Source organism: Aquarana catesbeiana, linkage group LG03, assembly GCF_042186555.1.
Source record: "Aquarana catesbeiana isolate 2022-GZ linkage group LG03, ASM4218655v1, whole genome shotgun sequence".
NCBI lineage: Eukaryota > Metazoa > Chordata > Amphibia > Anura > Ranidae > Aquarana > Aquarana catesbeiana.
In genome coordinates this window covers 681,456,878-681,517,982 of record NC_133326.1, presented here as the reverse complement: position 1 = coordinate 681,517,982, position 61,105 = coordinate 681,456,878, and the positions used below count along the sequence as shown (strand labels likewise).

Here is a 61,105-nt window from a genome sequence, read left to right as displayed (position 1 = left end):
TGAGAGTCAACATCTTTTTCTTATTTGTTATGGTGACCATTATCAATAGGGTAGAAAGAGATCAGAAATCCAAAATCGTACAGTTGTTACCAGAGCAGGAAAAGGGAGGAACACCTATGGAGAATTGGCCTTTCATTACCCCTTGTGTCTCCAGGTCAGGAATTGAAGGGATATCTCCCCAAAATGGACAAAGACAACAACCCAGAAGCATATTAACCACTTGCCTACTGGGCACCTACACCCCCTTCCTGCCCAGGCCAATTTTTTACTTTCAGTGATGTCACACTTTGAATGACAATTTGCGCGGTCATGCTACAGGGTAACCATGTGGATTTTTTAAATAATTTTCTTCACACAAATAGAGCCTTCTTTTGGTGGTATTTTATCACTGCTGAGTTTTTTATATTACATGTCTGGATGTCCCCTGTGAGGAGATTCCGCTGATCGGCTCTCCTTGCCACACATTCTGTCAGTGTGAGGCGAGGAGCGCTGATTACCGGCATCTCCATCTTTACTTGTGATTGGACACAGCTGATCACATGGTTAAAGAGCCACGGCTCTTTACAGAGATCGGGATCGCGGCGTGTCCTAGCAAAACGGCGTAGCCACAATCGCCGCGCTGAACGCCGCCGATGACACGCTAGAGTGGCCGCCCCGGGACAACGTCTTATGACGTCGCCCCAGAACGAGAGACACAGCCCCTCTGTCTTTTTAAGGTGGACCGATGGCAAGCAGTTAATATCTGGTTTATCTGAAGCAATGTCAGAAGAGATTAGCAATTTTTTTTTTATTTGATCCGTTAACGTTTTAAACATTTGCAAACCTCTGAAATTCAGAATTTGATAACGAAAGTCACTTTGAACTCAAAGGAAATAAAAACCAGGCTCCAAGAAAGGCTCCAGCAAGTGATGCAAAACTGAGCAGAATGGTTTGTGAAGCCTGAATGGTTGGTGGGGCCCAAAAATATGCAGGAGCCACTTTACAATCAGTGCCGGGGATACTAATATGGGGTGGGATCTGGTGGTGCTGGCAGTCAAGCCTGGATTACATTAGTACATTTTCAGATGCAACTTGAGTTGCACAGAATCGTATGACAATAGAAATCCCATTGTTCTCTATGGTGTCCATTCAAATCAATGCAGCATAGCATGGGTGTATTTTTGGAAAAGTGTCCTTTGCTACTTTGGTGCGATTGCAGCATGATTTTTGTCCCCACAGACTTCAGTGGAAATGCCTCAGACATGCATGTACTGTACATGAGTTTTTGACGCTGATGCCTTTTTGCAAGTTATTAACCACTTCCCGTCTGCGCTATAGCCGAAAGACGGCTGCAGTGCGGACTTCATTTGCCGAGAGGACGCTCGAGCGTGCTCCCATGCCCCCTGCAGGGCGCGTGCAGTGCGCATTGTGATCAGCGAGTCTATGAGACTGATCACTAGGGATGAGCCGAACACCCCCCGGTTCGGTTCGCACCAGAACCCGCGAACGGACCGAAAGTTCGCACGAACGTTAGAACCCCATTGACGTCTATGGGACTCGAACGTTCGAAATCAAAAGTGCTCATTTTAAAGGCTAATTTGCATGGTATTGTCCTAAAAAGGGTTTGGGGACCCGGGTCCTACCCCAGGGGACATGTATCAATGCAAAAAAAACTTTTAAAAACGGCCGTTTTTTCGGGAGCAGTGATTTTAATGATGCTTAAAGTAAAAAAAAAAAAGTGAAATATTCCTTTAAATATCGTACCTGGGGGGTGTCTATAGTATGCCTGTAAAGTGACGCGTGTTTCCCATGTTTAGAACAGTCCCTGCACCAAATGTCATTTTTAAAGGAAAAAATCTCATTTAAAACTGCTTGCGGGTTTAATGTCATGTCGGGTCATGGCAATATGGATGAAAATCAGTGAGACAAACGGCATGGGTACCCCCCAGTCCATTACCAGGCCCTTTGGGTCTTGTATGGATATTAAGGGGAACCCCGCACCCAAATTAAAATAAGGAAAGGTGTGGGGCCACCAGGCCCTATATACTCTGAACAGCAGTATACAGGCGGTGCAAACAAGACAGGGACTGTAGGTTTGTTGTTAAGTAGAATCTGTTTGTAATTTTGAACATTTTTAACGTGTTTAGCTCCAGCCAAAAAATCTTTTCTAAGCTTTTTGGAAAACATAGGGAAGGGTTATCACCCCTGTGACATTTGTTTTGCTGTCTTTCCTCCTCTTCAGAAGATTTCACCTCACTTTTTTGTCCCAATGAAAAATGTTTTTTGAAAATTTGGGTTTTTTTGTGGAACAAGGATTGGAAAGCATCAGTGGAAAGGAGAAATTGTTTTCCCATATTAACTCTTACAGGAGAGAATTTCCCTTCCTAGGGGTAGATTTCATCTCACTTCCTGTTGTCTCCTTCCGTTTGCAAGTAGGAGTCGTTTGTAAGTTAGATGTTTGAAAGTAGGGTCCTGCCCTATATACTCAGCAGAAATTTGGGCCTTAGGTGTTGCTGTGGCCACAACACTGTAAGCCCTCACAGGGCCCTGCTGTGAAATATTAGATCAAGAATTGTAATTACATGCCCCTGTTGAACAGGAGCTGAAAAATTAGGCCTTAGGCACTGGTGCTGGTGCCACAACACTGCAACCCCTCACAGACACTCTAGTTGGAACGCAGGAACGAGCCCTGCTGCAAATTATTGCTTCAAAAATTGTAATTACACGCCCCTGTTAGACAGGGGCAGAAAAATTGGGCCTTAGGCACTGGTGCTGGTGCCACAACACTGCAACCCCTCACAGACACTCTAGTTGGAACGCAGGAACGAGCCCTGCTGCAAAGTATTGCATCAAAAATTGTAATTACACGCCCCTGTTAGACAGGGGCAGAAAAATTGGGCCTTAGGCACTGGTGCTGGTGCCACAACACTGCAACCCCTCACAGACACTCTAGTTGGAACGCAGGAACGAGCCCTGCTGCAAAGTATTGCATCAAAAATTGTAATTACACGCCCCTGTTAGACAGGGGCAGAAAAATTGGGCCCTAGGCACTGGTGCTGGTGCCACAACACTGCAACCCCTCACAGACACTCTAGTTGGAATGCAGGAACGAGCCCTGCTGCAAAGTATTACATCAAAAATTGTAATTACACGCCCCTGTTAAACAGGGGCTGAAAAATTGTGCCTTAGGCACTGGTGGTGGCGCCCAGAACCAAAAATGTTCTTACAAGCTATCAGCGTGATGATTGAGGAGGAAGAGGATAATTACTCAGGGATAGTCACTCAGCATCAGCATAGGCAGTCTTTGAAGGGATCTGAGATTTCAAAAAAAATTATTCGGTTACATCAGCATCAGGTGCTTGGTAGCTGGTGGTGATCCAAGACTCATTCATTTTTATGAAGGTCAGCCGATCGACCGAGTCGGTGGACAGACGCACCCTGTGATCGGTTACCACGCCTCCAGCAGCACTGAATGTGCGTTCCGAAAGAACGCTGGATGCAGGACAGGCCAGTAGCTCAATTGCATACTGTGCAAGCTCTGGCCAGTGATCCATCCTCAAGACCCAGTAACCCAGAGGATTTTCGGTGGGAAAGGTGTCCAAGTCTGATCTTGCCCCTAGGTATTCCTGCACCATGTAAAACAGACGCTGGCGATGGTTGCTGGAACCGATCATACCTTGGGGCTGCGGACCAAAAAATTGTCTGAACGCATCGGTCAGACGGCCACCTTCTCCACCGCTCCTTCTTTGACTGACCGAAGCCTCAGCAACACGTTGTCCAGAAACAGGAGTTTGTAACCTCCCAGTCTCTGGGAACGTGTTGCACAGACCTTTCTGCAAGGCCTCCCGAAGATGTTTCATCCTCTGCTCCCTCTGCGATGGCAAGATAAGGTCCGCAACCTTACCCTTGTAACGTGGATCAAGGAGGGTTGCCAGCCAGTATTGGTCCTTCTCCTTGATACCACGAATACGAGGATCCTTACGCAGGCTTTGCAGGATCAGGGAGGCCATGCAGCGTAGGTTTGCTGAGGCATTCGGTCCGGAGTCCTCTGGGTCACTAAGAACGACATGGTCCGCAGCCACCTCCTCCCAGCCACGTACAAGTCCATGTGTTTCTTGGGACTGATCCCTTAAAGACTGCTGCTGATGCTGAGTGCCAGGCTCCACCTCCATACTGACACAATCTTCCTCCTCCTCCTCTTCCTCCTCGTCCTCTTCCTGTGTGATCGGCGGGCACGCAGGAACACTGTCTGGATAAAGGGGGCCTTGAGAGCTAAGGAAGTCCTCCTCTTCCTGCCTCTGTTCTGCCTCAAGTGCCCTGTCCATTATTCCACGCAGCGTGTGCTCCAACAGGTGGACAAGGGGGACAGTGTCACTGATGCATGCACTGTCACTGCTCACCATCCTCGTGGCCTCCTCGAATGGTGACAGGACAGTGCATGCATCCCTGATCATGGCCCACTGGCGTGGGGAAAAAAACCAAGCTCCCCTGACCCTGTCCTGGTGCCATAGTCGCACAGGTACTCATTGATGGCCCTCTGCTGCATGTGCAGCCGCTGCAGCATGGCCAACGTTGAGTTCCACCTGGTGGGCATGTCACAGATTAGGCGGTTCTTGGGCAGGTTAAACTCCTTTTGGAGGTCCGTCAGCCGAGCACTGGCATTATATGACCGGCGGAAATGCACACAGACTTTCCTGGCCTGCCTCAGGACATCCTGTAAGCCCGGGTACCTGCCCAAGAACCGCTGCACCACCAAGTTAAGGACGTGAGCCAAACAGGGCACATGGGTCATTTGTCCCTGTCGGAGGGCAGAGAGGAGGTTGGTGCCATTGTCGCAAACCACCATTCCTGCCTTAAGTTGGCGTGGCGTCAACCACCTCTGAACCTGCCCCTGCAGAGCTGACAGAACCTCTGCCCCAGTGTGGCTCCTGTCCCCCAAGCACACCAGCTCAAGCACCGCATGGCATCTTTTGGCCTGCGTACTTGCGTAGCCCCTTGAACGCCTACGGAGCACCGCTGGTTCCGAGGAAGAGGCCATGGAGGAAGAAGAAGAGGAGGGGGTGGAGGAGAGAGGTGTGTCACAATCAGCATTTTGGAGGCGTGGTGGCAGAACAACCTCCAACACTACTGCACCTTGTCCTGCATCCTTCCCAGCTGCCAGCAGAGTCACCCAATGCGCCGTGAAACTTAGGTAACGTCCCTGTCCATGCCTGCTGGACCATGAGTCAGCGGTAATATGCACCTTACCGCTGACCGCCCTGTCCAGCGAGGCATGGACATTGCCTTCCACATGCCGGTAGAGAGCCGGAATCGCCTTCCGTGAGAAAAAGTGGCGTTTGGGTACCTGCCACTGAGGAACCGCACATTCCACAAACTCACGGAAGGGGGCAGAGTCTACCAACTGAAAAGGCAGCAGTTGAAGTGCTAGCAATTTTGCCAAGCTAGCATTCAACCGCTGGGCATGTGGATGGCTGGGAGCAAACTTCTTTCGGCGGTGCAGCAGCTGGGGCAGGGAAATTTGCCTGGTACAATCTGACGTCGGTGTACCAAAAGCAGATTGCCCACAAGTACTTGGCTGTGACACACCTAATTCTACACCTTCATTCCTCTCACTGCAGGTCTCAGAGAGGACTGAAGGTCTAGTGGGGTTGGAAATCTCAGCTGATGAGGAGCAAGGAGAGATCCTCTTTGTTCTTTGGTGTGGGTCTTTTAGATACGCTTGCCAACGAACTGCATGGCAGGTCAACATATGTCTGGTCAAGCATGTGGTACCCAAGCGGGAGATATTTTGGCCACGCGAGATACGCTTGAGACATATGTTGCAAATAGCAGCGGTGCGATCTGATGCACTCGTCTCAAAAAAAGCCCACACCAAAGAACTTTTTGAATAACGCGCAGAGACTGCAGCGCCCTGCACATGTGGAGCTTTGGGGTGTGATGCAGTCAATGTGCTGCCCTTAGGCTGGCCCCTGGAGGGCATCCTGCCTCGTTGGTGATGTGCTGCCGCCTCCTCCTCCTCCTCCTCCTCTCTCCTATCAGGCACCCACGTTGAGTCAGTGACCTCATCATCCCCTCCCTCCTCATCACTGGAGCAAACCTGGCAGTATGCTGCAGCAGGGGGAGCATGACTGCCAGATTGCTGTCCTTCTTGGGCACCCCCTCTGTCCGCGCTCATGTTACTGCCTTCATCGAGCTCAGTATCGTCATCAGAGCCTTCCAAACGCTGGGCATCCTCCTGGAGCATGTACCCAACACTGTGGTCAAACAGTTCGAGGGAATCCTCATGAGGACATGGTGGAGCTAGGGAAGGAGTCACTGATGACATTGAGCTGAGGGAAGAGGCCGCTGCTTTGCCAGACAAAGCACCCTGGGCATGGGTGAGAGAGGATGAGGAGGATGAGGACGGCTTGGTCATCCACTCGACCAAGTCTTCCGCATGTTGCGGCTCAACATGGCCAGCTGCCGAAAAAAAGGCCAAGCGTGTCCCATGGCCACGTGCTGATGAGGATGCACCGTCTCCACGACCAGCACTAGACACAGAGCCTGCTTGCCCTCTCTTATTGGCTTGTGACTGTCTGCCTCTCCTTCTTGGCCTTCCAGACATACTAATGGCCTGTAGCTGCACTAAGCTGGGATAGAACACCTGTAATTTTCTTCAAGTAGCTTTATATACTGTAACCAGACAAGCCTGCCTGTCAGTAGGAAGATAACAGGAACGGATCTAGCTGAACACTGTGAGCAGGACGCACTGTACTAAATGTAAATAGTCTAGCTGCCTGACCGTGGTACTAATAGGATCAAATAGAACACCTGTAATTTTCCTCAGGTAGCTTTATATACTGTAACCAGACAAGCCTGCCTGTCAGTAGGAAGATAACAGGAACGGATCTAGCTGTACACTGTGAGCAGGACGCACTGTACTAAATGTAAATAGTCTAGCTGCCTGACCGTGGTACTAATAGGATCAAATAGAACACCTGTAATTTTCTTCAGGTAGCTTTATATACTGTAACCAGACAAGCCTGCCTGTCAGTAGGAAGATAACAGGAACGGATCTAGCTGAACACTGTGAGCAGGACGCACTGTACTAAATGTAAATAGTCTAGCTGCCTGACCGTGGTACTAATAGGATCAAATAGAACACCTGTAATTTTCCTCAGGTAGCTTTATATACTGTAACCAGACAAGCCTGCCTGTCAGTAGGAAGATAACAGGAACGGATCTAGCTGTACACTGTGAGCAGGACGCACTGTACTAAATGTAAATAGTCTAGCTGCCTGACCGTGGTACTAATAGGATCAAATAGAACACCTGTAATTTTCTTCAGGTAGCTTTATATACTGTAACCAGACAAGCCTGCCTGTCAGTAGGAAGATAACAGGAACGGATCTAGCTGAACACTGTGAGCAGGACGCACTGTACTAAATGTAAATAGTCTAGCTGCCTGACCGTGGTACTAATAGGATCAAATAGAACACCTGTAATTTTCTTCAGGTAGCTTTATATACTGTAACCAGACAAGCCTGCCGGTCAGTAGGAATTTAACAGGAACGGATCTAGCTGAACACTGTGAGCAGGACGCACTGCACTAAATGTAAATAGCAGGAACGGATCTAGCTGAACACTGTGAGCAGGACGCACTGCACTAAATGTAAATAGTCTAGAAGATAACAGGAACGGATCTAGCTGAACACTGTGAGCAGGACGCACTGCACTAAATGTAAATAGTCTAGAAGATAACAGGAACGGATCTAGCTGAACACTGTGAGCAGGACGCACTGCACTAAATGTAAATAGCAGGAACGGATCTAGCTGAACACTGTGAGCAGGACGCACTGCACTAAATGTAAATAGTCTAGAAGATAACAGGAACGGATCTAGCTGAACACTGTGAGCAGGACGCACTGCACTAAATGTAAATAGCAGGAACGGCTCTAGCTGAACACTGTGCGCAGGACGCACTGCACTAAATGTAAATAGCAGGAACGGATCTAGCTGAACACTGTGAGCAGGACGCACTGCACTAAATGTAAATAGCAGGAACGGATCTAGCTGAACACTGTGAGCAGGACGCACTGCACTAAATGTAAATAGCAGGAACGGATCTAGCTGAACACTGTGAGCAGGACGCACTGCACTAAATGTAAATAGCAGGAACGGATCTAGCTGAACACTGTGAGCAGGACGCACTGCACTAAATGTAAATTGCAGGAACGGATCTAGCTGAACACTGTGAGCAGGACGCACTGCACTAAATGTAAATAGTCTAGAAGATAACAGGAACGGATCTAGCTGAACACTGTGAGCAGGATGCACTGCACTAAATGTAAATAGCAGGAACGGATCTAGCTGAACACTGTGAGCAGGACGCACTGCACTAAATGTAAATAGCAGGAACGGATCTAGCTGAACACTGTGAGCAGGACGCACTGCACTAAATGTAAATAGCAGGAACGGATCTAGCTGAACACTGTGAGCAGGACGCACTGCACTAAATGTAAATTGCAGGAACGGATCTAGCTGAACACTGTGAGCAGGACGCACTGCACTAAATGTAAATAGTCTAGAAGATAACAGGAACGGATCTAGCTGAACACTGTGAGCAGGACGCACTGCACTAAATGTAAATAGCAGGAACGGATCTAGCTGAACACTGTGAGCAGGACGCACTGCATTAAATGTAAATAGTCTAGATAGAAGATAACAGGAACGGATCTAGCTAAACTGAATACAGTGTATATATATATATGCAACACCTGGGATGCATATATATACACAATACACTGTAAGTGCAGCTAACTGACTGACTGTTCTGCCTAATCTATCTAACTCAAATCAAATGACACTGTCTCTCTCTCTCTCTATCTCTCAGCACACCGGAACACACACTACACAGGGCCGCCGTGCAGGCGGCCTTATATAGTGTGGGGTGTGTACTAAATCCCCTGAGCCATAATTGGCCAAAGCCACCCTGGCTTTGGCCAATTACAGCTCTCTCTACTGACGGCGCTGTGATTGGCCAAGCATGCGGGTCATAGTGCATGCTTGGCCAATCATCAGCCAGCAATGCACTGCGATGCCGCAGTGAATTATGGGCCGTGACGCGCCACACGAATTTAGCGCGAACGGCCCATAACGTTCGCAATTCGGCGAACGATCGAACAGCCGATGTTCGAGTCGAACATGGGTTCGACTCGAACACGAAGCTCATCCCTACTGATCACAGATCGGAGTAAGGGGTTGATCCCGATCACCACGCGATCAGCTGTCAGCCAATGACAGCTGATCATGCATGTGTTGTAAACAGAGCCGGTAATCGGCTATTTTTGCTCCTCACGCTAAAAAAAAGCCGATCACTGGCGACTGTGAGAGGGACATCAGTCCCGATCGTGGAGAGCCTCTGCAGAGACTTCTGTGCCCACCAGCGCCACCTACCAGTGCCCACAGTACCACCCATCAGTGCCCACAGTGTCACCTATCAGTGCCCACAGTGTCACCTACCAGTGTCCACCAGTGCTACCTACCAGTGCCCACAGTACCACCCATCGAGGCCCACAGTGTCACCTATAAATCGTCAATCAGTGCATCATCACCAGTGCTGCCTATCAATACCACCTACTAGTGCCACCTACCAGTGCCCATCAGTGCCACCTACCAGTGCCCATTAGTGCCTCCTATCAGTGCCCATCAGTGACATCTATCAGTGCCACCAATCAGTGCCACCTATCAGTGCCCATCAGTGCCGTTTTATCAGTCCCCGTCAGTGTCGCCTTATCTGTGCCTATCAGTGCAGCCCATCAGTGCCCATCAGTGCCACCCATCAGGGCCCATCAGTGCCATCTTATCAGTGCCAATCAGTGCCCATCAGTGGCATCTCATCTGTGCCTATCAGTGCCGTCTTATCTGTGCCTATCAGTGTCGCCTTATCTGTGCCCATCAGTGCAGCCCATCAGTGCCCATCAGTGCAGCCTCATCAGCGAATATCAATGAAGTAGAAAAATTACCCATTTGCAAAATTTTATAACAAACTATGAAACATGTTCTTTTTTTCAAAAATTTCTGTCTTTTTTTTGTTTGTTTAGCAAAAAATAAAAACCCAAATGGTGATTAAATACCACCAAAAGAAAGCTCCATTTGTGTGAAAAAAATGATAAAAATTTCATTTGGGTACAGTGTAGCATGACTGAGTAATTGTCATTCAAAGTGTGACAGCACTGAAAGCTCTGGGCAGGAAGGGGGTTTAAGTGCCCAGTAAGCAAGCTGTTGAGGCTCCTTCACAACCAGCATCTGGTCTCCTTCCCCCTACCAAAAAAAACGCAGTGGTATCAAAAATGCATAGAAAACGCAACCAAGTTTCATTACATAATCACACAGAAAATTGGATCAAATCCCAGCTGCACTCGTGTGAACCGAGTCTAAAGGTGAACAGCAGATACGAGGCAGAAAAGACCTTAGAATGGCCTTTGGTTTCTTTCTCCTAGAGGCATTTTTGAAATGTGTCACATAAAATAACACTGAAATTGAGATCAGTCCATCAAAATCCCTGAAAATCACTCCAAATTTAAAACATTATTAGACCCAAAACCTGAAATGTAATATATTGCAGCTTACCAATCATTAGATGTTACGGCTGCATTTGTTTTCTTTTTTTGTGGCTTTTTTCCCTCTTTTTACCTGGTGATCTGGCCAGTAACACCCCTCCTGTATTAGTGTCACCGCTCTGGATGAAGGAGCACAGGAGGCACAGCAGACAGCAGCATTGTCAGTCTGGGGGGTAGGGGAGTGTTAAATGTACTAGCAGATTTAAATTAACTAACAAATTGATGCCAGACTCCTACTAATACTTTATAAGCAGTTGCAGCAAACAGTTTTTGTTCCTTATAGGATAAAGGTTTTACATAAATAAATAAGAGCTGATCATTGTAAGCACCCCTGTCAGTGGTAAATAGTTTACCACATACCTGTAAACCGATACATCTGGAAGAGAGCTTGTTCTTCTGAAAAACAGATTTACTGTCCAGGTCACCAGGTGAAAATAAAAGAACGAAAACCTAAAAAAAGAAGAATGATCAAACATTCCCATAGACACACTCCTAAACCTTTTGGACAGCCTTGTGAAGTTGTTATAGCTGCAAAGGGTGGACCAGCTCAATATTGAACCTTATGGACGAAGACTGGAATGCCATTAAAGTACATGTGCGTGTAACGGCAGGCGTCACAATACTTTTGGCCATATAGTGTATAACTGTATACTCTCTACTTACATTGTATAGGTGGCTCTAGGTAGCCTTTCAGTGTAGTTTGTATTTTTGTATTTTTTGCTCCCTATCAACTCTTCAGGCTTTACAAAATATTTGCTTGTACTTTGCATTGCGTTCTTAGCAAGTGTCTGCTAACTAAGAAAAAGACTTTTCAATGGATGTACCATTTAAAGTGTTCATAAACCCACATCAGTAAAATCCGTCTGTATATGCATTAAAGGATGCTTGTTTTACTCACTGTGGAACCTAAAGGTTTAATCCTCTGCATTGTGTAATAAAGGCTGTTTGATCCTGTCTTCTCTGATCCTCCCCTTCTTCCACGGTCCCCAAACCATCTCCTGATAGTACAGAGCCTTGGAGTGACTCTGCACATGCTCAGTTTGGTGTGTATTGCTAAAGAGTTTTTTTTCTTGGGATTTTCTTGTGTTTGGCACAGGGCCAATCAGCACTGTCCAGGCAGAGGGTCAGGGGTCCTGCAGCCTCATAGGACAATCAGGAGCAAAGGAAAACGCCTCCTACAAGCTTTAACCAGATGCCAGATAGAAGTCACAAGACTGCTATATACTGCTGATGAGAAAAGGTATTTAGCAGTTTATATTTACAAAAATAATTGCATTTCCATGTTCTGTGTACTTTGGGAGACCAGATATAGTGAATGCAGGGTGCTGGGGAGACCACATATAGTGAATGCAGGGTCCTGGGGAGACCACATATAGTGAGTGCAGGGTTCTGGGGAGATCAGATGTAGTGAATGCAGGGTCCTGGGGAGACCAGATATAGTGAATGCAGGGTGATGGGGAGACCAGATATAGTGAATGCAGGGTGCTGGGGAGACCAGATATAGTAAATGCAGGGAGCTGGGGAGACCACATATAGTGAATGCAGGGTGCTGGGGAGACCAGATATAGTGAATGCAGGGTCCTGGGGAGACCACATATAGTGAATGCAGGGTGCTGGGGAGACCACATATAGTGAATGCAGGGTGCTGGGGAGACCACATATAGTGAATGCAGGGTGCTGGGGAGACCAGATATAGTGAATGCAGGGTCCTGGGGAGACCAGATATAGTAAATGCAGGGAGCTGGGGAGACCAGATATAGTGAATGCAGGGTGCTGGGGAGACCAGATATAGTGAATGCAGAGTGCTGGGGAGACCAGATATAGTGAATGCAGGGTGCTGGGGAGACCACATATAGTGAATGCAGGGTGCTGGGGCGACCAGATATAGTGAATGCAGGGTGCTGGGGAGACCACATATAGTGAATGCAGGGTCCTGGGGAGACCACATATAGTGAATGCATCGTCCTTGGGAGATCAGATGTAGTGAATGCAGGGTCCTGGGGAGACTAGATATAGTGAATGCAGGGTCCTGGGGAGACCAGATATAGTGAATGCAGGGTCCTGGGTTTAGTAACACTTTTAGTATACTGGAGGATTTTTTTATGTATCCAAGTCCAGTAAAATTCTTTATTTTAATAGTATTACTTGTTGCAGCAATTTAATTAGAATGTTATCCTTTCTAATCAAAAAAGAAATTCATTATGAGGATAAAGAGGACCTAAAGATAGCAAATGAGGTGCATGTTCCATACTCACTGTGTATCCGTGTGACCTTCCTATATGAGTGGCTCGGCTCCCTTTTAATAAGGAATTCTGATGTCATTTGTGCAAATAAAAATTCCATATGCACAGAGTTGGTGAGGGAAAATAAACCCTCCATGGTACAATCCCCTGACTGGGGATTACAGACTCACAATTATACTAATTACCGTACACAGAGGATAACGCAGATGTGCCTTATTGTTTGTTTTTTTCCTGATACTATTTAAAAGTTTGTAAAAGTAATAATTAAATCTAACCATTGGGATATAAGGGAGCTACAGATCACTGATGCCTAGAGAAGCTGGCCTTGCATAATGTGAAAAATTGCCAAACAGCAACCTGATATTGTAATGTGCACAAGATTTTTGGCAGGATCAACAGGCATTGGCTTTGCACATATCGAAAAGATATAACACAACACCTTTAATGGTATTGTAGCGCACCCCCCCAGGGCCATCTTAACAGCATCATGGGCCCCTGGGCAAAATAATGAACTGGGCCCCCAAACAAGCCTGTCCCAATTTTCGCACCTACACTCAAGAATTAAAGTATTAACATTGCAGCCTCACCATGCCCAACATTGCAGCCTCACTGTGCCCAACAATGCATCCTCACTGTGCCCAACATTGCAGCCTCACTGTGCCCAACATTGCATCCTCACTGTGCCCAACATTGCAGCCTCACTGTGCCCCCATTGCAGCCTCAGTGTGCCCAAAATTGCAGCCTCAGTGTGCCCAACATTGCAGCCTCACTGTGCCCAACAATACAGCCTCACCTTGCCCAACATTGCAGCATCACTGTGCCAACATTGCAGCCTCACAGTGCCCCCATTGCAGCCTCACTGTGCCCCCATTGCAGCCTCACTGTGACCAACATTGCAGCCTCGCCGTGCCCCCATTGCAGCCTCACCATGCCCCCATTGCAGCCTCACTGTGCCCCTTGCAGACTCACTGTGCCACCATTGCAGCCTCAGCGTGCCCCCATTGTAGCCTCACTGTGCCCCATTGCAGCCTCACCGTGTCCCCATTGCAACCTCACCGTGTCCCCATTGCAGCCTCACTGTGCCCAACATTGCAGCCTCACTGTGCCCAACATTGCATCCTCACTGTGCCCAACATTGCAGCCTCACTGTGCCCCCATTGCAGCCTCACTGTGCCCAACATTGCAGCCTCACCGTGCCCCCCATTGCAGCCTCACCATACCCCCATTGCAGCCTCACTGTGCCCCTTGCAGACTCACTGTGCCACCATTGCAGCCTCACTGTGCCCCCATTGCAGCCTCACTGTGTCCCCATTGCAGCCTCACTGTGCCCCCATTGCAGCCTCACCGTGTCCCCATTGCAGACTCACTGTGCCCAACATTGCAGCCTCGCCAGGGCAGAGGAAGAGAGAGTGTGGCCGGATCATGACTGGAGGAAGAGGAGAGCCAGGGATCACAGAGCGCGAAAAGCACGCTGTTACAGCTTACATGAAATTGCCTCCGCTCTGCTCGCCATCACACTCAGCCCCGCCTCCTCCTGACCCCGCGCCTGTGATAGACAGAACATATCCCAGCATTGGACCCGCATTCTGTCTATCACAGGCGTGGGGTCAGGAGGAGGCGGGGCTGTGTGTGATGGCGAGCAGAGCGGAGGCAATTCCAATAGCTTCGCTCTAGATCCGACCGACCCTGATGGGGCCCCATGTGCATCTGGGGCCCCTGGGCTGTGCCCAGGTGTGCCCACTCGGTAAGACAGCCCTGGCACCCCCTAAGAAGCCGCAAGTAGAATGGGATCCCCCACCCTGCACGGCCAGGCACACCACATCTTTACAGGGACTTTGGAGACAAAGAACAGTCTGTGACTTTGTTTTTGTAGTTTATTGACTTGGATAGGGATTGGACATTATGGGATGCCCACTTGACTTCAACAATGCTTCAGGGACAACTTTTTTTATATACTGTCTCTATATACAGCTCCTCTTCTTCACTGCAGCACTCGCTTGCTTGCAGAACCCAGCTAGACTATGGGCTGATTTACTAAAACGGAAGGGTGTAAAATCTGGTGCAGTTCTGAATAGAAACCAAACCAATCAGCTTCCTGGTTTCATTGTCAAAGCTTAACTAAATAAGCTGAAGCTAGAAGCTGATTGGCTACCATGCACAGCTGCACCAGATATTGCACTCTCCAGTTTTAGTAAATCAACCCCACTGTGTATACCTGACAGTCACTCAATGACCCATTACAGGCAGGAACCTGAGGCTCTTTAGTTGTGTAGCAGAATTTCAGTGTCCAGCTAGCATCACTCCTATGGCTACTGATCCCAGCACCACCTCTTCAGGCACTGCCAACCCACCTGGCTGCAGCTGCCCCTTTCACTAGCCCTCCAGGCTAACTTCTCCCCATAGTCCTCCAGACTGACACTCACCAGCCCACCCGGCTGACTCTTAGATGTCCCAGATGTGCTGACCTGCTCCAGCTGTCCTCTCTCCTTGCTCCTGTGCCTCCAGGAAGGGTTTCCCTGGTGTGTTTTAGGCGGTATCTCCCAGCACCCGAGCCCCAGGCCCGAGGTCACCCCCCAGACTAAGGGACACCCTCATGGGCCACCGACAGCCTCCTCAGCACTCCATCTCCATCTTTCACCTGACTGCCCCTCCCTGGCATGACTCATGCCTATTTATGAGTTGGCCTACCCCCTGCCAGCCATTTACTGTTGATTGGCTGAGGCCCTTATAAATATTCCAAGCAGCTCCTCCTAGCTTCCACCTACTATGTCCAGAACAGTGGTTGCCCCCTCCCCCCTATCCATACGTCTGGCCCCCTAATCTACATGTGGGGCACCGGACGCATTGATTCCAATCAAGGTTTTTTGTGTTTGAAGCACGTGATTAGAACCTGAGTATCTAATAGGCTTAAAAAAAGGGTGGGCTCGGGGCGCAGAGCACTGCGCCCCGAGCCCACCCAGTTGTGTGACAATAATGAATGAATTTTCGCTATTGACTTCCTGATTCCCGATTGGCCGCAAGGAGAAGGGCTGCCCAATGAGGTAAGTGCTGGGCTCGTAACTGTCCGACCGACTGGGGGAGGAAGGTGGGGTGACGATGACCGGACTGGGAAGGGAGATGCTGGTGCTTTGACCGGGGGGGGGAGGTGGGGTGCAGATGACCGGATGGGGGGGGGGGTGCTGGTGACCCGAGCGACCGGGGGGTGGTGACTGTGGGTGCACTGTGCATTTTTTGCCCCCCCCAAAAAATTTGCCACCAGCTGCCACTGGTCCAGAACATTCTCCAATGTCCCAGAAAATAGGGGAGGCACCAGAGAAGCTGCCATAATGAGTCACCCAGCCCTGAGTCACTAAGCCCTGACCCAGAGTCATAGCCCAGGCTTGGCCTTCAGCCATAATAAAATCTTCATATACTAACATTACTTCTAGCACACACTAGAGGGTGCTACACTATAAAAATAGTACCACTCAAATGCCCCCCAAACCTGTATCAGTCGGATCAGTATGTGGATGGACTGGTGAAGACAGACAGGATCGGCTTGTCAGGCTCCAGTAGATTTCAACAAAAATGGGGGCCGTCTGCACACATCCACAGACTTCCTACTGCATGTACAGTACTGTGCAAAGGTTTTAGGCAGGTGTGAAAAAATACTGTAAACGAAGAATGCTTTCAGAAATAGAAGTGTTAATAGTTTTTTTTTTTAACACACAAAATGGAAAGTAAATGAAAACAGAGAAATCCAAATCAAATAAATATTTGGTATGGCCATCCTTTGCCTTCAAAACAGCATCAATTCTTCTATGTACACTTACACAAAGTTTTTGAAGGAACTTGGCAGGTAGATTGTTCCAAAAATCTTGAAGAACTAACCATGGATCTTTGGCTGTCGGCTGCCTCAAATCCTTCTGTCTCTTCATGTAATCCCAGACAGACTCAATGATGTTGAGATCAGGGATCTGTGGGGGCCAAACCATTACATCCAGGACTCCTTGTTCTTCCTAATGTTAAACAATGACATTGGCTGTATGTTTGGGGTGGTTGTCATGCTGCAGGATAAATTTGGTGCGAATTACACACCTCTCTGATGGTATGGCGTGATGGATACATTTCTGCCTGTATCCTCAGCATTGAGGACAATATTAATCCTGACCAAATCTTCATCTCTATTTGCAGAAATGCAGCCCCAAACTTGCAAGAAGCCTCCACCATGCTTCACAGTTGCCCGTAGACACTCATTATTGTACCTTTCTGCAGCCCTTCACCAAAAAAACTGCCTACTGCTACAGCCAGATATTTCGCATTTTGATTTGTCAGTCCCAGAATCATTTTAGTTAAAGTGATTGTAAACCTCAGACATGAAACGTATACAAAGCATATCCCTCTATTGTGTATTTGTCTCAATTAAGAGCACTAAGGGGTTGATTTACTAAAGGCAAATCCACTGTGCTCTACAAGTGCACTGCAAGTGCATCTCAAAGTGCGTTTGATTTGATTTTGATTTGATTTGATATGGGATTTGTATTGCGCCGAATGCACTCCATTAGGAAGTGCATTTGGAAGTGCAGTCGCTGCAGATCTGAGGGGAAGATTTCAAAAGAGGGGAAGCTCTGCTGATTTCTATCATGTCATCGCGTTCAAGCAAAAATGCTGTATTTTATTTTTCTTGCGTGTCTCCCTCAGACCTACAGTGACTGCACTTCCAAGTGCACTTGTAGTGTACAGTGTATTTGCCTTTAGTAATAACCCCCCACCCCGTGTCATTTCTGTCTGCTTCTTTGCTCCTCTGCTATCAGTATGTAAGTAAAAAAGTAATTTTGACACCAAGAGAAAAAAAGGTGACAGGGGAGGGACCTAACGCACACAGCCTGTAAACGACAGTCTCAGCTCTGTTTATGTGTGCTGCGTGAAGGGGGTGTGTCCCTTCCCTCCAATTAGCTCTCCTAACTGAGCTCTGCAGAGTGTAACTTCAGCTCTCCGCTCCCTGTTTACTGACAGGGGGCGGAGAGGGTGGGGAGGGGGTACTGGTTCCTGACCATATGATTACTGTGATTAGCCAATCACAGTGATCACTACAATGGAAACCCGCCGAAGTACTGTTTCTTTTCTGTGAAGAGGAAAAGATAAATTTTATTTGTTTTCTTTCCATCAGAGGTCTGTCCAAATTGGAAAAAAAAGGTCAGCTAAAAAAAAAAAGATAAAATAGATAAGGTTTGATCTAGTTTAATAAGTGTCAGTGGTAAGCTGGCCATACATGGATCGAAATTTGGCCGGTTTAGCAAGGACTTGCCAAATTTTGATCCATCTATGGGCAGGTTGGTTGTACAGAAGCTGGTTGAACGAAAACAAAACAAAAAAAATGATGTATGGTAAGCCTTAGTGTCAGTGTTAGTGTTGCTGTTAGTGTCAGTGTTTTCATAATTAGAAAAAAAAGTGCATTTTTGTTTCAGGGCGTTGTTACAGGTACAAGGAACGAATAATGAACAATCACCATGAACATCAGAAGTAGAAAAAAATATTTTGAGGGGTTCTTTTTGGTGGTGGGCAAAGATGGGAAGGCCCAGAAAAAAAATAAAATAAAAATTAGGAAAAAATTTTTTTTTCCATTTTTTTCAAAGATGCTTTTTTCAGGAAAAGTTGGAAATAAAAGAAGTGTGGAATATGTTCTTTATATTGGTAAGTAATATACAGTGGGGACGGAAAGTATTCAGACCCCTTAAATTTTTCACTCTTTGGTATATTGCAGCCATTTGCTAAAATCATTTAAGTTCATTTTTTCCTAATGAATGTACACACAGCACCCCATACTGACAGAAAAACACAGAATTGTTGACATTTTTGCAGATTTATTAAAAAAGAAAAACTGAAATATCACATGGTCCTAAGTATTCAGACCCTTTGCTCAGTATTTAGAATAAGCTCCCTTTTGATCTAATACAGCCATGAGTCTGTTTGGGAAAGATGCAACAAGTTTTTCACACCTGGATTTGGGGATCCTCTGCCATTCCTCCTTGCAGATCCTCTCCAGTTCTGTCAAGTTGGATGGTAAACGTTGGTGGACGGCCATTTTTAGGTCTCTCCAGAGATGCTCAATTGGGTTTAAGTCAGGGCTCTGGCTGGGCCATTCAAGAACAGTCACGGAGTTGTTGTGAAGCCACTCCTTCGTTATTTTAGCTGTGTGCTTAGGGTCATTGTCTTGTTGGAAGGTAAACCTTTAGCCCAGTCTTGAGGTCCTGAGCACTCTGGAGAAGGTTTTTGTCCAGGATATCCCTGTCCTTGGCCGCATTCATCTTTCCCTCGATTGCAACCAGTCGTCCTGTTTGTAAACTTGGCCAGATATGTGCCTTGCCACAATTCTGTCTCAGCTCTTCGGGCAGTTCCTTTGACCTCATGATTCTCATTTGCTCTGACATGCACTGTGAGCTGTAAGGTCTTATATAGACAGGTGTGTGGCTTTCCTAATCAAGTCCAATCAGTATAATCAAACACAGCTGGACTCAAATGAAGGTGTAGAACCATCTCGAGGTTGTTCAGAAAAAATGGACAGCACCTGAGTTTGTCACCACTGTTTCAACTCCATCTGTAGCCATGCTCACATTATTTCAATGTTTATTTAGCCATTAAGTCTTACCTAAATTATGGGTTCCCTTATCTTTACAATTTTGGCCTTTTAGTCCCCTAGCAGTTTGATTGTGGTGTGAAAGTTATGCCCTGCTAGCTGTGTTCCTAATATGCCCTCTTAATTGATTAATTGCCAGATTCTATCCACACACAGTATAAAAACAAGGCCTTCTTTACGGGGGAACACATACAGGGGGCTGCACATACAGGGGTTCTTCCAAAGAAGTGGGGTTCTTTAAATAAGTGGCACTTCTGCTCTTGCACTTCAGCGATTTGCACAAAGCAAACTACAACAGATGATTGCAGATGACCTCTATTCCAAATTATCTCACCTTCCTCTCTGAAACATGCTCTCTTTACCTCTCCTCCTTTTCACAATCGCTGCCTCTCTCCTCAAACTCTTTTTTCTTCACCCCTCTGCTCCACCCCACAATTTGTACATATCACCCTCACTTCTCCCCTCCCCCTATTACTGCACTCATCACCTCTTTCTAACTATAAGCACACTTGCTAACAAACCCCCCAGGATACTGAAGCATGTCCCCTCATACAAATCATATTCTCATATTACCTCCCTTACTCTTCTGCTTCTCCTAACCCCTGGAGATATTTCCCCAAACCCTGGGCCTCTCTTATTTAACTGTGCCCAACACACCCATCACCCTACACCCTCTGGCAGTAGTCGCAATCTATGCAATTTAGACTCCATTCCTCTTCTTCCCAACACCAGCCTCCCTCTCTCCTGCGCCCTCTGGAACGCCCGCTCTGTCTGCAACAAACTCACTGCTGTTCATGACCTCTTTGTCACTAATTCCTTGAATCTACTTGCTCTGCTTCCCTATCCCAGGGTGGCCTTCACTGGACTCACTCCCCTAGGCCTAATGGACGCAAGGGAGGTGGAGTGGAATTCCTCCTATCCCCCCAATGCACCTTCCAGCTTATTCACTCTCCTCCCTCTTTTTCTCTCTCATCATTTGAAGCCCACTGTATACGTCTATTCTCTCCTACTTCCCTAAGAATTGCTGTGATCTACCGGCCCCCTGGACTATTATCAACTTTCTTTGATGAGTTTTCTGCCTGGCTACCCTACTTCCTCTCTTCAGAAATTCCCACAATCCTTCTCGGTGATTTCAACATCCCTGCTAATATAAACACTCCTGCTACTTCTAAACTTCTTAGTCTAACCTCTTAATTTGACCTAAAACAATGGGTACAGGCTTCTACTCGCTCTGCTGGCAACACCCTTGACCTTGCATTCTCCTACCTATGCACTCCATGCAACTTCTCAAATAATACTTTTCCTCTCTCCGACCATCACCTTATTAGTTTCTCCCTCCCCCTGTCTTCCACCACCTTTCCCTCCAATCGCCTAACCATCACCCGTAGAAATTTTCGCAACCTTCAACTCCTCTCTCCTCTATTCTGCTACTGACCACCTTTATGACAAAATCTCTCCCCTGTCCTGCCCCAACCAAGGCACGTCCATCTACAATAAATCCCTATCCTCCACCCTGGACAAGCTCGCTCCCCTCACTACACGCAGAATCAGGCCTCGACCCCTACAACCGTGGCAAACAGATGACACAAAAATTCTCAAAAAACGTAGTCGCGCTCTTTAGCATCTGTGGCACAAGACTAAGTCTCTCAAAGACTTCAAACAATACAAATCTGCCCTCCAAAAATACTATTCTTTCCTCCACACTGCCAAGCAAACCTATTTTACAGCTCTTATTAACACCTTCTCATGTAGTCCCCGTAAACTCTTCTCTACCTTCAACTCTCTGCTTTGTCCTCCACCGCCTCCACCCACTGACTCACTCACTGCCCAGGAAATCGCTAATCACTTCAAAAACAAGATTGATACAATCCACGATGAAATCTCCGCTGTACAGGTATCTCCCCCAGCTAAGACCCCATGTCAACAGGTACAACTGACACTCCCCCTATTCAAATCTGCTACTACAGACAAAGTTGCTAAACTCCTTTCTATCGCCCACCTAACCACCTGTCCCCTGGACCCTATTCCCTCTCATATGCTACGGTCGCCCTCTGACTCCATCCTACACTCTCTAACCCACATCTTCAATCTCTCCCTCACCTCTGGCGTCTTCCCCAATGCTCTAAAACATGTACTGGTCACCCCCATACTTAAAAAGCCGTCCTTGGACCCTACCAATCTTAAGAACCTACGCCCTATCTCCTTGCTCCCCTTTTCCTCTAAACTCCTTGAACGCCTGGTTTACAACCAACTGAGTGACCACCTCATTAAAAACAACCTTCTTGATCTCCTTCAATCTGGATTTCGCCCTCAACACTCCACAGAAACTGCTCTTTTAAAACTCACAAATGACCTACTAACTGCAAAAACCAACGGGCACTATTGTGTACTACTTCTGGATCTTTCAGCTGCCTTTGACACGGTTGACCACCCCCTCCTCCTCAAAAAACTTTACTCCCTCGGTCTCCGTGACTGTGCTCTTCAGTGGCTCTCATCCTACCTATCCCAATGCACCTTCAGTGTCACTTACAATTTTACTTCCTCCACTCCTCTTCCCTTCTCTGTCGGGGTCCACCAAGGTTCTGTTCTTGGACCTCTTTTATTTTCAATCTACACCTCTTCCCTGGGTCAGCCTCTCACGGCTTTCAATATCATTTCTACGCTGACGACACACAAATCTATCTCTCCACCCCTCAACTCACTCCATCAGTCTCCTCACGCATCACTAACTTACTAACCGACATATCTGTATGGATGTCACACCACTTCCTCAAACTCAACTTGTCCAAAAAATGAGCTTATAATATTTCCTCCCTCACGTGCCTCTTCCCCTAACTTGTCTGTCAAGAGCAATGGCACAACCATCCACCCGTCCCCACATGTCAGGGTACTAGGTGTTATCCTGGATTCTGAACTCTCCTTTCGGCCCCACATCCAATCACTTTCCAAAACTTGCCGCCTCAACCTCCGCAACATCTCTAAACTACGTCCCTTTCTAACCAGCGAAACCACAAAGCTCCTGATTCACGCCCTGGTTATCTCTCGCCTCGACTACTGCAACTCCCTCCTCATTGGCTTACCTTTAAATAGACTATCCCCCCTTCAGTCCATCATGAATGCTGCTGCCAGACTCACCCACCTTACAAACCGCTCAGTGTCTGCTACCCCCTTCTGCCAATCCCTCCATTGGCTGCCACTCACTCAACGAATTAAATTCAAAATACTAACAATAAGTTACAAAGCCATCCACAACTCTGCCCCCAGCTACATCACTAGCCTAGTCTCAAAATACCAACCTAATCGCCCTCTCCGTTCCTCCCAGGACCTCCTGCTCTCTTGCTCCCTCATCACCTCCTCCCATATCCGCCTCCAGGACTTCTCCCGAGCCTCGCCCATCCTCTGGAATTCCCTACCCCAATCTGTCAGACTGTCTCCAAATTTATCCACATTTAGGCAATCCCTGAAAACTTTCCTCTTCAGAGAAGCCTATCCTGCCTCCATCTAACAACTGCACTATTTTCTCCATTAGCTCATCCCCCACAGCTATTACCCTTTTGTATAACTTGACCCTCCCTCCTAGATTGTAAGCTCTAACGAGCAGGGCCCTCTGATTCCTCCTGTATTGAATTGTATTGTACTTGTACTGTCCTCCCTAATGTTGTAAAGCGCTGCGTAAACTGTTGGCGCTATATAAATCCTGTATTATAATAATAATAATAATAATGATAACACAAATCAAACCAAATGGCCCTGATGAAAAGTTTACATACCCTGGAATGTTTGGCCTTGGTACAGACACAGAAGGTGGGTTAAAATGGCTATTAAAGGTTAATTTCCCACATTTGTGGCTTTTTAAATCACTATTAGTGCCTGTGTATAAATAGTCAATGAGTTTGTTAGCTCTCACATGGATGCACTTGGCTGGCTAGATACTAAGCCATGGAGAGCAGAAAAGAACAGTCAAAGAACAGTCAAAAGACCTGCGTAACAAGGTAATGAAACTTTACAAAGATGGAAAAGGATATAAAAAGACATCCAAAGCCTTGAAAATGCCAGTCAGTACTGTTCAATCATTTAATAAGAAGTGGAAAATTTGGGGATCTCTTGATTCCAAGCCAAGGTCAGGTAGATCAAGAAAGATTTCAGCCACAACTACCACAGGAATTGTTCGAGATACAAAGAAAAACCCACAGGTAACCTCAGGAGAAATACATGCTGCTCTGGAAAAAATTTGTGTAGTTGTTTTTAAGGAGCACAATACGATGATACTTGAACAAAAAAAGAGCTGCATGCTCAAGTTACCAGAAAGAAGCCTTTTACTGCACAAGTTCTACAAAAAAGCCTGGTTACAATATGCCCAATAACACCTTGGCATGCCTCATTGTGCTTTTTTGTGGCATTGGAGCAGTAAAGACTTCCTTCTGGCAGCTCAACCATGCAGCTCTTTTTTGTTCAAGTATCATTGAATTGTGCTCCTTAAAAACAACCCCACCTTCTTTTGGAGAGCAGCCTGTATTTCTCCTGCGGTTACCTGTGGGTTTTCCTTTGTATTCTGAGCAATTCTTCCACCAGTTGTGGCTGCAATCTTTCTTGGTCTACCTGACCTTGGCTTGGTATCAAAAGACCCCCCGAATTTTCCACTTATTAATAAGGGATTAAACAGTACTGACTGGCATATTTAAGGCTTTGGGTATCTTTTTATATCCTTTTCCATCTTTATAAAGTTCCATTACTTTGTTATGCAGGTCTTTTGACTGTTCTTTTCTACCTCCTCATGGCTCAGTGTCTAGCCTGCTTAGGGCATCCAAGTGAGAGCTAACAAACTCATTGACTATTTATATACAAACACTAATTGTAGTTTAAAAAGCCATAAATGTGAGAAATGAACCTTTTATTGCCATTTTAACCTGTGTGTGCCACCTTCTGTGTCTGTACCAAGGCCAAACATTCCAGGTTATGTAAACCTTTTATCAGGGCCATTTGGGTAATTTCTGTTTATCATTATGAATTAAAAAGGATCCAAAAAACTATGTGATAATAAATGGCTTCATGTGATCACTATCCTTAAATAAAAGACAGTTTTTTGGCATGATCAGTCAAAGTGTCACAATTTCTGATAGGGTATGCAAACTTTTGAGCACAACTGTGTATATATAGATATATAGATCTCTCTCTCTCTCTCTCTCTCTCTCTCTCTAGATAGATAGATAGATAGATAGATAGATAGATAGATAGATAGATAGATAGATAGATAGATAGATAGATAGATAGATAGATAGATAGAAGATTAATGGGTTGTAGCGCATTTTTATTCCTAAAAAAAAGATGTATATCTCTATATCTATCTATCTATCAATCTTTATATATATGTGTATATATATATATATATATATATATATATATATATATATATATATATACTGCTCAAAAAAATTAAACAAACACTTTTTAATCAGAGTATAGCATCAAGTCAATTAAACTCCTGGGATATTGATCTGGTCAGTTAAGTAGCAGAGGGGGTTTTTAATCAGTATCAGCTGCTTTGGTGTTAATGAAATTAACAACAGGTGGGCACCAATGAGACAGCCTCCATAACAGGAATGGTTTGGTTTTACAGGTGAAGGCCACTGCCATTTTTTTTCCTTACTCATCTTTTCTGACTGTTTTTCACTAGATTTGCATTGGGCTAGGGTCAGTGTCACTACTGGTAGCATGAGTTGGTACCTGGACCCTATGGAGGTTTCACAGGCAGTCCAACTCCTCCAGGATAGCACATCAATACGTTCCATTGCCAGAAGGTTTGCTGTGTCTCCCAGCACAGTCTCAAGAGCATGGAGGAGATTCCAGGAGACAGGAAGTTACTCTAGGAGAGCTGGACAGTGCTGTAGAAGGTCCCTAAACCATCAGCAGGACAAGTATCTGTTCATTTGTGCAAGGGAGAACAGGATGAGCACTGTCAGAGCCCTAAAAAATGACTTCCATCAGGCCACTGGTGTGAATGTCTTCATGATGGTGGCCTGAGGGCCCAATGTCCTCTAGTGGGCCCTGTGCTCACTGCCCGGCACCGTGGAGCTTTATTGGAATTTGCCATTCAATACCAGAATTGGCAGGCCCGCCACTGGTGCCCTGTGCTTTTTACAGATGAGAGCAGGTTCACCCTGAGCACATGTGACAGATGCGCGTAGCACCTTCTAGTGTGCTAGAAGTGGTAGTGATTAGTTTTTTGTTAGTGTAGGTAAATTCCAGGCCTGGCTGGTAGCCAGGCTTGTTTCTTTTGATCTGGGTTGAGAGTGACTCAGGCAGAGCTAGTGACTCACAGGCAGCATCACCAAGACCTCCCACTTCTTTCCTGACTGTTCTAGAATCTTCGGGAAAGGAAGGAGGGGAAGAGAGGTGGAGCTGCCTGGGGTGTTCTGAGGAGCCCTGACCAATCCCCAACTTGGATTGGCAGGGGGCAGGCCTCCTTAAATGCCCAGTGTCAGCCCAGATGGGGAGGCATTGTTCAGTGTGGAAGCGGGAGACAGAGTGCTAGGTTGTTGTGGCCTTTAAGGTGGCTTTCCAGTCTGGGGAGGGCGACCTTGTGCCTGGGGTCGGGTGCAGACGGGGCCCTCTGAGAACACGTGGAGGTGTCCTGGACAGGAGGTACGGGAGCAAGGAGAGGACAGCAGGAGAGAGCACTGCCAGGCAAGTCTCCAGGGAGGAACAACAGGTCACAGCCAAGGGGGCTGGTGAGTAACACTCAGTCAGGAGGACTGGGAGGCATGCCTGAGAGAACTGGGAGATTGCAGTCTGGGATGGGTCTAGAGCCAGTGGAGCAGACTGTGGTGGCATGGGCAGTGGAGAGAGGCAGCTGCAGCCAGGAGGGCTGGCAGGACCTGAAGATATGGTACTGGGCTCAGTAGCCACGTGGGCAGCTAGCACTGGGACTATCTTCTTTTTGCTACACCATAGGGGCCTGTCATCCCTGCCTGTAAGGGGCATCTGCTTTAGTCCTGGCTGAGCCAGTGTCTGGCCTACCTATCAATGCTAGCTGGTCCTGAAGAGTGAGATCAAGAATCAAGTAAAGTGCTGGAGGGTGAGATTAAGAGTTGTGCTGGAGATGGAAGTAAAGAGGTTGTATATACTGGAGGTATATAGTTGGTCCAATATACCTTTTCTGCAATCAATTGGGCATTTCATGAATATCCCATCCAATTTCAGCAGAATGGACCAGCCTGCTGCATAATTTTTTCACTTTGATTTGTGGAGTGTCTTTGAATTTGGCCCTCTGTACGTTGATATATTTTATTTCCATCAAATGATGTGGCATCCTTTCGTTCCTAACACATTACCCAATCCATATCAGTATAGACATCCAGCATGATATTTTTCCCTATTGAGATCTGATGTGTTTTCAAAGTGTTCCTTTTATTTTCTCCATGGATGTTGACTCTCCCAACCGTCCCAGATTTTACGGGATTGTCCCAGAGTTTAAAGTAGGTCCCGAGTTTCACAGATCTGGGCTGGAATTCCGGAGGCCGCTTCCACAACAAAATGGAATTCCAGGCCAGATCTGTGAAACTCAGGACCTACTTTAAACTCTGGCACAGTCCCATAAAATCTGGGACGGTTGGAGGAGTCAATATCCATGGAGAAGTAAAGTTTTCTTTACCAAAGATGAGCGGAGAAAAAACTAGTTCTCTTGGCAAGCAAATTCCACTTTGAAATACCACACTTTGGAATCAGATCGTTACATGTACGTGAAAATTCCAGTGACAATTTGTGCCTAGCTTGGAAGGTGAATGGGCACTTCTTAGGTGGTGGTGATTATTGAACCATTATTTATTTATTCACATATGGAGGATTCGTTTATATTGTGATATTTACCACTATCATTTATATTTATATATTTTTTGTCACAATTGTTTATGTGCATTTTTATGTGCATATGTCATAGAGCATTGTGCAATTATTATTAGGTTGATATTAGTGCACCATTATCATACATTTTATCACTTTATTAGTGTCAAATCACTTTTTGAATGGTTGCAGCTGATGTCATTTAGTATTTACAATATATATAACTTGTCAGGCAAGAGATCGTCAAAGCTGGGGCATGCGTGGCTTTTACAGAGAGCCTTATTTTGTGCCAATCTGACCAAAATGTTTCACACATCGTCAAAGTCATTGACGAATCAACAGCAATAGTGGTGGTTGTCTTCTTGGGACCTTGATTTTGCCAAGATAGTTGCTGAGATGATGAGACAGAATGTTACCCAAAGAGTATTTGGTCAACATCTACCATCTTTTCCACAAGAACCCTTGCCCAGTTTGTGACAGGCACAATTGGATTGGCCCTCCATAAAGGAACAATCATGGGATTTAAGGAGTTCCTTAGTAAAATCCATCCCTCCTTACCTTGGGGAGGGAAGTGGATGAAGATCTTCTGGGAAAAAACTTTTAACCGTGCATTGGCAGATCAGACCAATGATCCAAGTGTCAGTTAAATACTGCACAGGCAATAAAAGTCTTGAAACCATTTAGAACAGCTCCACTGATATCTCCAATTTGCGTGTCACTTACAGTGCTTATACAGCCATACATGTGGTTGCCAAGGCTTTGAAAGATCTAATAAATTGTTACAATATCAAGAATTTATATGTTAACAAAATATGTTCCAATATTTTAGATTTTCGACCTTTTGAGGTACTGTTTATTTTACATTTAAAAAGAAAAGAAAGAAAAAAATTGTGTTGTGTTACTTATTGATGACAGCAGAAATATACAAGCGGTTTATTGACTGAATCAATAAGATAAAACAGCAAACTATTAGGGCAGGTTATAACTAGCTAGTCAGTGGAAGAGATAGTTCACTAAGGGGTTTATTTTTCAACGATTCACTGGAGAAAGTCAACTGATGAAAAATTATACCCAAGTATTCATATCTGTATATACCTTCTGCAGCTCCTTCAATTATGCCTGCCTACCATTATAAGAGGCAATTTCCAACTCTTTTGGATCGTTTCAGATCTAGCTGCTCTCTCCCATTGAAACTTTGCTTGTCCAAATGAGGTTTGTATTTGTCTGAAAGCTAGCAAGATTGGAAGTTCCAGAAAAAAAAAAATCAATCAACCAGACCAAATGCATTGCACAATAGAGTTAAAGCATAACTCCATACTAGTAACCGGTTCACTTAAATGCCACCACTTCCCCAACACCATCCTGAAATAAAATACACTCTACTCCTCTGCCATTGTGTTTGACCACCTAGAGAAAAAAAACGAAAACATAAGTACTGCTTCCAGGTATAAAGGGAAATGGGACTCATTACCCTTCCTCCCATAATGCAGCACTGGGAGCTTAAGCAGATTTAAAATTGTTAAGTAGGGTGGAAAGAGATTTCTCAGCTATATGTAAGTTGGAGTTGGTACTTGGACAGGGCTTCTTCTCTCCATCCCCGGGGCTGAACAAAGTGGTGGGGATAGTGTATAGAAGGTAAATATATTCAGCTGAGGAATGGCATTTAAGAGAACCTGCTGCTTTGCAATGGACACGTTCAATATAAAAATACAAAAATATTCCTACACAATTTACGTGACATAGGGGTGATTTACTAAAAGTAAATAGATTGTGCACTTTGCAAAAATGCTGTTGCTCTCGAACTTTAGCTGCACCAACTTAAAGAGCTGCAGGCTGGCATTGAAAGCTGTTATAAATGTCATGTTAACCACTTGACTTCTGGAAGGTTTTACCCTCTTCATGACCAGGGGATCTTTTGCTATTCAGCACTGTGCTACTTTAACTGGCAATTGCTCGGTCATGCAACGCTGTACCCAAATGAAGTTTATTTCATTTTTTTTCACACAAATAGAGCTTTCTTTTGGTGGTATTTAATCACCACTGGGTTTTTTATTTTCATTATATAAACTAATAAAGACAGAAACATTCGAAAACAAACCCCATTATTTTCTACTTTCTGTTATAAAACCTATCCAATAAAAGCAAATTTCTTCATAAATTTAGGCTAAAATGTATTTTACTACATGTCTTTGGTAAAAAAAAAAAAAAAAAAAAAAAATCCCAATAAGTATATATTAATTGGTTTGTGTGAAAGTTATAGCACGTACAAATTCCACTGCCGCAACACAGCACTGTGTACTGTATTTAGCTAAGGTTTTTTTATTTATGTATTCTGCTGGATCAGCCTGGACCCCAGAACAGAGAATCCAAACTACCAAGCAGCTCCTTGGGGGGTAGCGCTACAATCCAGAGGTCCAACTTCCCTGTGCCAGCAAGTACACCAAACATCTCTTTCTGGATATACATTATATTGCCAAAAGTATTGGGACACCTGCCTTTACATGCACATGAACTTTAATGGCATCCCAGTCTTAGTCCGTAGGGTTCAACATTGCGTTGGCCCACCCTTTGCAGCTATAACAGCTTCAACTCTTCTGGAAATTCTGTTCACAAGGTTTAGGAGTGTGTCTATGGGAATGTTTGACCATTCTTCCAGAAACACATTTGGAGTGACCAAATGTGACTGGCCTGCACAGAGTCCTGACCTCAACCCGATAAAACACCTTTGGGATGAATTAGAGCGGAGACTGCAAGCCAGGCCTTCTCGTCCAACATCAGTGCCTGACCTCAGAAATGTGCTCCTGGAAGAATGGTCAAACATTCCCATAGACACACTCCTAAACCTTGTGGACAGCCTTCCCAGAAGAGTTGAAGCTGTTATAGCTGCAGAGGTTGGGCCAACTCAATATTGAACCCTACGGACTAAGACTGGGATGCCATTAAAGTTCATGTGCGTGTAAAGGCAGGTGTCTCAATACTTTCAGTAATATAGTGTATGTGTAACTGTGTTTGTGCTGGAAGCACACTTCATCACGTTCCTTAAGCGCCGAACCTGAGCTGTCACTGACAGCTCCTGGAATTGTACTAATGATCGGAAAGTTGGGGAAAACCGGCACCCAACCATGGGATTTCTGTGATTAGCCAATCACAGTGATCACTACTGTAAAAACCAGCCCCAGTACTGTTTATCCTCTATGAGGAGGAAAAGATGCATTGTATTTTTTTTCTCCTCTTTATATTAGGTCTGTCTACATTGAAAAAAGGTCTGCTACCACACCGGGAGGGATTCCCCCATTAACCTTGAATGTGTGGATGGGGAAATTGTTTTTTTTTTCTGTTTAACCAGCCTTATGTATGACCAGCCTTATGCCGCGTACACACGAGCGGACTTTACGGCAGACTTTGCCCGGCGGACGGGATTTGGTCGGACAATTCGATCGTGTGTGGGCTCCAGCGGACTTTGTTTTCTCAAAAGTTGGACGGACTTAGATTTGAAACATGTTTTAAATTAATCCGTCGAAATCGAGTCCAGACGAAAAGTCCGCTCGTCTGTATGCTAGTTCGACGGACAAAAAGCCACGCTAGGGCAGCTATTGGCTACTGGCTATGAACTTCCTTGTTTTAGTCTGGTCGTACGTCATCAAGTACAAATTCGATGGACTTTGGTGGATTGTGTGTAGGCAAGTCCGTTCATTCAGAAAGTCCGTCGAAAAGTCCGCCGAGCAAAGTCTGCCATAAAGTCAGCTCGTGTGTACGCGGCATTAGTGTCAGTTAGTGTTGGTGTTAGTGTCAATGTTAGGGTCAGTGTGTTTAAATTAGTAAGTTTATAGAACGTAAGTGTTAGCCTACATTTACACTGAGCTGAGCGTTTTTTAGCAGTTTTTTCAAGCGTTTTTTTTCGGGCACTTATTAGCTTTTTTTTAGCAGATTTGCAAATATTATAGGCGTTTTTTGTGCATTTTTCCATCTGAAAGGTGTGAAGTGCTGCTGGAAAAGTGGCGTAAAGCTGCTGTTTGAGCAGAAAATCGCACAACAAAATGCTTGATGACCTGTTTTTCAAGGCGTTTCCATTCAAGTCTATGGGGACAGAAAAACTCAAATCTGCCTGAAAAATAGCTCATGTACTTTTTGAGCGACAGGCGTTTTGCTACAAAAAAATCTGTAATGCCGTGTACACACGACCAGACTGGTCCCATGGAACAAATCCGTCGGACAATCCGACCATGTGTGGGCTTCATCGGACCTTCAGCGGACTTTTTCTGACGAAAATCAGACGGACTTTAGATTTTGAACATGTTTCAAATCTTTCCAACGGACTTGAGTCCGGTCGAAAAATCAGTTCGTCAGTATGCTAGTCCAATGAACAAAAAAGGACGCTAGGTCAGCTATTGGCTACTGGCTATCAACTTCCTTATTCTAGTCCCTTCATACGGCATCACGTTCGAAATCCCAGCAGCTGAATGTCCAAAAGGTACCCCATCAGGAGGGACGTTTCGGAGCATTCTAATTCTGTTCTGACGAATCGGAACCCACATAGCCCATCTTGTCAGCGGGGAAGAAGACACGTGAATGCTGAGGGGATTTCTAAGCCCTGGACCCGTGACGCGGCTATAGCAAGGCTCAGAACGGGAGATCGCCGTGCTCCATGTCAGTGGGAAGGGGGGTGTGAGGAGGGGGTCCTGTGTAAGTTCACCTTACAGATTTTTCTGTACATTTTTTTTAGTGGTGGTTCATGGTAATGGCGTAAAAATTTACAGAAATATAAAAAAAATTATATTCTTTGAGAGTCAAACAAAATCAGGAGATATCCATTAACATTTACCATCAAACGAAAACCTAATCTGTCTTGGAAAAAGAAAGGTATAATTCACCTGGATACTCTAAGTAGTTGCGATGATATGATATGCGATGATATGTACAGTTATAATATAAGCTGCAAAACTTGATTTCTGTGTTAAAATTTGTTTTGTCCTTGATCATTAAGGGAATAGGAAATATGGGAGAAAAAATGGTTTTCTTTATTACACACAAATCATGCCTTGCCCACAAGTCAAATTTTAAAACATTGTACCATAGTCTATTTTCTGCTAAAGCTCCTGACTAATTCTGTGCACACCAAGCTGCCAAATCACATTATTCCTACAGTATCTCTGAGCTGACCTCAGTAGGCTGATATCTTATTGGATGTGATGGGTTATTAGCATGTTGTACAATCCATATTGTTCTGTAAACATCTTTATTGAATAATGTTGATAAAGCAAAGTTATACAGATGGACAGTGAGGACATCAGAGAATATAAAGTGGCTGGAGCGGGAGCAAGATGCTCTAAATTTCATACATTTGCCAAGGTACTTTTACAGTCTAAGAAAATGGATAACAGTGACCTAAGGAAGCTTGACTCGTTAAAATAAAGAGATAAAGGAACACTCCATAATAGTTCTATTGTCTTCTGTCTTTTCTCATAAGATATTCTCTAGAGTTAATGTCAGGTCTGAACAAAATTATGAAACATTTAGGAAGAAACATACAGATGATCAGAGCCCAACTAGAGGTCAAGATGGCAAAAATCTCCATGGCTACCGTGTATTTTCCATGGGCACTATAAGATGCTGGGATATAAGATATCCATACACTGAGAAAGGCCAGCATGCTGAAGGTAATAAACTGGGCTTCATTGAAGCTGTCAGGGAGTCTCCGAGCCAGGAAGGCAACAACAAAACTAATGGTGGCCAGGAGAAATAGGTAACCTAGCATGGTCCAGAAGGCAATAGAAGAGCCCTCATTACACTCAATGATGATAAACATAGTTTTGCTTTGAGTGTTGTATTGCGGAAAAGGTGGAGCCATAAACAACCATGTCATGCAAAGTAGGAACTGGATTAAGAAGCCTACTAAAATAATCATATAAGATACACGAGGATTGGTCCATTTTTTTAGCGAGCTCCCTGGTCTTGTTGCCATGAAAGCAAATACCACCATAATGGTTTTGGCCAAAATACAAGAAATGCACAGAGTAAAAACCAAGCCAAATGCAACTTGACGTATAAGACATTTCTCTGGTTGAGGGTACCCAATAAAAGCCAAAGAACAAAGAAAACAAAGAGAAAGAGACACCAGGAGAAGACAACTTAGGGAGAAGTTGTTGGCTTTTACTATGGGAGTGGATCTGTTACGTGTAAAAAGTCTCAAAATTAATTTAGGAGCTATGGATGACACAACAGATATGGCTGCCAAAGTTGACCCTAATGGGTCATTGAAAGAAAGGAACTCAAGTTGTTTTTTAAGGCACTTGGATTTCTCCAGATTTGGCCACTCACTCCATGAACACTTCAGGCAATCAAGAGAATCTGCAACATATATGAAATAACTTACTGCATGCCTGTTTAGTTCCAAAACCTAAGCTGTTACACATGGAATCTGAACTTGTATGAGAAGAGATGTTTTAGACTGGTGCTAACTGGGAAACCAAAAAAAGGATATGTACAGTATAGTATATACAGGTATACAGGTGCATCTCATAAAATTAGAATATTGTCAAAAAGTTAATTTATTTTAGTAATTCAATTAAAAAAGTTGCACTCGTGTATTTTATGTAGATGCGTTACACACAGAGTGATATATTTCAAGCATTTTTTTTTTCATTTTGATGATTATGGCTTACAGCTAGTGAAAATCCAAAATTCTGTATCTCAAAAATATTGAATATTGCATAAGACCAAAAAAATAAAAGAATTTTAATACAGAAATGTTGGCTTACTGAAAAGTATGTCCATATACAGTATAGTATGCATTCAATACATGGTAATGGCTCCTTTTGCATGAACTACTGCATCAATGCAGTTTAGGTCAGACGAGTTTGCTGGCCAATCAAGCGCAGTGATACCATGTTCATTAAATCAGGTATTGTTATTTTTGGCAGTGTGGGCAGGTGCCACGTCCTGCTGGAAAATGAAATCAACATCTCCATAAAGCTGGTCAGCAGAGGGAAGCATGAAGTGCTTTAGAGTTTCCTGCTAGAGGTCTTGATAAAACACATTGGACCAACACCAGCAGATGACATGGCTCCCCAAATCATCACTGACTGTGCAAACTTCACACTGGACCGCATGCAACTTGGATTCTTCCTCCAGACTCTGTGACCTTGATTTCCATAAGAAACGCAAAATTTTCCACAGTCCGTGATGATTGAGTGTTGGTCCACTGTGTTTTATCAAGTCCAAAGTCAGCGCAGCCCTCTACCAGGAAATTCTACAGCACTTCATGCTTCCCTCTGCTGACCAGCTTTATGGAGATGCTGATTTCATTTTCCAGCAGGACTTGCCACTTGCCCACACTGCCAAAAGTACCAATACCTGGTTTAATGATCATGGTATCACTGTTTGATTGGCCAGCAAACTCGTCTGACCGAAACCCCACAGAGAATCTGTGGGGTATTGTCAAGAGGAAGATTAGAGAAATCATATTTTACTCAGCCATAGTGAACCAGAGAGGGCATTCACCAAACTGTTACCACAAGCCTGGAAGAACACGCTTGTCTAAAACATTTTTGTATGCTGTAGTATTAACAGAACCCTTTACTTGGAAACACCAGAACTCACTTCCGTACTTTCATCTTTTGGCAAATGCACTGGAGACCTGCTGCGGCTTTAGTTCCACTTTTAGCTTACCAGTTTGGTTGGAGATTTCTCCTTGTGGGCAGGGGACACACTGGAAGCAACACGCAGACTGTCCACTTCTAACAGCTTTTCTATATCCTGGTTGACAACTCTCACTGCATACTGACACAGGAACCTAGAAAATTAATGGACACAAGAACCTAAAAAATCAATGGAAATAAAATGCAGGTTTCTGGAATAACTCATATCCCAAAACAGAGAGGAGTAGGGAAAAAAGCATAGGTTTAATTTTTATCCACTCTGAAGGTTATAGGTTATTTTGGTAGATGCAAAACTCCAGGCAAGTAGCTGAATACGTACATGAAACAAATACAGTACATACTTATATTACTTACCAAAGGGTAAGTCCTTCTTTACAGCAAGCTTGTGATTTACACACATTTTCAACACTGCACGGACAGACAGTTGACATGTAGTACCTGACTAATGAATTCACCTTCCATGTATAGTAATGTGGTAATCAGGGAGCTGACCTAGGAAGACGTAGTGCTCAACCACTAGATAGCAGAGTGACTCCACTAACTTTAAGAGGTATATGTATTCTAGGAAAGGTTGGAACCATTACAAATCCATTGGGAGATAAAACAGAAAACATATGTTTTGTATGTGTATGTAGCTTGTTTGCTTCTATTTGCAAATTGTCCTGCAGCCATTTGTTGCTTGTGTTTCAGAGCCTTCATCCCATGCTACCACTTTGGTCATCTTCAACCAGCTACTTCTCCTGGTTTCAAGCAGCCTGTCCTTTAATGACATGGTAGCTAACATTCCCGAGCTTCTCTGTGAGTGGGCTCTGTCAGCATCCTGGGAAATTTCACTAGATCAGCCTTTCTCAACCCTTTCAACATAGAGGAACGCTTGAAATAAATTTCCAGTCCCAAGGAACCCCTGCTAAAAAAGATCTTTATCTACAACTCTTGATACATTAGTGTGATGGTCAGCGGGAAGAATTCTCCTTACACTTGTGGTCATTGGGAAGATGTACTCATTTATAGTTTGCCAAAAAGATTAATGGCGTCATTGGGAACTTATCTGAGAGGCAGAACATGCTCATTGCTCAAGGAACCCCTGGTAACCTCTGGAGGAACCCTTTTTGAGAGACCTTGCACTAGACTATCCCAGGACCTGCCAGAAAATGATTGTTCTGAACTAGGGCAGAATGGTGGTGAGGTGGAGCCACTGTAAAAAAAAAACTAAAAAAACCCCACAAGAAATTACTTCTCATAACCTCAGAAAAACATGTATTATTACCTCGGAGGTGGTAGCAGAGTCAGAGACTCAAAGTCATTTTAGGGTGTAAAGTTCTGCTTTAACTATAACTGGACAAAAACAAGAAGTTTTGCATTGTTCCTGAATTCTAGCTTTAAAAAGCAATAGTAATAAATTAAATTAGTTGAAAAAAATTGCAGATGTGAATTAAAAAATGCATTTAAGGACTGTGTCAATGGGCTTTCAGGCGAGTTTTGCATACCCATACAAGCGCATAGGAATGCAAAACCCATTTGAAGCAGGTCAAATACAGCTCAGAAGGAGGTCAACTGCAGATCAAGGGCACCTGTCAATGTATTTTAAATGATCTGGTAGCATCTCAAAGCAAAATCATGCCATCAATACAAGCATAAAGCCCTTAAACAAAGGTCCTTAAAGTGTTCAGCCACATTTTTTTCCCTAGTGTTAGAAGAATGAAGAATTGATTCATAGAATGAAGCAAGATTGTTTTTTTCTGCTATCCAAAACTCTGTTAGAAAATGTCCTCTCATTCCTGTCCAGTGGCAGCCAGTAAAAAACGGGCCCTTTTCTCTTGTCAGTAAATGCCAGTAACAGGAAAAGGTTGGCAGTAAAAAATATGACTATGACACTCGGCTCAGAACTGCGCATGCGCAGTTCCGGTTTGGGTTAGGCCGAGACCATCTCAGTGCCTGCTACAGTGTGTTCAGCTAGCACCAGTGAGGGTGAATCTGGCAGAGGCAGTGCCTGAGCATGTCGTGTGATGTCTTGTGTGCGGGTCTGCGGGATGGGAGCAAGGCAAGACGGGAGTGGGACTGTCAGTGCTGTTTGGACTGGAGTGGACTGAAGGGACCACCTGGCGTGGATAGAGACTGTCACTGTGACTCAGGAGGAGATGTGTCATGTCGGCGAAGTGTCATCATCACCTGTGCTGCTGCACACTGCTGTCAGTGTCATTGTGAGAGTCACATTCATGTGTGTGTGCCGCCCATTAGAATTTCTTGCCCTTCTGAGTCCTGTTCCTGAGCTACTTACTTATTATATTGAAAGTAAAATAAGAAATGTGTTTTTTTGCCTTAATATCTACCTTAAATCATATTGCTAATTGCATATTTTACTTGTTTGTAGACTAAATAGTGAAATTTGCACTTAGAACTGTAATTTTGTAACTTTTGAAAAGGCCAGTAAAAACTTGGCTGTGCCAGTAAATTGTGGGTGTCTTGTCAGTAAATTTCAATCTGGGAGGTTGGCAACACTGTTCCTGTCCTGCTCAATGTTTTACCTGTCAGGAAGTGACGGCAACTCAGACAGAAATAAAAACATCTGTTCTCTCCAAAATGAAGAATGAAAGTTTTTGGCTTAGTATGTGCCTGGTATTCACTTTGACCTTACTTACCCCTTGGTCTTCTGTGGCCCACAACAAAAGGCTGGAGTTGATGATGAAGACCTGACTAAAAGCAGCTGTGGTGTCATAACTTCCAACCTTGACCTGTCTTATAGTTCCTTCTGGGGTCATCTGCCAGTTTACAATGTCATAGATGGCTGGTGGGTCTCCATTCTCATCAAAGTAAAGCTCTCTCCCACTGCTCAAAGTGACCCTCACCCTCTTCATATAATACAGCAGCTGTACAATGAAGAAAAAAGGAGAATGTTGTTTGTATGCTTACAATGGTGTAGCTTTTAAAACACAATTATTTTATTTATACCATGCCACACATATACCACTGTACCAGCAGCATTATTTCCCTTATTATAACTAGGTAAAACTAAGTAGTAAGATTACAGCTATAACATATTGTTTTGCCCCTTGGCCTTTAAAGTGTAAATCCAGTTCAAACCCCCTAGGTAAACTATATACTGTACTTTCTCTGCTATGAAGAATTGACTGATTGTTTCACAATGTCCATTCTCAATGTAGTTCAGCTTTTCTCAACTAGGGTTCTGTGGGACCCCAGGGTTCCTCCAGAGGTTGCTTGGGGTTTTATTGGGCTGTGGCTGATTGACCTCCTATCTGATGGTGCCTGCATAGTTCCGTATCTAATGCCACTTGGCAGACCCAGCTACATGACACCAATGATCTTTTTAGCTGTCTACAAGGATGACATTCTGGCCACCACTTTAAGGGGACGTTCTTTCCACTGATCAACTAAGACCTCCAATGAATACATTTTTGCAGGAGTTCTCTGAGATCTGAATATTATTTCAGGGGTTCTTCTGACTTAGTCCCACCTCAATAGGAGGATCATCCTTCATTATATTCATTTGTCAGGAAGGTCATGTCGGCCTCAATGAATCATCTTGAACTCTCTCAGGTACATGGCATTACCTGGGCTATCTCATTGTAATAGTGGGCAAACCTGAGGTTTACATAGTTACATAGTTGGTGAGGCTGAAAAAGGACACCAGTCCATCCAGTTCTATGATGTATATGTGTGTGTGTGTATACAGTCAGGTCCATAAATATTGGGACATCGACACAATTCTAATCTTTTTGGCTCTATACACCACCACAATGCATTTGAAATGAAACGAACAAGATGTGCTTTAACTGCAGACTTCCAGCTTTAATTTGAGGGTATTTACATCCAAATTAGGTGAACGGTGTAGGAATTACAACAGTTTGTATATGTGCCTCCCACTTTGTAAGGGACCAAAAGTAATGGGACAGATTAACAATCATCCATCAAACTTTCACTTTTTAATACTTGGTTGCAAATCCTTTGCAGTCAATTACAGCCTGAAGAGTGGAACACATAGACATCACTAGACGCTGAGTTTCATCCCTGGTGATGCTCTGCCAGGCCTCTACTGCAACTGTCTTCAGTTCCTGCTTGTTCTTGGGGCATTTTCCCTTCAGTTTTGTCTTCAGCAAGTGAAATGAATGCTCAATCAGATTCAGGTCAGGTGATTGACTTGGCCATTGCATAACGTTCCACTTCTTTCCCTTAAAAAACTCTTTGTTTGCTTTCACAGTATGCTTCGGGTCATTGTCCATCTGCACTGTGAAGCGCTGTCCAATGAGTTCTGAAGCATTTTGCTGAATATGAGCAGATAATATTGCCCAAAACACTTCAGAATTCATCCTGCTGCTTTTGTCAGCAGTCACATCATCAATAAATACAAGAGAACCAGTTCCATTGGCAGCCATACATGCCCACGCGATGACACTACCACCAACATGCTTCACTGATGAGGTGGTATGCTTTGGATCATAGGCAGTTCCTTTCTTTCTCCATACTCTTCTCTTCCCATCACTCTGGTACAAGTTGATCTTGGTCTCATCTGTCCATAGGATGTTATTCCAGAACTGTGAAGGTTTTTTTAGATGTTGTTTGGCAAACTCTAATCTGGCCTTCCTGTTTTTGAAACTCACCAATGGTTTACATCTTGTGGTGAACCCTCTGTATTCACTCTGGTGAAGTCTTCTCTTGATTTTTGACTTTGACACACATACACCTACCTCCTGGAGAGTGTTCTTGATCTGGCAAACTGTTGTGAAGGGTGTTTTCTTCACCAGGAAAAGAATTCTTCGGTCATCCACCACAGTTCTTTTCCGTGGTCTTCCAGGTCTTTTAGTGTTGCTGAGCTCACCGGTGCGTTCTTTCTTTTTAAGGATGTTCCAAACAGTTGATTTGTCCACACCTAATGTTTTTTTCTATCTCTCTGATGGGTTTGTTTTGTTTTTTCAGCCTAATGATGGCTTGCTTCACTGATAGTGACAGCTCTTTGGATCTCATATTGAGAGTTGACAGCAACAGATTCCAAATACAAATAGCACACTTGAAATTAACTCTTGACCTTTTATCTGATCCTTGTAAATGGGAAAATGAGGGAATAACACCCACCTGGCCATGGAACAGCTGAGCAGCCAATTGTCCCATTACTTTTGGTCCCTTAAAAAGTGGGAGGCACATATACAAACTGTTGTAATTCCTACACCGTTCACCTGATTTGGATGTAAATACTCTCAAATTAAAGCTGAAAGTCTGCAGTTAAAGTACATCTTGTTCGTTTCATTTTAAATCCATTATGGTGGCGTATAGAGCCAAAAAGATTAAAATTGTGTCGATGTCCCAATATTTATGGACCTGACTGTATGTGCTTATGTCAATAGTACATTGTATACCTCTGTATGTTGTGGTCGTTAAGGTGCATATCTAATAGTTTTTTTTTAAACTATCGGTTCTCCCTGCTGATACCACTGCTTGTGGAAGAGAATTCCACATCCTTACCGTTCTGACAGTAAAGATCCCTCTACGCAGTTTAAGGTTAAACCACTTCTCTTCCAATTTTAGTGAATGGCTGCGTGTCTTTTTAAATTATCTTTCACTGAAAAGTATTTTTCCTATGCCAGGGTCACCAGTACGGTATTTGTACATCAATATCATATCCCCTCTCAAGCGTCTCTTCTCCAGAGAGAATAATTTCAATGCTTGTAGTCTTTCCCGATAGCTGAGGTGCTCCAGTCCCTTAATTGGCTTTGTTGCCCTTCTCTGAACTCTCATCCTTTCTGAAAACTGGTGCCCAGAACTGGACAGCATACTCAAGATGCGGCCGGACCAGAGTCTTGTAGAGTGGGAGAATTATTGTTTTACCTCTGGAACGAATCCCCTTTTTAATGCATGCCAATATTTATTTGCCTTTGCTTGCAGCCACCTGGCATTGTATGCCATTGTGGAGCCTGTCATCTACTAGGACCCCCAGGTCCTTTTCCATTGTAAATTCACCCAGAGGTTCTCCCACTAGCGAGTAACTTGTGTTCGTACACCACGTCTACAGGCCTTCCTTTATCTAGATGGCAGCTCACCTCTTCATAGAAGGTTAATAGATTGGTCTGGCAAGAACAATTCTTCATGAATCCATGCTGTTTACTACTAATGATACTGCTTTCATTACTAAAATCTTGTATATAGTCCCTTATCATCCCCTCCAATAGCTTGCATACTTTGATGTTAGGCTAACTGGCCTGTAATTCCCGCGGATATATATTTGTGCCACGTTGGCTTTTCTCCAATCAGCTGGTACCATTCCAGTTAGTAAACTGTACATACAAATTAGGAACAATGGTCTTGTTAACACCTGCCTGAGTTCCTTAACCACTTCAGCCCAGGAAGATTTGGCTGCTCAATGACCAGGCCATATTTTGCGATACGGCACTGCGTCGCTTTAACTGACAATTGCACGGTCATGCGACGCTGTACCCAAACAAAAGTGACGTCCTTTTTTTCCCACAAATAGAGCTTTCTTTTGGTGGTATTTAATCATCTCTGCGGTTTTTATTTTTTGCGCTATAAACAAAAAAAGCAACAATTTTGAAAAAAAACAGTATTTTGTACTTTTTGCTATAGTAAATAGTCCCAATTTTTTTTAAAAAAAGCTAATTTTTATTCTCAGTTTAGGCCAATATGTATTCTTCTACATATTTTTGGTAATAAAAATCGCAATAAGCATATATTGATTGGTTTGCGCAAAAGTGATAGCGTTTTCAAAAAAGGGGATAGATTTATGGCATTTTTATTATTATTTTTTTTACTAGTAATGGCGGCGATCTGAGATTTTTATCGAGACTGCGACATTATGGCGGACACATCGGACACTTTTGACACATTTTTGGGACAATTGTCAATTATACAGCGATCAGTGCTATAAAAATGCACTGATTACTGTAATAAGGTCACTGGCAGGGAAGGGGTTAACACTAGGGGGCGATCAAGGGGTTAACTGTGTTCCCTGACTGTGTGTTATAACTGTAGGGGGAGGGGATTGACTATAAGAGATGACAGATTGTGGTTCCTAGCTATCTGGAAATTACGATCTGCATATCCTCTCCTCACAGAATAGGGATTTGTGTATTTATACACGTCCCTGTTCTGCCTCTTGTGCCCGCGATCGCTCGTGGCCAGCGGTCTTTCAGACCGCCGGTCACGAGCATTGGCACCCCCGCAGTGCGGCGCACGTGCGCCTGCTATCCCACTTAAAGGAGCCACTTAAAGGATTTCACTCTTACATTTCTTATTGCATTCTTTTTAATGTTGGAATGCTGACAATGAGCCCTTAGCCTTATATTTTTTGAAGGTCTTTTCTTTTGCTTTTATATGCATTTGTACATTGGAGTTTAGCCACCTATGATTTATTTTGTCTTTTTTAAACGTATTTCCTGTTGGAATGCACTGGCCAATACCTTTATTTAGTATGCTCTTAAAGCACTCCCATTTTTCCTCTGTGTTTTTTGTTCCTAGAATATTATCCCATTTAATATAATCTAGAAAAGAGTTCAGTTTAGGGAAGTTGGCTTTTTTGAAATTCTTTGTACATGTATTACCCTTGGGTTTCCTATTTCTGTGATTTATGCTGAAACTAATTGACCTGTGATCACTGTTTCCTAAGCTGCCCAGTATTTCTACATCCGCACTCAGGTCTGTGTTGTTAGTAATCAGTCGTTCTAGTAATGCATTGTTTCTTGTTGGTGCATTTACCATCTGACCTAATACATTTTCCTGCAAGACATTTAGGAAATTGCGAGCCTTAGACGTCTGCCCAGTCTATATCTGGATAATTAAAATCCCCCATTATAATGACATTTGTGCATCCCTTGACAAGTGGGTGTGTCTTAGAGAAGATCTCGCCAGCAACGAATCCCCTATTGCAGCAATGAATCTCCTATTGCAGGAAATACATGAAATGTGAGCCAGTTACATAGGGAAGATGGTTGGGGGAGGGGACAGTGGCAGCTAGTGCTCTATTTTTTTGGAGCGAAGAAATCACCTGACCCCCTGTTTATTCGGTCAGTCGATCGGTCATTCGGTCAAAGCCCCCCGTTGCTCAGTAGGTCGATCGGTCAGTCGGACCATCAAAAACCCCACCCCCATCGCTCACCCATCCATAAGCCCTGCACTTACCCCATCCAGGCCATAGGCTTTGGCTGCTTTCCCCTGCGTCTCCTCTTCTACGCCTCCCCCCTGCTCCCAGCCAATATGATACTTCTCCTCTTTGCAAATTGGGTCCTAAGACCCGCTTCCTGATTGGCTGGGAGGAGAATCAGGAATGCAACAATGAATATGTACTTACTTTTTTTAAGCCAATTAAAGACTCAGGCTCTAATCACGTGCTTCAAAAAAAAACATTATATGTAGATTAGGGGCCGGGCACATGGATTAGGGGGGCGGTGCCCGTGGACCCCTTATGGAGTGGCTGCAACTGGGAGGGGTGGTAGGGTGCATTCTGTAAACCAACAGGGTATGCAATACATTCTATTAACCTTCCCAGTGAAAGTTTTCAAAATTGACAGTGGCTCTGTTTTAAAACGGAAAGATCATTATTAACAGTAAATGACAAATAAAGCTTTGTGCAGCAAATTGTGCAAAAGTTTTCCTTTAAAGAATATGTACATCTAAAACATTTTGTTTTTGTTTTTATTTTTTGGGGTTTTTTTTTCGTCCATGCCCTGTTTGGGAGATTTCCTTTCATTTCCTTTCTCCTCTATTCCTTTAATGGTAACCACTCTAGAAATTTGGCTTTCCCAACACTTTCTGTCTTGGTGACAATGGTCACCAGGATATCTAGAGAGGCAGAGTCCATCTAAATGGTAAAGAGACAGAAATAAAAATGTAGGAGGGCTTTTAATACAAAATGGCATCTTACATCAACCCTAGAAGATCATTCAGCAGTAACTCCAAGAACATCATTCAGTATACTTCCTATACATCCAGAATATCCAACTGTACTAAATTAGAAAAATCTATGTATATCTTTCTGCGCTAAATGGCCATTCATCTACACTATCTGGCCAAAAGCATGCAAACACCCTTCACAAGGATTCAGTTCAGGGGTTTCCAGAAAAGGGTACTATTATTTCAGCATTTAGGGCAATTGTGTTCTTTAACCCTGTGGTAACAGGTTTGGGAAGGTTCTTTTCTGTTCCACTAAGTGGTCTGCGCAGAGCCCTGACCTCAACCCTCTTAAACACCTTTGGGGTGAATTGGAATGCCAATTGTGAGACAGTTATTTGTGCCCCACATCTGTACCTGACCTCACAAATACTCTTCTGGCTGAATTGGCCCAGACACACTACAACATTTTGTAGAAAGTCCTATCAAATGAGGGGAGGCTGTAATAATGCCCATGGTTTTGTATAGTTCAACAATCTAATATAAGGTAATGGTCAGGTGTCCACATGCTTTTGGCCATTAGTGTATATATTGAAGTACTAATATGAGATTACCTGCCAGGAGGTAAAACTGTGCATATTTGCACAACTTCCATGAGAGAATGGACCTCCAGCTTTGTGGCAGTTTTGGAGATCCTGCAAAGCTTTGGCCACAACATGAACTGCGGTGTAGATATTGTAGGCCACCCGTAAATTGGAGACATCATTGTAGCTGTTCTTGACACTGTCTAGACTCTCTTCTCCAGTGCAAACTTTTTCTTGGATTAGCAAATTCTTACTATTCAGAAACTTGCAGCTGAATGCTTCCTCCCAAAATGACTTCACCAGGTTTCCTCCCAAAGTCATATTAGGATGGATCTTGTAAAGATATTGAGGAAACCCTGGAATGCCCTCACTGTAAAAAGCAAAACCAACTGTTCCAACAAGGAGATGAGCAAAGGCCCCCATATTCTGTAAAGTAGTTGTGGACCACCCTTCACTGGCAACAAATGCTTTTCCAGTGATGTTTTGTTTTGTCATTTCATCAAGAATTGGCAGCAAATCAAGACCAGGAGCAAACACAACAATAATTCTGGCCACTGACTGCTTTATAACTTTGACAATTTGTGGAGCATTGCGATCTTGCTTGCTGGTCAAAATATTCTCGGTGAAGGCCACACAGGCTCCAGCCTTGGTAATCTCCTGTTTGACCAGCTGAATTCCTTGTTGTCCGTAGTCATTGTCCACCGCCAGAAGACCAATCCATATCCAATGAAAATGCAAAACTAGATTAGCTAGGCCCTTGGATTGAAATGCATCACTTGGAACAGTTCGAAAGAAGGAAGGAAATTTTTTACGGTCACTCAAGAGGGAGCTTGTGGCATAATGACTGACCTATTCAAGAAAAGTTAAGAGAAGTGAATTCCTTCATGTGCTTTAATTTGCATTAATATTACCATTAAGTAACATCAAGTATGCCATTTACCGAGACATTGTGATCTTCGGTTGGCAATAAAAATTGGCTTATTTTAATAACTTACATAACTCTGGAGAGCCCTTGGTTAAAAAGTAAATGGAACCCTTTCTGCTGGAAGCTTGGCAGAGTACCTTCATTTACCCTGAGCTGAAAGCTCAAACAACGTTATCTGCCTTCCCAACTATCTTCTGTGAACTACAATAACTACAGAATCCCCACCCCCACCCAGTTTATGGAGATGCACAGAGTGCAAAGTTTATGTAGTCCAAATCAGGAGTGCAGACTTGAGTGACAACACTGCTTTCCCATAGAGACTGTACAATACAGATAGTAAATGTTGTCCACCCCATTACAGTGCTTTACTGGCATACTGCAAGGGTCAACCAGTAATATTGAATACATATTGCAGCGCTATTAGAACATTAATGGCTGGGCTGTCTGTATTATTGGAGTTGTCATAACTTTTAGGTGTGTGAGGAGTGGAGAGTAAAAACCTAAACCAATTCCCCACCCACTGTCCCTGTTTTTCTTTATTAGCCGGGTTTACCTCGAAAATGGTTAAATTTTACCTGTCCCACATTCTCTGAGGGTTTTGGTTAGTCAGATGCCCTTCTGGACCTTTTGACTAAGATAGGTTTTAGAATGTGCTAATAAAAATTTGGCGTTTAGGTGATACCCTTTTACTGGCAAACCTGAGTTACTAAAGATGCAAGCTTTTTGGATGTCTTTGATACCTTCCAAAGGCTTTAGAAAACTCTACTGCTACCAGCAAGGAATGAGCTTAACGTTTGGTCCAAACGTAAGTCTGGATCGAACACTGGCTGTTTGGACATTTATCCCAAATCTAATTGTTTAGGGCGTTCGGCATGGGAGAATGTGACAGATTGCGGCTGTCAATGGTTGTTAAGTAAGCATTGGGTTTAAATGGGAGAAATCAGAGGGGTCACTTCAGTGCCTAAATAGGGGTGTTTGGCCCTATTTGGGCAATAATTTACAGTATGTCACCACTATCCTTATTCTTTCCTTTACATAGCTGAAGACAGCTCAAGGAGATGTCATTTGGCTTTGTGTAACATTGGGAACGGTCATGTGTGCTGAGTTTCTTTTTTTCTTTCGGCGAGTCTCTGAGAGGCGGGCATTCTGAGTAATGTAATGGATTTGTGCTGAAAGTGTTGCACCTGCTAATTGGGACGTTGTAATAGAGGGCCAATACACCTCTCTTTTTTTCACATACAAGGAATAATCAACCCGTGTGTGAGCACGTGGGGATATTATTCTCACACGCGCCATCAGCACCAGCACTAGGTTTTTCATACACTTTTGAAGGCATCCTGCACTTTGCAGAGGGTGCAACACAGAAGCATGTTGTAACAGAGGGTCAAACACCTGTTTTTTTTCACATATAAGGAATAATTACCAAGTGTATGAGCATGTGAGGATATTATTCTCATACGCGCCATCAGCACCAGCACTAGTTTTCATTCACTCTTTAAGGCATCCTGCACATTGCAGAGGGTACAACACACAAGCACCTATCACTTTAATTAACGTCTTCTTATCCACTTTAAAGGTATCTTAAACTGCACTTTGTAGCAGGTGCAACACTTTCAGCACAAATCCATTACATTATTTTTTTTGTTATATTTATATATATATATATATATATATATATATATATATATATATATATATATATAGTTTTTAACTTCTGAACACATTTGCAGGACTTCAAGCACCTTAATTAGGTCTCCTTAAGAGGAATAGCGCCACACCTACACCCTCCCCAATCAATACATTTTTACTCCATCTAGGTGGTAGTATTATGTAGGGGCAGCAATTCTCTATTACTTATACATTTGTTAATTTTTTTACCTGCCTTGTACATTTCGTGGCGCAGTATCACACATAGTTCTTCATTCTGAGTAATAATCAATTTACAACGAGGGACATTTTGTTGGTGATTTTTATGTTTCTAAGGTCAAGTGTTTCAGTAGGGTTTTTTTTTTAGGTTACATTTTCTTTTTTTTGTAAATGATTCGGGGTACTATGTACCCTATATTCATTCATTAAGTGGGTGGGGGTATATGGGCCCCCCCTTTTACTAAATGTTAAAAATGTTCCATATTCTGATAATCCCCCTGCCAGCAGATCTCCACAACCACTGGCCAGGGTTGTGGGGAAGAGGCCCTTGTCCTCATCAACATGTGGGCAAGGTACTTTACCAGGCATACTCTGATGTTGAGGACACATGGCCTGGTATGGTTCAGAGGGGTGTCCACTCATCTCCCCTATCCTGTCCAGGCAGATGGCATGCTGGGATTAAGGGTTTGATATGGATTTCATGGGGGTCTTCGCACTTTGTTTTTCATGAGATACCCTCTTAAAATTCATACCAGAGTCTTTTAGGGGAGACTATATGCAAACTTTTGTTCATTTTTGTTTACAATGTGCTACTCAAAAATGACAGTTACAAAAAAAAAATAGCAAACACACCCCTCCAAAATACATGAGAGATCCTTGGAAGAGTCTGTGTGCTTTTTTTTTTGGAAGAAGCTGACAATCTGGCAAATGTTATTTGCTGACAATTTTAAAACTGTTTTCTTTTGTAAATGTCAGTGCTGTTGTAGCACTTCCTGTATATTACAGAAACGTGTCCTTCGCTATTTGTTTCCACTTGACCCTCCCTTCTAGATTGTAAGCTCTAACGAGCAGGGCCCTCTGATCTCTCCTGTATTGATTTGTATTGTAAGTGTACTGTCTGCCCTCATGTTGTAAAGTGCTGTGCAAACTGTTGGCGCTATATAAATCCTGTATAATAATAATAATAATAATAATAATTAAAAATATTGATTCAATATAGTAAATATATTTATTATACTTATTCGTGTTCATTTAGTACTGATGTAGGGACCCCTTAGAACTTCCAAAATGTATCCTTTTAAAGTTTTATGACAAAATAAACTTTTTTGGCCTCTCAGCCTTTTGACTGGTACTCCTGTTTTTTTCTATTACTCTGAGCAAAATATGCTTGAATACACAACTTGAATACTGAACTTGAAAGATTCTGGCTCTGGCACTCAAGAAATAGTGAAGTCAAAATATCAGTGTGATAACCAGGCAAAGCTGTACAGAGTTGTATTCTCTTTGTATGGCTTCCCTTTACACCAGCCAAACTTTTTTTTACAGAATACAGCGTGTTACCTGAGGGTAACGATAGAGCCCCAGAATATTGGCAACAGCTATAGAGTGGGTGGAGGAAGCGGAGCCAATAAAAGCGCTGAGAGGAGCATTGTGTAGACATTGATAATTGGGGATGGCCACATCGAGTCCAGTTAGTACTTGTAAAGTTGCGGCTGTGTTCACAGGTATCACCCCACAAGTGTCATACCACTGGAGCCCCAAGGTTATATTGGGTAGAAGGTCCTCATTTCTGTTTATCTCTTCTACGGAAAATAACAGGGCTTGAAGCTGCTGGAAATAGCCAAAGTGAAGCCTTGTGGAAAGAAAAAAAATGTTAACATATGTAGAAACATTTATGAAGGGTTAATGCCTGTGTTAGAGATATGTGCATATCTTGTATCAAGGAGTTGGTCATGGCATCAACTTAAGGAGGGGATATATAGTTGTGCTCATAAGTTTACATACCCTGGCAGAATGGTTTCTTGGCCATTTTTCTGGCAGAATGATTTCTTGGCCATTTTTCAGAGGATATGAATGATAACACAAAAACTTTTCTTTCACTCATGGTTAGTGTTTGGATGAAGCCATTTATCCACTGTGTTTAGAAACCACCCAAATGACCCTGATCAAAAGTTTACATACCCTGTTGATTTTGGCCTGATAACATGCACACAAGTTGACACAAAGGGGTTTAAATGGCTATTAAAGGTAATCATCCTCGCCTGTGATCTGTTTGCTTGTAATTAGTGTGTGTGTATAAAAGGTCAATGAGTTTCTTGACTCCCGTCAGACCCTTGCATCTTTCATCCAGTGCTGCACTGACATTTCTGGATTCTGAGTCATAGGGAAAGCAGAAGAATTGTCAAAGGATCTGCGGGAAAAGGCAGTTGAACTGTATAAAACAGGAAAGGGATATAAAAAGATATCCAAGGAATTGAGAATGCCAATCAGCAGTGTTCAAACTCTAATCAAGAAGTGGAAAATAAGGGGTTCTGTTGAAACCAAACCACGGTCAGGTAGACCGACTAAAATTTCGGCCACAACTGCCAGGAAAATTGTTTGGGATGAAAACAAAAACCCACAAATAACTTCAGATGAAATACAGGGCTCTCTGAAAACATGTGGTGTGGCTGTTTCAAGATGTACAATAAGGAGGCACTTGAAGAAAGATGGGCTGCATGGTCGAGTTGCCAGAAGAAAGCCATTACTACACAAATGCCACAAAGCATCCCACTTACAATACGCCAAACAGCACAGAGACAAACCTCAAACCTTCTGACACAAAGTCATTTGGAGTGATGAGACCTAAATTGAGCTTTTTGGCCACAACCATAAACAATTGTTGAGAAGAGTCAACAAGGCCTATGATGAAATGTACACCGTTCCTATTGTGAAACACGGAGGTGGATCGCTGATGTTTTGGGGATGTGTGAGCTACAAAGGCACAGGAAATTTGGACAAAATTGATGGCAAGATGAATGCAGTATGTTGTCAAAAAATACTGGAGGAACATTTGCATTCATCAGCCAGGAAGCTGCGCATGGGATGTACTTGGACTTTCCAACAGAACAATAAACTAAAACACAAGACCAAGTCGACCTGTCATTGGCTACAGCAGAATAAAGTGAAGGTTCTGGGGTGGCCATCTCAGTCTCCTGACCTCAATATCATTGAGCCACTCTGGGGAGATCTCAAACGTGCAGTTCATGCAAGACAGCCCAAGAATTTACAGGAACTGGAGGCTTTTTGCCAAGAGGAATGGACAGCTTTACCATCTGAGAAGATAAAGAGCCTCATCCACAAATACCACAAAAGACTTCAAGCTGTCGATGATGTTAAAGAGGGCAATACACGGTATTAGAAACTAGGGTATGTAAACTTTTGATCAAGGTCATTTGGGTAGTTTCTGTTGTCATTATGATTTAAAAAGAGTAAACAGAGTTGACTGATTAAAAATGGCTTCAGCCAAAAACTAACTATGAGTGAAAAAAGTTTTTGTGTTATCATTCATATTCTCTGAAAAATGGCCAAGAAATCATAAATTCTGCCAGGGTATGTAAACTTATGAGCACAACTGTATATATAGATATATATCTATCTATATATATCTATATATACCGTATTTATTGGCGTATAACACACACTTTTTTCCCCTTAAAATCATGGGAAAATCCCCGCCGATCCCTTGCTGACTGTGAGCGGAGGAGTGAGTGCCGCCGACATACATACATAGCCGAGTGTACTCGGCTAGGTTCGGCTAGCTCCGCTCACAGTCACGCCCAGTCTCGCCCTATGATGGACATAACACAGGGACTGGGCGTGACTGTGGGCGGAGCTAGCCGAGCCTAGCCGAGTACACTCGGCTATGTATATATATCGGCGGCGCTCGGCTTCGCCCACAGGACTACGAGAGGAGCCGAAAGCGGCCGAGAGCCGCCGAGATATACAGGACCGGCTCTGTGTATCTCGGCGGCGCCATATTTAAAAACTGCAGTGACACTGACAAGTCTGCAGTGTCACTGGGCAAGGCTGCAAATGGCACTGAAAGGCTGCAAATGACACTACAAGGCTTGAGATGGACACTGATAAGGCTGCATTGATGGGCATTTAAATGTAAGTTTTATTCCTTAAAGAGTTTTTTTCCTTAAAATTCCCTCCTAAACTTGGGGTGCGTGTTATACGCAGATAAATACGGTATCTATATATATATATATATATATATATATATATATATATATATATATAGATATCTATAGATCTATCTGTCTATCTATCTATCTATCTATCTATCTATCTATCTATCTATCTATCTATCTATCTATCTATCTATCTAATTAATATAAACCTTTCAAACTAAAATCTGAGAAGCCATTAAATTTTGTATATAGTAGGTGGATGTTTTGTAGGTAGAATTGACAGAAAGGACCAAAATTCAGTTCTGACAGTATTACTTAACCACTTCCCTACCATGTATAGTCATATGACGGCGGCATGAACCCTCTGTCCCATCGGGCCGCTGTCATATGACGTCTTTTCTTCCTGAGCCTCTAGAGGGCGTGCGCACGCCTGCTGCGTCACTAGGCACCCGATGTGCGTGGCCGGTGGCCTCGATTGCCCATGAACACAGCAGGACCGTGGATCTGTGTGTGTAAACACACAGATCCATATCCTGTCAGAGGAGACCGATGGTGTGTTCCCAAAACAGAGGAACACGGATCGGTCTCCTCCCCTTGTGAGTCCCCTCCCCCTACAGTTAGAATTACTCCCTAGGAAACATAATTAACCCCTTGATCACCCCCTTGTGTTAACCCCTTCCCAGCCAGCCACAGTTACACAGTAATCACTGCATTTTTTATAGCACTGATCCCTGTATAAATGTGAATGGTGCCAAAATAGTGTCAAAAGTGTCCGAAGTGTCCGCTGCAATATCGCAGTCACGATAAAAATCGCAGATCGCCGCCATTACTAGTAAAAAAAAATAAAACAATAAAAATGCCATAAATGTATCCTCTATTTTGTAGACACTATAACTTTTGTGCAAACCAATCAATATACGCTTATTGCAATTTTTTTACCAAAAATATGTAGAAGAATACATATCGGCCTAAACTGAGGAAAAAATTTGTTTTTGTTTTTTCTTATTGGGATATTTATTATAGCAAAAAGTAAAAAATATTGTGTTTTTTTCAAAATTTTTTCTAAATTTTTTTGTTTATAGAACAAAAAATAAAAAACGCAGAGGTGATCAAACACCACTAAAAGAAAGCTCTATTTGTGGGGAAAAAAATTATCAAAATTTGATATGGGTACAGTGTTGCATGACCACACAATTGTCATTCAAATTGTAACAGGGCTGAAAGCTGAAAATTGGTCTGTGCAGGAAGGGGGTGAAAATCCCCTGTATTGAAGTAGTTAAAATACATTATTAGGATACTGTTTTTCAGGAATAAATAGTCAACTTTTTTGGTTTTAAATTTGATTTTAAAAAAATCTATAAAAATGCCAACCTGGAAAGCTAAGCAAAATAACTAGTATTTCTAAAGCAAAAGGGTAATTGATCTTGGAACACCTATATTATTGATATCAGACCTTATACCCAACTATCATCCAGGGGGTGTTTACAGAGGAAGGGACCCAAGTAAAACAGCATGTACCTATATCTCAAAACATTACCAATTTCCTAAAGAATCCTCAGCTCTTCCATATCTTTGGTGCCCATAAAGGAACTGGAAAGCGGTTGAAGTTTACATGCAAGTTGGATATCTTCTGCTCAAATGACCCAGTAAGGAAGACTTTTATGACCAGCCGAAGACTATTTCATCCTTGAACTACAAGCATACAAAGCTTAGGCAATTTTGGTATATGTGTTCCGCCTCCATTTCAAGCATGCAAGCACGGGTGATGGGGTAAAATCTCATACTTATGTAATAAGTACATTGGCCTGAAGTGGTACTTACAGTGTACAGGTTGGAGCAGGAGGTCTTGAAGTGAATGAAAGATACTGGTAGACATCAGCAACACGAACCGGTAACATGGCTCCCAATATTACATCTCCTGGAAGTACAATGCCACTAAGCCCCATGATATGCATTCGACAATGGGAGTCTTCACTGTAAAAAGCTGGAATAAAGGGGGTAACGAAAAAGGCCCAGAGACTAAAGTGTAACCTTACCATAATTTAGGGACTACCTGTCAACAAAATGAATAAAATGGGAATATTCCAGACAAACATGAATCATGATTTATTTACATAGTCCTATTTTAACAAGGTAGGTAGTTTTTGTTTTCTTTGGCTGTCAATTCTTTTGCACCTAGGTAAGCTAGGACACTGAGCCTCTCCACCATTCTATGGCAGTGCCACTGCTTAGTTAGGCCTTATGTAGTGCAAGTGGCAACCCCAACTGGGATAAATTGTCCCCAGATGGTTACACTCACATATATTCTTCATGCAAGAGATGTCCAGTGCTCAGATGTCTTTTCAAAATTTTATTGTAGAACTTGAGGTGTGAGAAGGTAGAGAAGTAGAGAACTTGAGGAGAGAAGAAGGAATACCCAAGGCTGAGAGTCCTTACATAGAGCTTAGACGTTGCCATGCACAGAGCAGGCTGAATTAGCTTTCCTATAGGACAGAGGTACTTATACACTATGTTGTCTAAAATATTGAAACCCCTGCCTTTACACGCACATGAAATTTAATGGCATCCCAGCCTTAGTCTGTAGGGTTCAATATTGAGTTGGCCCACCCTTTGCAGCTATAGCAGCTTCAACTCTTCTGGGAAGGCTGTTCACAAGTTTTAGGAGTGTGTCTATGGGAATGTTTGACCATTCTTCTAGAAGCACATTTGTGAGGTCAGGCACTGATGTTGGATGAGAAGGCCTGGCTCGCAGTCTCTGCTCTAATTCATCCCAAAGGTGTTTTATCGGGTTGAGGCCAGGACTCTGTGCAGGACAGTCAAGTTCCTCCACCCCAAACTCCCTGTCTCTATGGACCTTGCTTGGTGCACTGGTGTGCAGTCCTGTTGGAACATGAAGGGGCCATCCCCAAACTGTTCCCACAAAGTTGGGAGCATGAAATTGTCCAAAATGTCTTTATATGCTGATGCCTTAAGATTTCCTTTCACTGGTGCCTTAAGATTTCCCTTCATCAACCGCTAAAAACAACCCCACACCATAATCCCCCCCCCTCCACCAAATGATTTGGACCAACTTTAAGGCATCCCACAAGCATGTTATTTAAAGGATTTATGTATCTTTCAATGTTGCTCTCAAAACCGCATGAAAAGACCCTCCTACTGCTATATGGTATTTATTTTTTTATCTTTTTATTCTTTTGTACCAGTACATGTTCCAAATGGCAGATACCAGCTTTCCATGCATTTTTTTTTACAGTAGTTTTTCTATTAGCTCTAAAAAATAGCCAGAAGTTAACAAGATTCACCTTCAAAGACTTCATTGTGACTCCCCTTTAGGTTCGCTGAACTTTGAGCAAGATTTATTAAACCCTTGGTGAATCACACCAGGGCAAATTCACTCATCACAACAGACATCGGGGTGATTTACTAAAGGTGAATAAACTGTGCTACTTCCCAAGACTTAGTAAATGAGGTAAAGCTTCACTTTGCACAGAATACCCCATTTTCGTGCAAGGAAAATAAAAATAACAGCATTTTAGCTTGCACTTGATTGGATGATGGAAGTCAGCAGGGCTCCCCTCATTTACTAAGCCGTGGAGCAACTGCTCTTGCAGAGTGGATAGTCTATTTGCCTTTAGTAAATCAACCCCATCAATGCTTCATTGTTCTTAGGATAAGGCTCGGTGGTCAGCTTTACCGGCTGCATTCTTCTTGGGTAATACCTAAGCTCTATGTGATGGTATTTTTTAAGGCATTTTACACTTTCAAATATTTTGTTGTTTTAACTACCCTATTTATCGGCGTATAACACGCACAGGCGTATAACACGCACATTCATTTTAAGAGGGACGTTTCAGGGAAAAAAAAATATTTTTTAAATAAGGAACTTTGAAGCAAAATAAGGGTCAGTGCCCATCTGCAGCCTCACCATTGCCTCAATGCAGCCTGATCAATGCCCATCTGCAACCTCACAAGTGCCATCAATGCAGCCTCACCAGTGCCATCAATGCAGCAGCCTCACCATTGCCATCAGTGCAGCCTGATCGATGCTCATCTGCAGCCTAGAGGGGACAGGGAGGGGGGCGAGACGAGCGCCGACAGATTACATACAGTGAGACTCTCCTATGACAGAACAGTGGTCCAATGGTGGCCCAGGAGACGGGACTTTCTATTACAGAGGCCGCCAAGTAAACAGGCGATTCTCACTGTATGTAATCTGACGGTGCTCGTCCCCCCCCCCCTCCCTGTCCCCTCCGAGGCAGCTAAAATTGAAGTATTGGCTTATAACACGCACATGCTATTTGCACCCAATTTTCATGGTGAAAAAGCGAGTGTTATACGCCAATAAATACAGTAGTTATTAATGTAGTCATATTTCTTGTGTCATTCGCCTTACTTTGTAATGATGGGCTAACATGTTGCTGCTGCAGTTTGTAGTGTCATTGCTGATTGACATCCATGCATTCATTCACTTAGCTCGGACTCCATTGACTTTTTTTTAACATGGAGGGACCCTTAAAATAATTTGCAATAAATCAAAACAATTTTAATAGTGTTGAATTTGTACCTGGATTGTCCTCTGAACTTTTTTGGTAGTGGGAGAATAGGAGCTTATCACTTTTGAAAAACTTTTTATGTGGGAATGAATTATATTCACTGGATTCTTATATAACTGAATTACAACTACCTTCCTCAGAGCTATCTCGATAGAACCTAATTACATTCTTCTTGAAAAATAAAATGAATTGACCACTCCTATTCTCCCTCTTTGAAAAATCTTGTACTACTAGAACAATGGGAAAACAATCTTAACTTTTCTTGTGAACTCCCAGATTGGTATAAAAACAATCAATAATCTCTCTAAAATATCGATCAATACGACTTTAGTGGAATCTAATTACAAAACACCATTGCAATGGTACATGGTCCCATTGAGAATAGCTAAAATGAATCGACAAGTCTTTTCTAAATTTTTTAGGAATTGTGGTCAAGAAGGTTCTCTGGTACACATTTGGTGACGATCTCCCAAAATACGTAAATTTTGAATCAAAGTATTTGACTTTATACATGAAATTACAAAAGTAAATCTTATTAGGTTCCTAGAAGTTGCTCTTTTTCCAAAATTTGATACAAGTTTTCCCTAAACATTTCCTCTGTAATCCTGGCTGCTAGAATAACCATTGCACATTGTTGGAATCAATCAGTATTAACATTTGATTGTGTCTTCCAAAATGGGTCATGATCAATGATAAAATGACCTGCATTTTACATAAGGGCCTATATAATTTTGAAGATACGTGGCGACCTTGGCTACAATATTCATCTATACATACTAGAGATCTGTGAAGGAAAAATCTTGACTGTCCTTGTCTTGCCCACACCTTTCTTTCTTATCTTTTCTTTCTTTCTTCTCTTCTGATTTATTTTATTATTTAATTTGAACAAATTTTGAGAACCCTAGTGATTTGATTGGTAATCAATAAAAATGATACTTATTATATTACATAATTACTGTTACGTACACTGATCCATTTGATCTCTTGTTTAAACAAGATCTTAGTCTAATTCAGGGGTCTCCAAACGTTCTAAACAAAGGGCCGGTTTACTGTCCTTCAGACTTTAGGGGGGTGGACATTGGCCATCGGGAGTAGAAAATGTCCCAGCATCAGTTGGAGTAAACAATGCCCCATTGTTAGTGTCATTGGGAGGAATTGTGCCCCACCGTTGGTGTCATTTATAGGAATTGTGCTCCATCATTGGTGTCATTGGTGGGAATTGTGCCCCATCATTTGTGTCATTGGGAGAAATTGTACCCCATCCTTGGTGTCACAGGGAAGAATTGTGCCCCATCATTGATGTCATTGGGAGGAATTGTGCCTCATCATTGGGCCCCATTGTTGGCATCATTAGAAGGAACTGTGCCCCATTGTTGGTGTCATTGGTAGAACGTGTGCCCCTTCATTGGTGTCAGTGAATGAAAAAGTGCCCCAAGGCCCAGATAAAAGCAAGCAAAGGGCTGCATCAGGGCCCCTGGCCGCAGTTTGGAGATCTATGGTCTAATTGTTTGATTGATAAATTTAGCATATTTAACATGTCCCTATTTTTTTCAGGAGATACATTTCATTGTCAGTTATATTTATATATTCTTCTTCTTACTTGATTAATACCTTGGGTATAGTATACCTTATGTTATTAACAATTTGTTAATTGTACTATGTAAAGAAAAGCCAATAAAAATTTATAAATTTAAAAAACTAAAAAAAAAATCCCCAAGCTCAGGCTTATAATTATTAGATATTATATTATATTATATTATATTATATTATATTATATTATATTATATTATATTATATTATATCATAACTCATGGTACATTAGTGGGGTGGTCAAGGTGAACAATAATCCTTCTATTTGTGGTTAGTGGGAGAAATCCCCTCTTACAAATAGATAAAAAGATCATTAGTGTCAATGGGAGCTTGTCTGAGAGGCAGAAATGGCTTCTTACTCAAGGAACTCCTAGCAACCTCTGGAGGAACTCTAAGGTTCCATGGAACCCTGGTGGAGAAAGGCTGACCTAGCTTGTCCCTATTAGGGATGGACGAACGGTTTGGCCCGGGCATAAGTTCGGGCCAAACTTTGGCTGTTCGGACGTTCGGTGAACAACAAACATTATATGGTGTTCGCGGCAAATTCGAAAGCCTCAGAACCCTGTTAAAGTCTATGGGACACTAACATGAAAAACCAAAAGTGCTCATTTTAAAGGCTTATATGCAAGTTATTGTCATAAAAAGTGTTTGGGGAACTGGGTCCTGCCCCAGGGAACATGTATCAATGCAAAAAAAAATGTAAAAAACGGACGTTTTTTTCGGGAGCAGTGATTTTAATAATGCTTAAAGTAAAACAATAAAAATGAAATATTCCTTTAAATATCGTGCCGTGCGGGTGTCTATAGTATGCCTGTAAAGTGGCACAGAACCACAGCAAAGTGACATTTCTAAAGAAAAAAAGTTATTTAAAACTGATTGTGGCTGTAAAGAATTGTCGGGTCCCGACTCCCGGCAATATAGATAAAACTCATTGAAAAAAACGGCATGGGTCCCCCCCCCAGTCCATTACTAGGCCCTTTGGGTCTGGTATGAATATTAAGGGCAACCTCGAACCAAAAATTCAAAGAAAAATTGTGTGGGGGTTCCCCCAAAATCCATACCAGGCCCTTCAGGTCTGGTATGGATATTAAGGGGAACCCTCCGCTAAGTGACCACAGTATTAAACTGTTATATGCCTATTGATCTTTATATAAGTGTGTATACCATTCGTTGCATTTTCTGCTGCACTTAGTTTTTGGCGCACCTTGCTCTTCTTCCCTTGGTTACACAGCTGTATCACAAATGGCTCTGCCTGCTTCTGTCGGTGTGAGATCTAATTACTGTGTAGCTTTCACCTGCAGAGCTCTAGACTTAAAGACCAGTGATTGTGGGATATGTAGTTTCTTCACAGGAAGTGTCAGTCCTCAATCTACAGACAGAGGTCGTGCAAAAACCTGTGCATTGCCATACCACATGCCTCATGTTTGAGTACAAACTGAAACTACTGACACTAGAAATTGAATATTTATTCCACTATATACTATGTACTGAGCAACAAATGACACCATGAAACTACACGATCAATGCACATCTTATATAGGTGAAAACCACAAGCTGCGGGTTTGAATGTTTATAATGCTCTTAGATGAAGAGCTGTCATTTCCAGAACAGCTTCATTAACTGTTCTACTTAACCCTGTCCCTGCCTAAAAACCCTGTTAAAAAAGTAAAAAAAGTAATAAAATGAATACAAATAACAAAAAAATAAAGACAACCCTGTCGCCCTAAACCCACCTGCAAATGCAATTGCTGTGCATAGAGGACGCACATGTACATAATTGGAAATCGCACTACACATGTTATGCATCACAGCGAAAATCGGAGTGAGAGCAATAATTCTAGGTCCCTTCATTTATGCTGTACTCTTAACTGATGAGCTGTCAAGGCATTTTAAGCCTATTGAAATTTTTGGCTACCATCATTTTTTCCATTTTGTGGACACATTCAGTTTTGAGGCTTGACATTTGGCATCTGCTTACTCTATACTACCAAATCATTTTTATGTAGAAAACATGGGGACTAAATTGTGTTTGTGTGCAATATAATTAATTTGAATGTATTTTTTTTCTGAAAATATATATTTGATAAGCAATATTGTATGACATAAAAAATTGCTTCTACCATATTTTTTTATTCTGCAGGGCCTCTGATTTCAGAAAAATACATAATTTTCTGGGAGCTATGGTAAAAAGTATTTTTATAGCCAAAGATGCGGGCTTAACATGTGGACAAAAACATTTGAAAAATGCTCCAGAGAGTATAAACTAAACACTAACTCAATTCTACTGTATACTCACCTCATCTGGCTCTGCACTATACAAATTATTAAACTCAAATGAGTAAATGCATAATTACTACACCAGGTATAGGCAGCACAGTGGCTTGATGGCTAGCACAATTACCTTGAAGCGCTGGGGTAATTGGTTTGAATCATGGTCAGAACTGTACCTGCATGGAGTTTGCATGCTCGCCTTGTGTTTGCATGGGTTTCCTCCCAAGACATTCTGGTCAGTTAATTGGCTCCTGTCTAAATTGACCCTAGTATGTGTATATGCATGGGAGGTAGGGGCCTAAGATGGTAAGTTCCTTAAAGGACAGGGACTGTTATGTTTGTAAATTTTTGGCGCTATATAAATACCTGCAATAAACTGATGATGTGCTCCCTGGATGTAACGCAACATAAAAAGTGTCCTACACTTACCAGGTAACAATATTTCCAGTTTGTTGTTGCATGCCGATTCTTGTTATTTATAGGGAATGACAATAAAATTTGCAGAGGAAAATTAACTCTATGCTCACTGTCTCTGCACCTAGCAAAATCACATATAGAGCAAGTCCATCAAAGGTGTTTCTGCAAGTGTTAAAACAAAGGAGTCTCTGCAGGCATTTCTCATGGGTCATCCATTATTATTTCCAGCGGGAATTTAGCATCTGTCAGATGGAATCTCTGGTCTTAAAGCCTCGGAAATTGACAATAAATAGATAATTGGCATCTGCTTGTATATTTATCGCAGCCAGAGGCTTTAGGTCAACTGTTAAACTGCTTTTTTTATTAAAAATTCAGACTATATATAGATATATATATATATATATATATATACAGTATCTCACAAAAGTGAGTATATCCCTCACATTTTTTGTAAATATTTTATTCTATCTTTTCATGTGACAACACTGAAGAAATGACACTTTGCTACAATGTAAAGTAGTGAGTGTACAGCTTGTATAACAGTGTAAATTTGCTGTCCCCTCAAAATAACTCAACACGCAGCCATTCATTTCTAAACCGCCGGCAACAAAAGTGAGTACACTCCTAGAAGAGTGGAAATGTCCAAATTTGACCCAAAGTGTCAATATTTTGTTTAGCCACTATTATTTTCCAGCACTGACTTAACCCTCTTGGGCATGGAGTTTACCAGAGCTTCACAAGTTGCCACTGGAGATCTCTTCCACTCCTCCATGATGAAATCACGGAGCTGGTGGATTTTAGAGACCTTGCGCTCCTCCACCTTCCATTTGAGGATGCCCCACAGATGCTCAATAGGGTTTAGGTCTGGAGACATGCTTGGCCAGTCCATCACCTTTACCCTCAGCTTCTTTAGCAAGACAGTGGCCGTCTTGGAGGTGTGTTTGGGGTCATTATCATGTTAAAATACTGCCCTGCGGCCCAGTCTCCGAAGGGAGGGGATCATGCTCTGCTTCAGTATGTCACAGTACATGTTGGCATTAATGGGTCCCTCAATGAACTGTAGGTCCTCAGTGCTGGCAGCAGTCATGCAGCTCCAGACCGTGACAATCCCACCACCATGCTTGACTGTAGGCAAGACACACTTGTCTTCGTGCTCT

The 61,105-nt window shown here is 43.1% G+C and overlaps 1 protein-coding gene across 1 annotated transcript; it reads right to left on the bottom strand.

Annotated features, from left to right (window-relative positions):
* Nucleotides 1-32,718: 32,718 nt before the first annotated feature.
* Nucleotides 32,719-53,063, bottom strand: LOC141134114 (extracellular calcium-sensing receptor-like). Its single transcript, XM_073623699.1, has 6 exons — nt 52,939-53,063; nt 48,503-48,794; nt 44,401-45,219; nt 37,576-37,803; nt 34,947-35,070; nt 32,719-33,626 (listed from the first exon to the last, which is right to left on the bottom strand). Exons 1-6 carry the CDS (start codon nt 53,061-53,063, stop codon nt 32,719-32,721), a joined length of 2,496 nt encoding a protein of 831 aa, XP_073479800.1.
* Nucleotides 53,064-61,105: the final 8,042 nt, after the last annotated feature.

What these genes read in the sequence shown, in the direction of transcription:
- LOC141134114 (XM_073623699.1), bottom strand. Translation starts at nt 53,063, where the DNA reads ATGGGGCTTAGTGGCATTGTACTTCCAGGAGATGTAATATTGGGAGCC. An exon ending in GGCTCTATCGTTACCCTCAG is followed by an intron (nt 45,220 to 48,502) that starts GTAACACGCTGT and finishes TTTCTTGAATAG; the next exon opens with GTCAGTCATTATGCCACAAG. An exon ending in ACAGTTTTACCTCCTGGCAG is followed by an intron (nt 37,804 to 44,400) that starts GTAATCTCATAT and finishes TTCATTGTACAG; the next exon opens with CTGCTGTATTATATGAAGAG.